Raw genomic sequence first — 72,089 nt, 5'->3', positions numbered from 1 at the left:
TCCCCCCCCCTCTCTCTTCCCCCTTCCCCCCCCTCTCTCTTCCCCCTTCCCCCCCCCTCTCTCTTCCCCCTTCCCCCCCCCTCTCTCTTCCCCCTTCCCCCCCCCTCTCTCTTCCCCCTTCCCCCCCCCTCTCTCTTCCCCCTTCCCCCCCCCTCTCTCTCCCCCTTCCCCCCCCTCTCTTTCCCCCCCCCTCTCTCTCTCTCTCTCTCTCCCCCCCTCTCTCTCCCCTCCCCTCTTTCCCCCCCCTCTCTCTCTTTCCCCCCCCCTCTCTCTCTCTCTCTCTCTCTTTCCCCCCCCCCTCCCCCCGGTGGTGGAATACTAGTTAAGTTATTTACACAACTGGTGTTTTTCACTGTACCCACCACCTACACACACAACATGGATACTAGGAAAATAAGCACTACTGCTGCATGGCAGCAGTCTAGGGGTATAAAGCAAAATAAAAGGAAAAATAATATATATAATCATGAGATTAGAATCTCCACAATTGAGGACTGACAATGAGCTAGCTGTTACAGCCGGTGTACTGTGCTCTAGTAAACAAAGGGTGATGTGATGATGGGGCCTGGTCTCTGTGTAATTATTTCAATAGTGACAGGAGAAAACAGGATGTGCCTGAAGAACATTTGCTTGCAACTGTCATCTTGGAGTTGGGGTAAGCATTTCTTGCATCATTTCTCTATTTGGAAAGCTTGATTCATTTGACCCTATTGTTGAAGACTGGGTCCAGGATGTCATATTTTTTGTGGGAAATGACATTGGGGCAGATGAAAAGCAATGAGTAATCCTTTTGACTGCATGCAGATCTGCAGCTTTATCAGTTATAAGGGGCTTAATTTTCCCAAAGGCGCCAGACATTAAAACCTTCGAAGAGTTGACAGAGTTGGTTCAGGATTATTATGAGTCCAAGCCTCCTCTAATTCTGAGATGCCATCGGTTTTATTCTGTTGTTGGAGAACCAGCGGAATCCATATCAGTATTTGTGATGAGGTTATGGCAAGTGGCAGAGGTATGTGATTTCGGATTAACCCTGAATGAGATGCAAAGAGACTGTTTGTTTGGTAGGTGGGATTAATGACATAATCATACGGAAGTGCCTGCTAGCAGAAGCCCAACTGGATTTCAAACATGATGTGGAGCTGCTGGTGTTGGAATTGTGTGGGAAAAGGTCAGAAATCACAAAGCACCAGGTCATAGTCCAACAGCAACAACAACAACAAGAAAAACAAAGAACAGTGTTAACACTTCGGGCCCGGTGACCCTTCCTCAGATTTTTCTTTCTCCACTGATGCTGCCAGACTTGCTGAAATTTTCCAGCAACTTCTGTTCGTGTTCCTGATTTACAGCTTCTCAAGGTTATAATCCAACAGGTTTATTTGAAATCACAAGCTTTTTTCACCTGATGAAGGGGCTACGCTGTGAAAGCTTGTGATTTCAATTAAACCTGTTGGATTGCTACCGGGTGATGTGTGACTTCTGACACCAAACAGGCACTGCAGCCGGCCTTATCATTAGAAAAAAGTAGCAAGTGGAGCACAGGGCATCCCAATGGAAGTGGACTCCCTCACCTATCCAACTGAGCTTGGGGAACATCAATTGATTGTCAGCAATTGCAGAGTATCATGCAGGGCATTTACTGAGCAAGGGACACGAGGCCAGCCAACAGCAGAACTCCAAAACAAAGCAAAGCCAAGTGATTTAACAGCTCTTCAGGATCCATGCCAACAAGTCATTGCAGTTGCTCCATTATGTGGACTTGAGACAGTAAAAGAGCCCTTCAAGGCCTGACTTCAGTAGGAAACCCCAGAGGCCAGTACCCAGGATAGTGCATACCCTGGAAAGTTCCCCCACATGTGGGTTGGAGCAATTAAGTTCTTTAGTGACACACAAATCGGAGCCAATTAAAATTAAAATCATCCAATGCATCATCCTCTGACATTTCCGCCATCTGCAATCTGACTCCACTACCAAAGACAGTTTTCCCTCCCCACCCTTATGTGCCTTCCAGAGTGACCACTCTCTCTGTGACTCCCTTATCTGCTCCACACTCCCCTCCAGCCTCACCACACCTGTCACTTTTCCCAGCAACTGAAGTAAGTGCTACACCTGCCCCGATACCTCACCCTGATCCCAGGCCCTAGGAAGACTTTTCACTTCAAACAGATGCTCACCTGCACATCTGTTAATGAGGTGTACTGTATCCGCTGTTCCCGTTGTGGCCTCCTTGACATTGAGGAAACCAAGCAGAGGCTTGGGGACTGCTTTGCGGAACACCTATGCTCAGTTCGCAACAAACAACTGCTCCTCCCAGTCACAAACCATTTCAATTCCCCCGCCCCAGCAACTCCTCAGAAGAAATGTCCATCCTGGGCTTCCTGCATTGCCACAATGATGCCACCTGAAAGATGCAGGAACAGCATCTCATATTTCACTTGGGAACCCTGCAGACCAAAGGTATCAATGTGGATTTCACAAGCTTCAAAATCTCCCCTCCCCCGATCACATGCCGAAACCAGCTAGTCCCCGCCTCCCTAACCATTGCTCCCACCTCAAGCACTACCCCCATCCCCTACCCACTAACCTCATCCCGCACCCCCCCGACCTGTCTGTCCTCCCTGAACTGATCTATCCCCCTCTAACTCCCCACCTACATTCACCTTCACTGGCTCTAACCCCGCCTCTTTGACCTGTCTGACTCCTCTCACCTTATCTTCTCCTTTATCCATCTTCTATCCGCCTCCGCCGTCTCCCTATTTATTTCTGAATCCCCTTCCCCTCCCCCAAATGTGAAGAAGGGTCCTGACCTGAAACGTCAAGCTTTCCTGCTCCTCTGATGCTGCTTGGCCTGCTGTATTCATCCAGCTCTACACTGTGTTATCTCCAATTAAAATTAGTATTTGGTTAAATGGTCACCCAGTTCCCATGGAGTTCGATAGCTGTATCTGTGGTTGCAGAAGCTGTCTTTAACAAGATTCACTTGGGTCTCCAACCTCTAAGCTTGTGTAAGATCTCAGCCAGACTGAGAACGTACTCTGGGGAACCGTTGCAAATTAAGGCTATGACTTCGGCTCCGGTCTCATATGAGAAGCATTTGGTGCAGTTACCACTGATGGTATTAAGAGGCTCAGACCATTCCTATTGGGGCGGAATTGGTAAAGAAAGACTCACCTTGATTGGCTCAACATTTTTCAACTACAAAAAATGGCTTCCTCAGAATTCCTAGTGAAATACCCAGGAGTTTTTTGGGAAGGGCTTGGGATTATCAAAGGGGCCAAAGCCACTTTTACATGTTGACCTGGAAGCAATTCCGCAATTTTTTCAAGGGCTGCCTGCTGCCATTTGCCTTGTGGGGAAAAGTAGAGGCAGACATCAGGAGGGTGGAGAGTGAAGGAATCATCAGACCAGTGCAGTTTGCAGAATGGGCAGCACCAATTGTGAAACCTGATGGCTCAGTTCACCTCTGTGGGGATTTTGAGCAAATAGTGAACCACTTTTCACAGCTGGATCAATACCTAATCCCTCGGATAGAGGAACAAGAACGAAGTTGCTGGGAAAGCTCAGCAGGGCTTGCAGCATCTGTGAAGGAAAAAGTTAACGTTTCGGGTCCGGTGACCCTTCCTCAGAACTGATCGTGGCTGGGAAAACGTCAATCTCTTGGATAGAGTGCTTGAATGCAAAGTTGGCTGAGGCGCTGTCCTTTATGAAGCTGGACATGAGCCATGCATACCTGCAATTGCAACTGGATGAGGAATCCTAGCAGTACAATTAACATCCACAAAGGTTTATATCAGTATACAAGACTGCCATCTGCCATATCATCAGCCTGTGCCCCTCTCCAGTGGATCATGGAGAACATTTTATAAGGGCTACCCCAGGCCACTATTGAGCTGAATGATATACCAACAACAGGGAAGACCAATAAAGAGCCGTTGGAGAAAATTAGTTGCAAGTGAGACAATAGTCGATAAGACAAAATAACAGATTTGCTAATTGAATGCATTGGCCTCAAGTTTAACTCTCCAACCTGTAGCTGGGAAAGGTCACCAGTGCATCTGGAACTTTAAAGTTACAGTAACATGTTTATTAATGGCTTTTTGACACAGTCGTGAAATTTGGAATGGACTCCTGGGATTTCCAATAACTTCGAGCATACAGCCCTGCTGACAACTACTTTGGCATCCTGTTCAAAATAAAAAAGCCAAAGAAATGTGATTTCTGTAAATCAGAAACAAAAATTGAAGTTGCTTAGCAGGTCTGTGCGCATCTTTGAAGAAATATCAGAGTTAACGTTTCGGGTCTGGTGACCCTTTCTCAGAACTGATGGTGGCTAGGAAAATATAGGTTTATAAGCAGAAGAGAGGGTGTGGAGAGGCATTAAGGAGTAAAGATAGGTTTGGATAGAGCCCAAAGAGAGGGAGGAACAGTTGGACAGAAAAAGGAGTTGATAACGATCAGGTTAGGAGAGTAAATATCTGCTAATGGAGACTGCTAATTGCTAACAACAGTGCGTAATGTCGGGCTATGTGATAACAAGGCTTGTTGTATTGGGTAGGGGGCTAGGACATGGGAGGATTCAGGCCCTAAAATTATTGAACTCAATATTGAGTCTGGAGTGCTGCAGGGTCCCCAAGTGGAAAATTAGGTGTTTCTCCTTCAGCTTGTATTGAGCTTTGCTGGAACACTGCAGCAAGCCAGAGTCGGAGATGTTGGACAGGGAACGTGGCAGAGGGGCGGGGGCGGGGGTGTGGGTTGGGGTGGTTTGGGGGAGGTATGTTAAAGTGGCAGGCAACTGAAAACTCAGGGTCAATTTTATGGGCAGAATGAAGGTGTTCTGCGAAGTGGTTATCTGGACTAAGTTTCATTTCCTCAATGTAGAGGAGACCACATTGCGAGCAACAAATGCAGTAGATAGGATTGTGCGAAGTGCAGGTGAAATGTTGCTTCACCTGGAAAGTCTGTATGCTGGGATGGTAGGTAAGGACAAAGGGATCCCTATCATAATTGCGGGAGGGAAGAGAGGGAGTGAGGGTGGATGTGCGAGAAATGGGTCCGACCCAGTTGAGGGTCCCATTCCCAGTTGAGGGTCCCATTGACAACGGTGCTGGAAAATCCTCAGTTGAGGGAGAAGGTGAACATTTCAAAGGCTCCCTTGCTGAAGATGGCCTCAATACACACAAAAATTGAATTTGCTTAGCAGGTCTGTGCACACAATGGAGATGGAGGAACTGTGAGAGTGGAATAGAGTCTATACAGGAAGCAGGATGCGAGGATGTATACCCCAGGTAGCTGTTTGAATCAGTCGGTTTATAGTAATTATTAGTGGCCAGCCTATCTCCAGATATGAAAACAGAGATGTCAAGGAAGGGGAGGGAGGAGTCAGAGATAGACCAGGTGAAAGTGAGGGCAGGGTGAAATTGAAGGTGACATTGATGAACTTTTCCAATTCTGGACGAGAGACAGAAGCAGCATCGAAGATATCATCAACATATCAAAGAAAGAGTTGTATGTGGGGACCAGAATAGGACTGGAGCAAGAAATGTTCCACATATCTAACAAAGAGACAGGCATAACTGGGGCCCATGCAAACTGGAAATTCTGAAACTGGAGTAAAACATCAGAGGAATGATTGATGTACATGGGCAGAGACTGGATCAACGGAGAAAAGATTGAGTCAAGGTAAGAGGAATTGAGTTCTGAGGGGCAGGAGTAGGCTGACAGAATGGGCAAACATGATGGGTATCATGGGCAATAAGGAAGAGGAGTTGAAGACCAGAGCAGGAAGTGGCTTTGAGCAGTCAATCTGGTGCCAGATTCCATGATTGAGCATGGAGTGCCAGATAGTGAGGGATCCAACATCCCCAACTCACAGCCAGCACGGTTCACTGGGTGATCTTCCATGTGGGAGAACTGTATAACCTCTATTTAATTTCTGAGTTGCCACTATATTGCAATAAGGTCAACAATAAGGGATGCAAATTGGCTCAGTAAAGACGCTAATCGACAAATGACTGTCAATGTCTGGGAGTGCCATTGATGTTGGTCTCTTACCCCAGTTGAGCCCAAACATTGCAAAACCAGCCCCAATAGACTGCATGAGATCCAGCCCCTTCTTTTTCAGATATATTCCCCAGACATAATGCTGCACATTTTAAGACAGCGATAACAGTGGAGAGTCCCTGACAGAAAATGTAGGATCCTCTAAGCTCTGCTCAGTTGGACTCAGATGCTAGGCCTCAGCAGTAGTGTTATGCAGTATTGCATGCAGTTTCAGATTTCATGCTCTTGGAAGATGACTGTGACAAAACCATAATACAACATAGATTTAACAGAATTCTGCACAGTGTTGGTTAATGGGCTTGATTTTAACTTTGAAAGTGCATGGGTTCTTATTGGTTTAATACTGAGTTGATTTTATAGTTTTGTTCAAAGGGAGTACAAATACAATGAAAGACTCAGAACACTGGCGCTGTTTTCATTTAAACAGGCAGTATCAAAGGATGATTTGACTGAGATGTTTAAAATTATGAAGGGATGGGGCACAGCAGATAGTAACAGAATGTTTTCAGTGATTGGATGAATGAGACCATGAAGTATAAGGTTAAATACAGGAAAATTATGTTTGAGAGCAGGGAAATCCTTTTTACACAGATGATTGTGAGCCTGTGAAATGCACGAATAATCGCAGCAGAGACGACACCAATGTTTATAAATCAGCGAAATGATTGAACATAGAACATAGAACATAGAACAGTACAGCACAGAACAGGCCCTTCAGCCCACGATGTTATGCCGACCATTGATCCTCATGTATGCACCCTCAAATTTCTGTGACCATATGCATGTCCAGCAGTCTCTTAAATGTCCCCAATGACCTTGCTTCCACAACTGCTGCTGGCAATGCATTCCATGCTCTCACAACTCTCTGTGTAAAGAACCCGCCTCTGACATCCCCTCTATACTTTCCTCCAACCAGCTTAAAACAATGACCCCTCGTGTTAGCCATTTCTGCCCTGGGAAATAGTCTCTGGCTATCAACTCTATCTATGCCTCTCATTATCTTGTATACCTCAATTAGGTTCCCTCTCCTCCTCCTTTTCTCCAATGAGAAAAGTCCGAGCTCAGTCAACCTCTCTTCATAAGATAAGCCCTCCAGTCCAGGCAGCATTCTGGTAAACCTCCTCTGAATCCTCTCCAAAGCATCCACATCTTTCCTATAATAGGGCGACCAGAACTGGATGCAGTATTCCATTGCTTGCAGAAAGGTAAAATAAACGATTATGGGAACTACATGAGCACATTGAGTGAAGACTATTGCTTGTGTGGAGGAGAAACACCAACTTGGGCTGATTAAACCAACATTCTGTTTCCATGTTGTAAATTCTTTAACTCCATTTAGAAAGATAATGTCATGTCAATTGCCTAGTATGAGTAAAGTGGTGATGAGTACTTATTGCTTTACTATTATTGAGTACGTACAAAAAGGGCCAAGAGGTAAATGATGATTTGATGCTCATATCACTGGATTGGCTTTCCAGAGGCCTGGTTTAATGCTCTGGGAACATGGGTTCAAATCCCACGACAGCAACTAGTAGAAGTGAATTCGATGAATAATTCTGAAATGTAAAAACTAATCTCAGTAATGGTGGCTTTGACAACTTTCATCAATTGTGGTTAAAAAGCTACCTACCTGGTTTCAAATTGTTCTTTAAGGAAAACAACTCTGCCAATCTGCCCTCAAATCTCCCCAGTCTGGCCTACATGTGACTCCGGAACGACAGTAATATGGTTGGCATGCAGCTTCTGTCTGCAACGGCTTTGGAAGACACTCAGTTCAAGACCATTTGGGCGATGGGTCACAAATGTGAGTCTTGTCAATGATGCCCCATCCAATGAAAAGTCAACCCAAAGTGACTCGGGTTACTGGGGTAGTAGCCAGGAGGCATGGATCTATAAGACTGCGCCCCATGGTTAAATCTATATCAAGGGCAATCTCTGTACTTTGTTTCGTGATTCATCTTTCGGTTCGTGTCTAATGTAACATAGCCTGGGTGTCAATGACTGCATCATGTTAGTTTGGCTGTCCTAAAATTACCTGACACATCGTGTTAAAGGTTTAGATGGGGTGGAATTTGTTAAATGAGTTCAGCAAAGTTTCCTCAAGAAAGTAGAGGGCCCTACTCGGAAAGGGGCAAAGCTTGACCTACTCTTGGGAAGTAGGGCAGGACAAGTGACTGAGATGACAGTGGGGGAGCACTTTGGGACCAGTGACCATAGTTCTATTAATGTTAAAATAGTTATGGAGAAGGACAAAACTGGTCCCAGGTTCAAGTTCTAAATTGGAGCAAGGCAAATTTTGATGGAGTTAGACAGGAGGTGCAGGGGTTGATTTGTTTGTTTACAGGCAAAGGCACCTCTGGCAAGTGGGAGGCCTTTTAAAAGTATGATACGCGGAGTTCAAGGTCTATATGTTCCTGTGAGGGTAAAAGGCAAGGTTGGCAAAAGTAGGGAAACCTGGATTACAAGAGGTATTGAAGCTTTGATAAGAAAGAAAGGAGGCATGGCTCAGGAGCAGGCATCTGGGATCAAGGGAATCCCTGGAGGTATATAGGGATACAGGAGTTTACTGAAAAAGGAAATTAGGAGAGTGAAAAGGGGGCATGAGAAGCTTTGATTGAGAAAATCAATGTGAATCCAAAGAGATTCTTTCTAGTTTATTAAAGGAAGAAGAATAACTAGAGAAATAATAGGACATCTCAAGGACCAAAGTGGACTTGTATGTGTGGAACTGCAGGACATGGGTGAGGTCTTCAATTAATATTTCTCCTCTGTGTTTACTGTGGAGAAAGATATGAAGACCTGGGAAGTAGGGAAGTTAGTGGCGATATCTTGGGAACAGTCCATATCACATTACAGGAGGTGTTGGAAGTATTAGAATGTATGAAGGTGGATAAATCTCCTGGTCCTGATCAGATATATCCAAGAACCATCCAAGAGGCTGATATATTTGCATCATCTTTTGCCATGGGTGAAGTCCCAGAAGACTGGAGGGTAGCAATTGTTGTGTTCTTATTCAAGGAGGCCTGAAAAGAAAAACCTGGGAATTATAGACCAGTAAGCGTAGCATCTGTGGTAGGAAAATTACTTGAGAAGATTCTGAGGGATACGATATATTTGCATATTGAAAAATGGGGTTTGATTAAGCTCCCACATAGCTTTGTGTGTGGGACACCATGCCTCACAAATTTGTAAAAGTTCTCTGATGAAATGACTAGGAAGATTGATGAGGACAGGGCGATAGACACAGTCTAACATGGATTTTAGTAAGGCCTTTGACAAGGTTCCATGCGGTAGGCTGCTTTGGAAGGTTAGATCCCATGGAATCCAGGGACAGCTGGCCAACTGGATACACAATTGGCTTGATTGTAGGAAGCAGAGGGTGATACCGGAAGGATACTTGTTGGACTAGAAGTCTGTGACTAGTGGTATGCTTCAGGGGTTGGTGCTGGCCCCATTGCTGTTTGTTACCTATGTCAATGAATTGGATGAGAATATACAATGTATGGTTAATATTTTGTGGATGACACTGATGTAGGAGGTATCGTGGATAGTGAGGCAGATTATCAGAAATTGTAGCAGGATCTTGATCAGATCGGGAAGTGGGCTGAGAAAAGGCAAATGGAATCATCATAGAATCCCTACAGTGTGGAAACAGGCCCTTAAGGCCAACAAGTCCTACATTGACCCTTGGAGCATCCCACACTGACCCATTCCCTATAACCGACCTAAGCTACATATCCCTGAACACTATAGGCAATTTAGCATGGCTGATCCGCCTAGCCCAAACATTTTTGGACTGTGGAAGGAAACTGGAGCACTAGAAGGAAACTCAGGCAGACATGGGGAGAAAGTGCAAACTCCTCAGAGACAGTCGCCCAAGGGTAGTATCAAACTTGGGTCCCTGGCGCTGTAAGGCAGTAGTGTTAACCACTGAGCCACCGTGCCGAGTTTAACGGAGTGTGAGGTGTTGCATTTTGGAAAGTCAAATCAAGTTAGGAGTTTCATGGTGAACAGTAGGGCCTTTAGGAGTGTGTTGGAACAGAGGGACCTTGGAGTTCAGGTTCACGGTTCTCTGAAAGTGGAGTCATAGGTTGACAGAGCAGTGCAGGAGGCTTTTGGCACACTGGCCTTCATCAGTCAGAGCATTGAGCACAGATGTTGAGAAGTTGGGAAGTTAAGTTGCAGATGTGATGAGGATATTGGTGAGGCTGCACTTGGAGTACTGTGTTCAGTTTTGGTCACTTTCTTATAGAAAGGATGTTATTAAACTGGAAAGAGTGGAGAAAAAATTTACAGGAATGTTGCCAGGACTCAAGGGACTGAGTTATAGGGAGAGGTTGGACAAGCTAGGACTTCTTTCTTTCGAGCATGGGAGACTGAGGGGGGAATCTCATAGAAATGTATAAAATCATAAGAGGTATAGATAGGGCTGGGGAATCAACGACTAGAGAGCATCAATTTAAGGTAAGAGAGGAAAGAATAAATGGGAACCTGAGGGCAACTTTTTTACACAAAGGATGATATACATACAGAATGAGTTGCCAGTGGAAGTGGTCAAGTCAGGTACATTAACAATATTTAAAAGGCATTTGGGTGAATACATGCATAGGGAAGGTTTAGAAGGCTATGGGCCAAGAGCGGGGAAATTGGGTTAGCGTGAATGGATACTTTGGTCAGCGTGGACCCATTTGGGCTGAAGGGCCTGTCTTCATACTGTATGACTCAATGACTTGGAAGATGAGGGCAGGGGTGATCTCCATTTGAAATTTCCACCTTGAAGGTGTATCTTCCTGAGGCATGAATAAGATACAGAGAAGGAGCATTTAGAAGGTAACAGAGATTGGTACAGATGAAGATTACAAATGAAGGTAGCAACTTGTAGGAAGAATTCTTTGGTCAGTCTTTTGAATATATAGAACTGTTGGGCATTGAATGGTTTTGTAATTTCAGCATAAGTTCACATAATTGACCTTTGCGGGGCGGATCAATTTCCTGAGTCGTGAACATAGCGTAGTCCATCACACATACCAGACTTCCATTCATTGGCTCCATCTATATCTCTCACTGCCTCAACAAAGCAACCCACATAATTAATGACACCTCTCACCCTAGTTATACTCTCTTCCATTGGGCAGAAGACATAAAACTTTGAATACTTGTATGAACAGATTCAAGAACAGCTTCTTCCCTTTCCAAAGGACCTCTCAAATGTTAATTCTGATCTCTCTTTGCATAATCTCTGTGGCTGTAAAACTATATTCTGCATTCTATTCTGCTATCCTGATGCACTTTGAATGGTACGATCTGCCTGCAGAACACACAAAACAACACTACTCACTATATCTTGGCACATGTGACAATAATAAACTAAATTAAAAAGTAATGAAATCAACAGCTACTTCAAGAGTTGAGAATCAGGGCTACTGAATCCTTGTGAAAACATTTGCTGGATTATATTTGTGGCAATGGGGTCATTTGAACTTATGTTGAAAATATTCCAAAATGGCAGTGAATAGGTTCCTGGGTCCAGCTAGTCCTTCCTTACTCTTTTTGTCCTATTTCCTTTTCTTCATATCCTTCCTGATGGCGGTAGCAGAGAAGGTAACATTGTGGAGGAAGGCAGCTGGAGTCAGACACTTGGTGTGGCAGTGGCCTGACCTGGCAGCAGAACCAGGACTCCTGGCTATGGTAGGCCCACAGCAGAGGCTCCAGGCACTGGCAAGGCAGCAATTTCAGTGGAGCAATGGACTCCTGGCTGCAGTTGGCCCAGAACAGAGACTTCCGGTTATCAGAGTTGAGGTGGTGGCAGCTCCTAGCTGCGGTGGGTGTGGAGTCAGGGTCACTTGGTTACTGGCGAGGAGGTGGTATTTTCTGCAAAGCCAAGATCCCCGGGTTTTGGGTGAGTGTAGGGCCAGCATGGGGTCTGGCAGTGGCAGTCAGTTGGCAAGGCGGGCCCATTGACAGAGATGGCACTCGGAGAATGGCGACTCCAACTTTGGTAGATTTGGCACAGGCAGAGGAGGAGTGTAGTTGGTCAGCCAGTTCAGGACTTAGAACTCGAGATAAAGACAGTGGGATGAAGATGGGCTTTCTTTCAGCTTTATCTTAGATCATAGAATCCCTACAGTGAGGAAACAGACCCTTTGGCCCAACAAGTCCACACTGGCCCTCAGAGCATCCCACCTAGACCCATCCCCCTATAACTCACCTAACCTACATGTCCTCAGACAGTATGGGCAATTTAGCATGGCCAATCTACCTAGCCTACACATCTTTGGACTATGGGAGGAAACTGGAGTACCTGGAGGAAATCCAAGCAAACACAGGGAGAACGTACAAACTGCAGACAGACAGTTGCCTGAGGGTGGAATCAAACCTGGGTCCCTGGCGCTGTGAGGCAGCAGTGCTAACCACTGAGCCACCATGCCACCCATCTTTTTATTCTTTTTTATCTTAAAATATTAAAATGGCGCCAGATTGTAGCAGCAGTTGAAGGTTTTCACTGTATTTTACTGTGTTGTTCATTGTACAGTACAAGTGACAATAAGTCATCATCATTCACTTATTCATTACAGGCTATGGTTAAGGCAAGCTTCTTTAACAGCTCCTGTGGAAGGCTAAGTATGGAGTTATGGTCGTAGTTCTATGAACGTTTTGGATACCAAGAGGATAAGGAGATCAGTAATATAAGAGGGTGGAGTGGCAAATAGGTGGGATGCCAGGTAGGTGATGCGTAAAGAGTGCCAGGTAAGTGAATAAATGATGTTTGCTGAATGTAGTTGGGGTAAGTAGTGTTCTGTGGCAGGAAATGAAATGTTCGTTTGGAAGCAGGAAGGTTTCTCAGGTCTGGGGGTGTCAAAACCTCAAGAGGTGGTGTCAGTTCCAGGGGTCAGTCTCAGGCTGCCGGCAGGGTGTCAGCATGTTGGGAGTTTGTTAGGTCCAACACAAGCCAAGGTGGGTGGGGTGTGGGGGTATTTTTGTTGAGGGACTTGTTGAGAGTGAGGGCTATCTAGCCTGCTGGCCACGGTCTGACATTGTGGTTATTAAAAGTAGCCATGTAAGTAGTTAAGGAAAACAAACAAATGCTTGGTATGGTTATGCGCTGAACTATTCAGACCAGCAAGTCTGTCAGTTGGACATCTACTGATTTACATGTGTATGTGTGTGTTCGTATGTGTGTACTGTTGCATGAATTGTATTTGTGTCTGTTTTCATTGCTACTCCAAGAATAGGTTTCAACTTTCCGATACTGATTTTTCAATTCACCAATGATGAATAGTTATTTGATTGAGGTGCTAGAGGATTGTTGATGCGATGAAACTGCCCCAGTTTGATTCATGGACGAGAAAGAAAGGGAAAAAAAATCATAAAATTTACTATCTCATAACTCGGTGTCAAAGCAACTGTGAGGTTAAAAATGCACGCTGTTATTTATTTGAAAATGTCACAGCAACTTCAGGCTAGGGCAATTGTATCGTTAAATTCAATATTCAGTTTTGTTTCGTCTGAGATATGCCATTCTAACATTTGTTTCAGAAAAACATCGTCTCATTGTTCATCTCACCATTGACATGTTGGCTGCTGAGAAGCTACCTCATTTGTATGATAAATAAGAACAAAGTTCATCACAGAAACCTAGAGCTGATTTAAAGAGACAAAAGCAGACTGTTTTAGAGACATTAAAGTCTGTACGCACATAAATTAAATCTGGCTTAGTTTTGAGAGAGTCCTTTCACGATGTGCTAAGCAATAAGCACATACAATTAACCTCTCTGATACTGAAAATTACCCAGTAGAAAAGCAAAATCTCTTTCCTTCAGACTGAATTGTTATATAATTTAAAAATGGTTAAATCTAAAATTGAAAGTATTTAAAAGAGAATTTCCTTCTTTTGTTCTTCAATTAATCCACTTCTTTCTTTCACTCCCTTTATTTCCTTTCTCTGTATCTACATTGATACTTCTTTCCCAGTCCCTGTATTACCCATCACAATTATTCAACCCGGTTGGCTAAGGAAATACAAAATGGCTTGCCCTGTTCATTCAGGTTACAATTAGCCAGGCCCAAGTTTTGTGATCCTGCTTCAAGGCTGCACAGAGTCAGGCAGAAACGAGCTGAGGAGATGTAAATCTTATGCAGTTCTCTCCCATTTCCACCTCTCCTTATTGTCAATGGTAAGAGAAAGGGGAAAGGACAGGAATGCCAGGTTACAGAAAGGATTGAGATATGGTGAAAATTTCTGATTCCCATCTCCATGATGAAAATGTTACCTGCTGATTCCCTTGCTGGAACATTATCAACTCACACTTAATTACAAGACAATTTAGCAGTCGACACTGCTAGATTCACTCTTAAGTTATATTGTGACCCATTAATGTAACCCTTGTTTATTTAAGGTTCCGAACAGGCTTGGCAGGGTAAATGTTGAGAGGTTACTTTCTTTGACTGAAGAGTTCAGAACAAGGGGCATGTTTTCAGCTTAAAAGGACAGGCATTTAAGACCGAGGTGTGGAGAAATCTCCACACTCAATTCTTACCTCAGAGGCCTATGGAAGCTTAATTATTCAGTGCATTCAAATTTTAGACAAGTAGATTTTGGCCTCTAGATAATTAAGGGATATGAAGATTAGGCAGAAAATGGATTTAAGGTCAAAGAATAGCCACAATTTTATTGAGTGAGAGAGTAGGTTTGGGAGGCTTTTGGGTCTATTCCTGCTCCAGTCACTTATGTTTTTACACATAACCCTTTGATCTTGCATAATTCATACATTATTCTACAACTAACAAATACCACTGTAAAAGTAGTACTATTTAGTTTGAGATACCTTAGTTGCAAATCTAAACTAACATTTTAAAACACATGTTACAGTACATGTGAAAAAATGTTTATCATTTGGGCTATATTGTGAAGGAGCAGAGGAATTCAATATCTCACTCACATTATAATGATCTTACAAATGCTGAAAAGTGAAGATATTTTATCCATCCCACTCACCTCAATGAAAATAAAAGATAAAGCCAAATAATATATTCTGAATAAGGAATGCACTGCATATGAAGATCATGTATTCATGTGTCATTGGTGTGGATACTTCAGGAATGCACAATGCAATGCAAGGTATTGGAAGACTGAACAAAGTCTCTGAAAGAATCTTCAATAATGAAATGTATCAGTGATTTCCCCTGTGCTAAGCTTCCTTATCTTATTTTGATGGATGAGCACAAACCCATCTCCTTATCAGGAAATAATGTGTGGTTCATGGGACTCTTTCAAACCTGGTTATGCTGCTGCGTGATAAGTAAAGAAACACCAACATCTCATTAATTTCAAATCAAATCAGTAAATCTCTTGGGTTCACCTTGTAAACTGTTGTCAGTTATCAGGTTAAGTAGCAGAAACAAAACATTAAAGGAAATCTTCAAATTACCTTACAAAGATGACGTAAACAGTTCTACCAGAGTGACCTTTTTATTGTAAGATTTGGTTTTGTCTGGGTGGACAGTAACTGCTTTAAAATAGATGTTATGATAAATGTAACAGATGGAAAACAAACTCAAGGAGGATAGCTTCTCCCAACTGCCAGTGGCTTGGATGGTATTTCTATAACCTGTCTGAATGTTAAGCCAAACAAAGCAGGTTAAATGCTTGATCTATATTGTGAAAACTAATGTTAGACAGGAGACATAATAGATAGATGCATCTAGGCCTGATAATGTTGGGATTAGGAGCAGAGATGCAAGAAAAGAAACCCAGATATGGTATTCAGGATTGTAATCCAATGATCATTGTGTGGACGTTGGTTTGGAATACAGTCAGGTCCACCAGTAATACATCATGAATGAGTCAACTGTGTTGTAATCTGTTGTAAGAGATAGTAGGAACTGCAGATGCTGGAGAATCTGAGATAACAAGATGTAGAGCTGGATGAACACAGCAGGCCAAGCAGCATCAGAGGAGGAGGAAGGCTGACGTTTTGGGCCTGGACCCTTCTTCAGAAATTTCTGAAGAAGGGTCCGGGCCCGAAACATCCGCCTTTCTCCTCCTCTGATGCTGCTGGTCTGCTGTGTTCATCCATTTCTACACCTTGTTATCTCTTGTAAGCTAGCTGATGTTATTACTGGACAAATCAGATCCCAGACTGAAACCTGGCTTGATCAATTATATTTTGTTTTATTTTAGTTTTAACAAAATGATCTCTCACTGAGATCTAAGCACGCAAATTGTACAGTTTGCTTTAATAATAAAGGAGAAGTTTATTAACAAAATAAATGAAGTTAAAATAGAATAAACCAAATCATCTCCTTATAACGCACAGTTAAATCATAATCCCATTAATCTTAAAGCATTGTTTTATAAACTGAAAAGATCAAACAACAGTTTTGGTATACTACTCAAAATATATCACTGGGTCAGTACGTCAAAACACCACTCATATAATACTCAGTGATAATGGGCACTGCAGATGCTGGAGAATCCAAGATAACAAAGTGTGGAGCTGGATGAACACAGCTGGCCAAGCAGCATCTCAGGTCTAGGCCCGAAACGTCAGCTTTTGTGCTCCTGAGATGCTGCTTGGCCTGCTGTGTTCATCCAGCTCCACACTTTGTTATCATATAATACTCATATCAGATTCTCTGTATCTAACACCTCAGTAGGTTTGTTATGTATAATTGCAGATAGCTCTCTTGTGGCGGTATTATACACCTGTGTTTCAAAGTACTCACCTTTAAACAATCTCTTCAGTGATTTATCTCAACATTTCTTGACTGTGACTAGCACTAAGACCTGACTCTTATGTATGCTAACTTAATATATATCATTCTGTTCTTAGCAGCAAAGCTATATGGAGCCTTCCTTATCGAAAGAATTTACAAAACTGTCCTGCTCAAAGCAAAACTGAAACCAAAATTCTCCTCTAAATGATGGGTGTTTTCCTTAAACTTAAAATTTAAATAAGTTTCAGAAGTCTCACAATTCTTGAAGTCCTATTATGTACCTTGATGGGTTGTAAGACAATCTAAGATAAACAAAAATTCATTTGCAGTACACACAAACTCAAACAAAGTTTCGAAAGCTGTTTCAAAAAATATTATTACCATGTCTACAGAAATACTTGTAAGTAAATTATTAACTTCAGATATATGGAAATTCAAAATGCAAGAACTCAAAAGCCAGAAATCCAAACTCACAATAGATGCTGGGCAAGAATCTTTACTTGGATCCACAGTCAAAGAGCCATGGGGACAAACACTCGAGAAAAGAAAGGAATGAAGAGGAAACAAGGTTTGCAGTGCTAGGAATTGTTATTATGGTAATGCAAATGAAATTAGTTGTTGTTTTCGTTGGATCAAAGTGGGAAGGTGTTTCTTCAAATATGCACAGACGGCTCTACTTAAATCGTAAGGCTGCAACAACAATTTTGAACAAAAGCCTGTTTGAAGAAATTATTGTGACCAACCAGAAAGAAGAATTGGGGCTGAAAGAAGAATAATGAGAAAAGAAGTTGCTTAATGAAAAAAAATGTTGCTTTCCTTGTGGAGTTAGGAAGATCTTGACTACAGCTATAGGTCTCACAGGGATAATTTTGACCTACACTGCCATGGACTTTTGCCCTCCCCTTTCCCAAGCTCCCTCTCAACCACCAGTTGACATATCAGAGACAAAGCAGCTTGCACGGAAATTGTTGTCAACTGCTTGTCACATACTGTTTTAGTCTACTCCACTGACGGCTGCCTTGTCCCATCTGACAGAAGATCCAGGAGCTAACACCTCCTTGGCATCTTTTTGCTGAGATCTGAATAGTCTGCTGTTGCCTTGGCCCTTACCCATATGATTCCTGTCCAGATCTGAACACCCTTTGTCAATTTCTAATATTTTAATGCCTACCACATTCCTAAAAGGTGCACAAGAATCTTACCACATCAGTTTGGAGTGAATGAAATGTAGGTGACAGAGGGTGAATTATCCCGAATTCCACTTCCATCCCCAATAATTACTTTTTAACTCAGCATCTTGTGATGGCCAGAATAGTACAATGTTTTGATTGTTTTTTCAAGGATCTTTCTTCAACACCCACACCATCTCATCAGTGGGAAACCTGTGTATAGCTGAATGATGCTGGTGCTGCTGTGTTATCCACATGGGAAGTAAAGGAAATTCAGCTATTCAAATAGGTGATAGTCATGTTTATGAGCTTCAACTTTAGACTTACCTGCTGACAAAATTGCCTGAGACTGTAAATAGGGTAAAAAAGTGTGGCAGGAAGGTGAAAACCAAATGCGTTGGACTACATTTTGAAATGGTTCTGCATTATTAAGTCACCATGAGTTGCCCTTTAGCCCCAAAAGGCCCTGGAAACACAAAGTAAAGAACTGAAATTTCTCCCACACCCCTGAATTATTCGCATCATTAATTTGTCACATTGCTACATAGAGTTCTTTTGCCTCCTGCAATTTAAATTCAGAGCATCAGCAGTGCCAACTGTTAATTGCCAGCTAGTTTTGTAACTCAGTTACATCCCGCTGCATGGGACTCTTTTCTGATGCTGTTACATGAAAGATTTTACATTCTCTGTGAAATTCTAAAGCTCAGCAAGATATTGGATGGTACAGGCAAAGGCAGTAATCCTGGAAGAAGCTAACAAGCATGTCTTTATATAGGGACAAATGGGTTGGCACAGAAATCTGTTTGCTAGGGCCACACAGCTTATCTGAACAAAGTGGCCTTCTAATGGAAGTGGGTGATTTTTAGATTAATCGCAGCTCCACAGGTTCCATTTTGCTCAATTGAATTTAGGTTTTGACTACTTCCATTCATTGCACCACAAAATGCAACCGCAATATTTGACATTTCTGATATTGAGCTACCAAGGTGAAAGGTCAGGAACAATAGTGAAAGATTTCAAGATAAATATCGCCAAGGACATCTTAGCTCATCCATTCAGAAAATCCTCACATTCCCCCAGTGTGGGATCCTACAGTTATATTATTTTCCAGTTTTCTTTTGTCTCGAATGTCCTATCCAGAAGTTCATTGGAACTATCCACCACTTTAACTTCCTAATTAATTCTAAATTTGTCTTTTATCTCTTTCAACTCTGGCCTTGTTCGATTTCATTTGTTTTCTTTTAAATAACTTCCCAGAGTAACTCTCTCTGTGTCAATTACTATCTTAAATATATTTGTGGATTTTTTTAGTGACTTCTTTGCAAGCATTGAAAGTTGAATTTTATTTCACCTTTCTTCATTTTTCTGCCCATCAATGCTGACGATCATCTGTGTGACTCTTACTTGTGTTTTTCCAAGGATAAGATATAATTGTTACTTCTTACCAAAACAACATAAAGAGTGAGCTTAGCTACCTCTGAAATGAATTGTATTGCTTTGGATGGATATTATAACGTTCTATTTTGATCGCAAATGGAACAGAATTCACTTTCACAGCAATGTTTCCTTCTCCAGCAATTGTCTTCTGGTCTGACATATTCCAAAGCACTCAAATTTAATACACCCATAATTATAGATATCTTCATTACATGCAGCAAATCACTGTCCTCACAACAATCTGAAATCCATTTTCAATAGTCGGTGCCACCCTATACATCTTCTTGACTTCTCTCTCCAATGGCATTGGCCCATTTTGTGTTGCCCTGACCTATCATTCACCTCATCTGACCCTTTAACAAAAAAATTTTTTCAATTTTTCTGATGTCAAGGGTCATAAATTTTAATAAATCTTGTACAGCAGCACTTCTAGATTCTTCTTTGCTCGACATAAGAACACAAGAATTGGGAACAGGAATAGGCAATTCAGCGTCTCATGACTGCTCCGCTATTTGATGCAATGATAGCTGATCTCATCTTGACCTCAACTCCTTTTCTGCCTGCTCGCTATAACTCTTTAACCTATTTCTAATTAAATATCTATTTATCACCTACTTAGATTTACTCAATGTCCCAGCATCCACTGGACCCTGGGGTAATGAATTCCACAAATACATGCCCTTTTGAGAGAAGTAATTTCTCATCTCTTTTAAATCTGCTACCGCTTATCCTAAAATTATAACTTCTTATTCTAAATTGTTACACACAAAGTATCATGATTTCTAAGTCCATTTTGTCAACTCCCTTTAGCATCTTGCATTACTCAATTAGATCTGCTTTCATTCTTCTAAAGTCCAGAGAGTTTAAACCTAAACTGCTCATTCACTCTTTTTTTCCCAACATGGTACTGGAGTAGGTGCCTCAGCCTGGGGCCTGTTTGATCTCTTTGACTTTTTTCTCTTTTTCCCTTCTTTTCTATTTAGCTCATTTCCTTTTCATTTTCTTTTGTTTGTTTTTTTTTTGTAAGTCTGCAGAGTGGCAAGTGAAGAAGGAGGCCTCCAGTGACTCCACCCCAGCCCAGAGTCTCCCAGCGAGCCAGGAAGAGGTCATCGCCCAGCCCAGACTTGTAGGCTAAGCTGAGGCTCCAGATCTGTGGCCAGGCTGGATACCTGAAGGAGGAAAAGTGGTGGACTAGGTACAGTGTGGAGACCTCCTGGTGTGGCGGTGTTGTTCCAGCATTGTGGTCTTGCCCCAGCATGGAGGTCTCGTCCCTGTGTGGAGGTCTTCTTCATCTTCGGTTTCCAGGTATTCTAGCATGGCGGTCTCATCCTGCTGTGTCTTCAGGGTATTCCATTGTTCCTTAATCAGCTTTTCCTGAGCTGCAGAACTGTGATGAAATTTGCCTCAGTTTTATATTCTTTTTTCTTGATTCATTCGTGGGATGAGGGCGTCGCTGGTGAGGAGAATGTATTGACCATCCCTAATTGCCGAGACGGCAGTTAAGAGTCAAACACATTGCTGTGGGTCTGGAGTCACATGTAGACCAGACCAGGTAAGGATGGCAGTTTCCTTCCCTAAAGGTCTTTAGTGAACCAGATGGATTTTTCCTTACAACCGACAATAGATTCACGGTGATCATTCGACTGTTAATTCTAGATATTTATTGAATGCAAATTCCACCATCTGTCATGGCGGGATTCAAACCCAGGTCTCTAAATTAACAGTCCAGTGATAGTACCATTCGGCCATTACCTCCCTTACTTACAATTGTGTATGACTTCTGTCATTGATATAGGTACCGTGTTGGGGAGACTTACAAATCTTTTCATTGTATTTTTTCATGTAAAAGTACACATGACAATAAATTTCTATTCTGTTCAATTCCATTCTATTCTATTCTATCCTCAAAAGACAAATCCTTCATCTGTGGAATCAATCTAGTGAACTTCCTCTGAATTACCTCCAATGAAGTTACATTCCTTCTCAAATAAAGGAACCAAACCCAGACACAATACTCCAGGTGTGGTCTCACTAATGCCTTGTACAGTTGCAGTAACATTTTCCTAATTTTATACTCCATTCCTTTAACAATTAATGTAAAAATTCCATTTGCCTTCCTTATTACCAGCTGGGCCTGCACATTAGTCCTTTTTGCGATTCACAGAAGATGACACCCAGATCCCGCTGCACCTAAGAACTTTGAGGTTTCTTTCCATTTAAATAATAAGTTGCCTTTCTATTCTTCTGACCAAAATGGGTAACCTTACAATAAACTCGTACCTTCACAACAGACCCCAACTGCAAAATTTAAACACATTGACCTAAACTATATCCATTTGTAAATTTCTTATTTCTTCATCAAAAATTACTCTCTTACCTCTTTTAGTGTCATCTGAAAATTTGGCTACTTTCTATTCTTGCATCCAAATTATTAACATATTTATAAGTTGTCAGAATCCGAGCACCGAATGTTATGGAGCCCAAGTAGTATATCTAGCCAAACAGAAAAAAACCTTTGTACCTTGACTCTCTGCTTTCTGTTGGCTAGCCAATCCTCTACTCAAGCTAATATTAATATATTAATCCCATGTGTTCTTACCTTTTGTGTGGTGTCTTATCAAATGCCTTCTGGAAGTCAAGATATACTGTATCTACAGAATTCCCATCATCTGTATTGCTTGTTTGAATCTTTGAAGAGCTACATCAATTCCTTTTGTCAATTTCAACTTATGAATTCTTTTTTCACTAAACTCTCTGACTCTCCCTAAGTGGCCGGTGAAAACAATAGCATCAATTCCTTCTAACCTCATCTCAATCAATATCGAGGTTGGTATGACAATGAGCTCTTCTTCCTCATTTTAGTCTTGATGTTCTTTATATATCTTTGTTAGGAATCCTCTTCCCACACAATGGAATCAACTTCTAATATTCAGCATTCCACTTGCACTCCTTCCTCTGGCCTCTTGACTTTTCATTGTGAACTTATGACATGACTTTAGTTATCTCAGCTTTTCCATTCCACTTATTATATCCACTTCAACCTAACTCCGTCTTAACTGTGTTTTCTGAAGTCCAATCCTAACATTGTAATTAAAATAGCTAACAAGAATGGTGCTGATGTTACTTGGCAAACCAAACGTTATCAATTACAGGCTTACACCAACTCTTCAATACTAGCCCCTATCTCCTGTTGGATCATGGCTCCAAAACACTTGATCACTGTTTTCCAGGTTGTCACTGATTCCATCTCCTTAAGGGAATTTCCTTTCATGGCTTCTAAGCTCATTCCACAAACATAGCACTGTCTTATTTTACCTCCCTGTGAGATCCACGAACAAAACTAATTGATCATCTCTATCATTCTTGCCCCGTATCTCGCCCTGTATCTTCCTTCCACATCTCTCTGCGAATCTAAGGGTCTCCAGTTTCAAGAACGGACTGTTTACTTTACACTTAGGATGTTCAATCCCTGCACAGACTCAACTTCATCAGGACAGCCTGAGGGCTCTCTGCTTCTTCACCCACCAAAGACCTGCCCAATTCCCATCCACCACCAATCACCTTTTTCCTGGTTGTTGTCATATTAAACATTATCTCCTTTGATTCTCTTCCTTCCTTCAAATAAATGGTGTTGTTGAGGGTACCCACATGGGTCTTAGCTGTGGGATGTAGGAGGCATTATTTATTCCTGTCCTGCTTCAGTCCCTGACTCACGTTTATTTTAATGATGATGATAACTGTATCGATGTTGTTCTTACTCTTGCCCAGAACTCCATGATTTCATAAGCTTTGCTTTTAATGTCCCACCTTTATGTAATCCTCTACATGCTCTGCCTGTGGCTCTTTCATTCCTGTCCTCAATTTCTCTTTCTCCAACACCAGTGGTAGGCTATCAGCCTACTACTATACTATTCATAATAAACCAAATGACAGATTCTGAAGAAAGGTCACTGGACCTGAAACGTTAACTCTGCAATCTCTGCACAAAAGCTGCAGACCTGCTGAGATTTTCCGGCAATTTCTGTTTTTGTTTCTGACACGTACTAGCTACTTTGGCTATACTTGTTTTCAGCCTGCTTCTATTCCATTTTCCCAGCGTGTTCAGATTTATTTTGATGACATCATCTTCCATAATAGTGTTTACTACATGGCTTCCTTTGCCTCAGCTGAAGATTTCACTCTAATATCATTGACCGATCCATTCTATTTCTAAGATGTGTGATCTCATTTGTTTCCCTTCTTCCCCGGAACATTCTCTTGCTCTTGCATACCACCACACCAGCCTTTACATTGAATGCATCACTCTCTCCCATTTCTACCAATAAGATATCACCACTAAACATCTCTCTTCTCCCATTTTGTAATTCTGAAGGAATCATTCACTCCTTCGCACACTGGTCCTATTTTCAGTCATCCCCAAACCCTAGCTCCATCCCACTGCACTTTACCACAGAGGCACGATAAGTACATTATTTGCTGTTTTACTTCCTCTCTTTCCAATGTCCAGTGCATGAAACATTCTTTCCAGATGAAATTTGCCTGTATTTCAATTCATTCCATATAGCCGCTCTTCATTCTGCAGCCTGCTTTCTATTGGGCAGATTGGGTACAGATTGGTTGATTGGTGCCTGTAGTATTTTAGAAATCAAGAATTGTGATTAATTTTCCAGCTGCCTGTCATCTTAATTCTCCCTCCCATTCCAACAGTAACTGCTCTGTCCTTGCCTGGCACTCCTCCAATGATGTTCAACTGCTGCTAAAGAAACAGCACCTCTCCTCTTGATTAAATGCATGCCATTTGTACAAATTCAATACTGAGTTCAACATTTCAAATCAAGTTTCTTGCATTTTTCAAACGGCAGCTGATGATTCTGCTACTGCTGTTAAATTTCCTCTAGATGTATCATTTCCTACTATCTCTCTCCTCTCTATGTATCCTTTGTTTCTTTACAACTGCTTTGACTGCCTCCTTCTGCACCATCATCTCTTTCACCAGTTCATGTTTCCTGCCTTCCAAACTATTACAGACCTTTCCTTTTACCATTCCCCATATTATCCTATCTCCTTGCCTCTTAGACTTAGTTTGGAATCACCTATACATTGAATAATTTAGAGTGTGGATGAAAGGCCGTTGCTCTGAAATGTAAATTCTGCTTCTCCCTCCACAAATGCAGCCTGATCAAAAGATCACAAGGGTCCGTGTTGGGGTCACAAGTTTTCATTTTATACATTAATGATCTAGATGAAGGAACTGACGGCATTCTGTCGAAGTTTTCAAATAATACAAAATAGGTAGAGGGATAGATAGTATTGAGGAGGTGGGGAGGCTGCAGAAGGGTTTGGACAGGTTAGGAGAGTAGACAAAGAAGTGACAGATGGAATACAAAGTGGGGAAAGTATGATGCCAAGCACTTTGGTAGAAAGATTAGGGGCATTGGCTAATTTAGAAATGGGGAGAAAAATTCAGAAATCTGAAGTGCAAAGGGTCTTGGGAGTTCTAGTCCAGGATTCTCTTAAAATAAACTTGTAAATTGCGGCAGTACTTAGGAATGCAAATACAATTTTGGCATTTATTTCGAGAGAGCTAGAATATAAAAGCAGGGACATAATTCTGAGTCTTTATAAAGCTCTGGCCAGACCACATTGCAAGTATAGTGAGCAATTTTGGGTCCCATACCTCAGGACGGATTTCCTGGCCATGGAGTGGGTCCAGAGGAGGTCTATAAGGATGATCTCAGGAATTAAAGGCTCAACGTACGAGGAATGTTTGAGGGCTCTGGGCCTTTACGTGATGGATGAGGAGGGTCTAATTGAAACTAACAGAATACTGAATGGCCTGGACAGAGTGGATGTTGGGAAGATGTTTCCATTAACAGGAAAGACAAGGACCCAAGGGCACTGCCTTGGAGTAAAGGGAACATAATTTAGAATGGAGATAAGGAGAAACCCTTCAGCCAGAGAGTGGTGAATCTATGGAATTCATTGCCACAGAAGGCTGTGGGGGCCAGGTCATTGAGCCAATATTTAAGATGGAGATAGATTGGCTCTTGATTGTCAAGAGGGTCAAAGGTCATGGGGGGAAAGCAGGAGAATGCGGTTGAGAAACCTATCGGCCATGATGAATGGCGGAGCAGACTCAATGGGTCGAATAGTCTAATTTCCACTCCGATGTCATATGGTTTTATGGTCTTATGATAAAGACTGAGGTGAGTTAACATGGTTCCCAGTGTGACTGTCCAAGTAGTTCAGATAGATATTCCATCAGGTTGATTGGAAAAACTGGAAGGAGTTCTCTAATACCCCGAGTGAACAATCCTTCCTCAATTAAAATTAAATAATTATATTATTTGCTTGTGGAATATTGCTATGTGCAGAATAGCAGCAAGATTTACTACATGATAAAAGATACTGCATTTCAAATTATATCATGTGCTTATAGTGCTTTGGGGCAGCTCTCGTGGATATGATAAGCCTCTCAATCAATGCAAGCATCATGTTTTAAACTAGAGATAAGTATGAATTACACAATGGGACAATGCTATTGTATTTAAAGCTCATAGTGTTTTATAAATAATATGTATGTCATGTATTGTCCCCAATGTTACGAGAAAGTATGAAGTCACACAACACCAGGCTAGAGTCCAACAGGTTTATTTGAAATCACACAAGCTTTTAGAACACAGCCTCTCCACATCATGAGAAAGTATACTGGAAGTGCAATCTTCTGGCCCTACTCAAAATTTTTAAAAGGCAGGGGCATGGGAATAACTTAATGATGTGGAGACCAAAATGTGGATTCCTGACTTTGGGTTAGAGTTTTGGTTTACGTTGTCAGAACATTTTAGGTAGATAGCAAAGTCTGGAGCTGGATGAACACATCAGGTCAAGCAGCATTTTAGGAGCACAAAAGCTGAGGTTTCGGGCCCTACCCCTGCATCAGAAAAGCTTTTCTGATGAAGGGTCTAGGCCTGAAATGTCAACTTCTGTGCTCCTAAGATGTTGCTTGACCTGCTGTGTTCATCCAGCTCCATACTTTGCTATCTCGATTCTCCAGCATCTACAGTTCCCATCATCTCTGATACAATTTTAGATAGATCTGACTTCTTGGTTGGGATGCATAAGAATCCTTCACATTTATTAATATGCCATGAACACCCCAACCTGCAGAAACAATAATTATGGTGCAATCTCATGATGTGGTATCGGATCAGAACCATAAAGGATTCATGGAATTTTTTACTTTTAATCCCAAACTGTGTTTCTTTCAATGAAAAAAAATCAGCAACAGGAAAGGAAAAAACTGAGAATGTAAATTCATTGATTGCCTGTGGCTATTAGGAGTGTCAGTAGGATTTATGGAGCTGCATATTGAAATGGGGAACACAAAGGAGAGCTGGTGAGCATAAGGAGCAAGCAAGCTGAAAAAGAGGTAATGCAAGGCCAACAGTAGGCAGTTGGAATCTGGGTGAGTATGGCCTCAAAGATAAGTTTTATAAGATCAAGGAAAATCATGAAATAGGGCCACAGTTACAGGGAGAGTTTGGAAGGGGACACAAGAGAAAAGGAAAATACCATCTATAGTGTTGAGGGAGGATGGGATAGGGGGTAAGAGGTAGAGGGAAAGGATTGGGGGTAATGGAATCAATAGGAAAAATTATGTTTTCCATTCTGTTCTTCAGTTGAGACACTAAAGAGTCCCTCACAATGAATAAGTAAAGATGACTAGGTGTTGAGGCCTTGTTTCCACTACTTTTATAGCTAAAATACCCAAATGTGTGTAAAGTGAAACAGAAACAAAAAGAAGTGCACTCTTAGTCAAGTACAGCTAAAACTAAAATTTATAATTACCAATTAAATTTACACAATTTGCTGCATAAGTTATTTACTCTCGTGAAGTACATAACAAACGGAATATTATCTATACTATTTGGCCAAGATTTATCAAATCATAGATCTTCATGTTTCCTTCATGAAATACACATATTGAGTTTGTAATTTCTTTCTTTGTAGTAAACATGCATACTTGTTTGTAAATTAACATTTAATCCTGAATCCATATCTTTGAAAATAATTACCTCCAACACTGAAAGCAAGAAGATCAATGTTTTTTGCCTATTTGCTCATCTGTTTGTCTCTAAGCAATATGTTTCACCAACTGATGGATGGATTGTAATATAACTTGGTCCAGGATATGATCAGAACAAAGTGATTTGCTTTTAAGAGAAGATGCAGATTCAGATCCTCGAAAATTTTAAATCTGATAACGTTGGGAGATGGGGTGAATTTACCTTTTTAAAAGGATATTTTAGGTTGTTAATTTATAATGTTGCTGATTGTTTTCAAAATATCATGATTTTCTCAAAATAAAAAGTCAGGACTGCACCAAATCAACAATGTGGGCATTAGTGATGCTCCAAAACACTTTATAATCAATTATGTACTTGTTGGCATGTAGGAAATATGAAACTAATCTGCCTACAACGAGGGCTCACAAACTGCAAATATAATAATTGGTTTTCATGATGTTAGTTGAGGGATAAACATTTCCCCGGGCACAATGAATCTTGTGAGGCAAGCCATACCTATCGAGGTTTGTTCAGGTACATGTAGGGATAACTCTTTGATCCTATATTGAGTAAAGCAGCTCCTGAAGGACTAATAATCAACATCAACAGAAGTTCATAATTTTCTGTATTGCACAGAGGGAAAGTTTAAAGGTTCACAGATTGTAGTAATGATTCGCTGGAGGCCTTGCTTCTGTCGAAGCAATGAAGAACTTATAGGAGTGGAAGGGACAGTGCTAACTTTATCTACAAACCACATACATGCAAGCTGAATGACTGAATGTACTCTCTGAACTGCATTGGAAAGAAAAGTACAAGAAGTTGAATGATATTCTAAAAAGTGCCAGGATTTATACAGAGGAGGTTTATCTCTTCCTGCATTCTCAGGAAATGACTTATAAAGCGTGCAACAAACATCAACCCCTTCTCACAATGTTCCTTCCCATAACACTAGCTGTGGGCACAAAAGTTGTAGGATAGTATTTGAAATATAATGACACAATCTCTTTTAGTTTTTCTGAGGCTGTGCTTCCTCAAAGAAGCAGGGAAATAATTCAGAAGGGATTGAATGCTTTAGAGAACAATTCAGCTAACCATGGTGAAACTATTTATGACTTCTTGGCTTCTTCTGTGCCAGTTATATCAATGTGCACTTCACAGAACTGTGCACAGCCATCAGACTCTTCATGAATAAAATTAGTGTTCTGGTCACCTTTGAGGACCATGTCAAAGTTCATGCCATTGATCTGCAAAATCAGTCAAATTTTGTGTCTATATTCATTAGTTTTCTGAAGAACTTGAAGGGAATTAATTCTGCTTTCCGAATCTGCAGCCTCCATTCATTAATTTTACACTTATGTCTCGACTTTAAGCTGCAAAATCTATTCTTTCGAGTGACACTTTCTGTTACTGGCTGGACGACTCTCTGGAGATAATTATTTCATGAACTCCACATTCTCGATGAAATTAAATAGTTGAATTAAGTCACACACGCTGAGAATTCAATTACTTTTTTTTACAACATGCTTTTAAAAATATTAACCCAGAAATTGCTCTGTTCCTGACTTATGCCATGAACTGTATAGTGACTATGGACCATCATACCTAAACCCATGAGGATCAGATGAAGTATTCCAGATGAATAATTAGGGTATGAGCAAAGGGTGGGGAACACAATCATGTCCAATGAGGCAGCATGTCGGTCAGTCACCTCTGAGAGGTTTACAGTGCAGCTGCAGGCCTGTACTGCGCTGTAATGTTCTATGTTCTATGTTCTGCATCTAGAACAGAGAAAATGGTTCATGAAATCTGCTGGATATCACCTTAAACCTTCGAGGCCTAGCAAACAGTTTTCTGTTTTATGGCCATCTCATCACACGTTGCTTCAATTTTTCACATGGCATGTGGACTTAGTCTTCCACCTAACGGGGGCATTAGCCACAAATGCAACCAATTAGAAATGTTTTACCATCTATTTTGCCTCTACCAGGGTCCCTTTAAAGACTGCTACTTTGAACTCTCACCTGAGAAAATTTACATCAGTGTTTCACATCATCTCTCACTGGGGTAATATACTGGAAATCAAGTTCCACTATTCCCAGAATCATCACAAACGTGAAAAGGTTTAATCGAAATATCCAAAGTCCCCAATTCACACACTGACAAACCCACATTAAAAGAAAATACACAATTTGTTTCTGTTCTTAACAAGAGAACAGCAATTTAGTGCACACAGATTGTTTTTAACAGAAAAGAAACTGGAATTGCTCACTTATCACCCTCTATAACTTAAATTTACCCCCTTTAAGAGACTTCCATTAAACTGACGCACAAAGAGACAAAATAAGGCACAAATATTGTGAGTGGGGAAGAAACAAAAAAAAATCAGCAAAGCACATTTCTGCCATCAGCCCAGATTACAAGTGATAAAATGTTTCCCTTCAATTCCCTTCCAGAATATTGTGGCTCTTTGATGATGGCATGAGATTGTGAACACTCCAATTTTCACTTTTCATTCATTAATTGAAGATTCACTCTTTCAGTGTTTCTGAAGAGTTTCTCCCCTTTTACTTTTGATGAAGGGAATTTTCAAAGAGAGGGAGAGAGAGAAAAAGAGTGACTAGCAGCTCAGATGCCTTCTGTTCTCTCAACTTACAGAAGTAAGAAAGGGAGAGATGCTTTCTCCTTCACAGGCTAAATACTTCTACTGTCCTGTCCAAACAGAAAGCCGTGGCAGGAACTAATCAAGCAGCTTTTACTACTCTGAGCACTCCTGAACACACACCGCTGGCTCTGGTTGAAAAACCAATCAAAAGTCTGTCACTTGGCAAAACTGGCCCGAAAAGCCCCCAACAAACTGAGGTGCCTGACCTTCTCTCCACAGTGTGAATAAGGGAACCTTATACAGACAGCGCCCAATGAGCTCCCATTTTAGTTTAAAAAACACTGCCACATCATCTTCCACAGCTGTTTAATTTAAAACAGTTCTTTTCAAATTTTTATGCCCCCAGTCTAAAAAAATACAGTATATACAATGAACAGAAACAGAAATTGCCGGAAAAGCTCAGCAGGTCTGGCAGCATCTATGAAGAAAAAAATCAGTTAACATTTTGGGTCCAGTGGCTTCCTCAGGACAGTATATACAATTGTGGCTACTGACAGTTCAGAACAATTTTTCGAGATGGGCATTGGTTCTGATTTGAGTGCATATTGGTCGAGGTGGACCCTTGATCAATCAGACTTGCAGTGTGAGTAAAACCTTTCAGCACCCACAGCTTGTCTAAAAAAATGGCTATTGTGCAATCCAATTTCTAGCCTACTGTTCTTAATGTGCAACTAGGTTAAATGGATGCATCATCAAGTACTAATTTAGTTTGTGAAAGTCCCAAAACAATGAACTCACAAACCCTAAGTTTTGTAGCTGATAGTTTAAATAGTAATCATGCAGCAGAAGTGGGTATAAAAAGCAATGTAAAATAGAATCACTGTGATCCAGCCAAGCAGAAAATGACTCCTTTCATCTCCATGATCAAAAGGATCCTAATTACCCAAAACAGCAAGTCACTGACTAAGGCTTTGAAGAGCTACTGATACTTTTTCCAGGGCACATGCAGAATATTCATGCTTTGTTGCAGTCAAGATTTTATTATCCACAAGTGGCAGATTATCCCAATGGATCTCTTTGAAGAGATCTCAGCCAGTTTTGGCACAAATGTAAAAATTGCATATCCTTGATAAGCTTAGTTTCTTGGATAGTTATTAAGGTTAAGCATGAGAAATATTTAAATGATACTTTAAATGTTGAGGTTATTGATTCAAGTGGTGGAATTGAATATGATTATTTGATTCCAAACACATTTTGCTTGCAAAGGCAACAGGTTACTGTATATTTGCAATTCTTTCCTCATATTGAGGATGAAACAAATACAGTTAAAATTATGAGGTTGACAATCCTAAACACTATTTATGAGGTGCTACCTAGAAGTAGTTTGCTTCCTGTGGCATTAAAGCAGTAATGACAAGAAATTTAAAGAAACAAAAGCGATTAGTATTCCTCTTCAAACACAGGAGTTCTCTGGCAATTCTGCTTAACTTTTCCAGGCAAGATTCAAGATAATAACAGATAGGCATGGAAAGAAACAATTCAAAAAAGTCACTAAACTAATCTTATTATGTCCTGAAATAGAGAAAAAAAATTAATATAATGTAGGTTATTAAATTTTAAATGATATCTGATGGAGAATGTGAGTTAATACATATTAAGACTGAAATTAAGAAGTACAAAATTCAAGATACATTATTAAATATGGTTAGTTTGGAATAGATTGCAATGTAACTCTTGATGAAGCTTAAGTCTTTTCTTTAAATCCAACATAAACTATACTTCTCGGTTAAATTGTCCTGTGATAACATGTGGGCTGAATTTTATGTATGGAATTTGGGGGGGTGGCGAGGGCTGGTGTGGTGGGATTTAATGCTGCTCTATCTTTAATTTTCAATCAAACAGCCCACAGCTTTTTTTTGTCCCAGCAGCAACACTACGGAGTGCTTGCTTCTGCTAATGTGTGCTTGGAAAGTTGTCTCCAGCTTTCCCAGATGTGGTTGAGGTCTCACCCTTAGGAATATAAATTCCTGGCAAGGACAGGTTCGACTGAAGTAACACCCAAATTTACATCCCCAACCCCACATAAAAAGTCCTGCTTTCAGGGAGGAGAATACAGATCTGGTAACTTTGAGTCATGTCGTGACGCTTTGGCCATAAAGTAGTTTTTAAAGCAGAAACAAAAAAACATATTATTAATTGGCTGAATCAGAGGGGAGATAATCTGTATTATTGAAGAAATGCATTAAAAACCAATGAAACAATTGCAGATAATGTTTTTGTTGAGGTATTTCAAAGAATACCTATTTGATATAATGTTTATAACATGGAAAGTATTTCAAATCTCTTCATAGAAGTGATATTCCTGTCACTCAGTAGTACTCGGAAAGATAACTGAGAGCATTTAAAAAAAAGTGGATTTCATTAAATCAGGGAGGGTAAGGAAGGGTTTGATGAAGGAGTCTGTTGACGAACCAACATAATATTTTAGGTGTGATACCATGTTATGAAAAACAGCAAATTAACAGTCTTTTTGCACAAGAATCCTTAGGGACGAGTAGCCATAATATGATAGAATTTTACATTATATTTGAAAGTGAGGTAGTTCAAACTGAAGCTGGGCTGTCAAATTTAAGAAGGGAAATTATGAAGGCATGAGGCACAAAAGGATTGGTTGTATTGAGAAAATACATTAAAGGCTGAACTATAAATGGACAGTCTTCAAAGAATGATGAAAAGGCTTATAATAACTATACACTCCTTTAAAGGGTAAATCTCAAAAAGGCCAGTCAATAAAGGGGTTTAGGATTGTTTAAGATTAAAAGGTCTATAAAGTTGGTAGAAATAGCAGTAAATATGAGGATTGGGATGATTTAAGAATGCAACAAAGAAGGACCAAGAAAATGATAAGGTAAATGGAGAATAGAATATGAATGTCATATAAAAATATTTGTAAAGGCTTCTACGGGTATGTATAAAGAAATTTATTGGCTAAATTGAATTGGGGTCCCATAACATCAAAGTCAGGTGAAATTACAATAGGGAACAGAGAAATGGCAGAGAACCTAATTTCTTCCCAAGTATTTGTTTTTACCGAAGAAGATTCAAAAAAAGCTCTTAGAAACAGAAATCCACAATGGGCAATAAGGAGTTGACGGAAGTTTTTATTTCTAAGATTACTCTGGAGAAATTAATGGGCTGAAAGTTGATACATTCCCAGAACCTGATAGTTTACATTCCCAGAGTGTTAACGTAGGTGGCTATGGAGATAGTTGATGATTTGTTATTGAACAAATGCATCTCATTAACTATTTACTCCACTCAAATGGCACCCCTCATGCTTGATGCTAACCTGTTTCTACAATTCACCATAGCTGGAAGAATTAACTACTGATCAGATATCCTGATGAAGGGTTTCGGCTCAAAACATTGACTTCCCTGCTCCTCAGATGCTGTCTGACTTGCTGTGCTTTTCCAGCCCCACATTTATTGACTCTAGCTTCCAGCATTTGCAGTCCTAATTGCCTCCTAACCTCCAAACCTCTCTGGATTCTAGAATGATAGCTAAAGATTAAAGGTGGTAACTTTCATCCCACTGTTTAGGAATGGTGTTAGGGAGAAAATAGGGAATTACAAACCTGTTAGGCTTACAGCAGTAGTGGGGAACATAGTAGAATCTATTATAAAGGATAAATAGACACTTGTTTGAAAATGATTTGATTGGGCATGGTCAGCTTGAATTTGCAAATAGGGAAACTGAGTGTTAAGCCATTCTTTTACAGGAGATGTTGAAGTGGCTAATTATATTACTGGACATTTAAACCACAGAAAACTTTACAGTGATTGCTGCGATGTGGGGGGGTATTGTTTCTGTAAAGATTTTTTGCACTACCGGATTCATGGATTCATAACACGAGGCTCCTGTCCAGGAATCTCTGATGCAGAAGACATGCAAAGGTAAGTGGTTGATTTTCAATCCATTCAGGATCAAAATACTGGGCTGAATCTTACATTTCTTCAGCTAAGCATCAACTTCATCAAATTTTTTCATGGAGGGTTTCTCTCCAAGAGGCCAGACATGAATTTTCAGGCTATCAACTCAAACTCCACCCCGCCCCTTGCATGATGCCAGCTTGATTCTACCACTCACTGTAGCCGGAAGAATGGTCAGGATCCCACCCCCACCACAGGTCTATGTTTAAAACATCATTGTGCACCTAGACAAACCATGTCAGACTGTAACTGCCCTCCGCAGTTTGTTATATTAGCTCATTAGGCATGACAGAGATGGGGGATGTTTGATGCTCCACTTTGCAGACAATCATCTGGAGGTCCTTGATCATGGGGTGGTGCGGAGGAGGCCACCGTCTTCACCCAGGCCTGATGGGAAGAGGTCAAGGCACCAGATCCTACCAACCTGCTGCAAGATTGTTATGCAGATCAGTGCAGTGTCGGCAGTCTGGAGGAATGTCTGGCAGTGTAGGAACAAAGTCAATAAATTCCATCAGAATTGTGGCATTAACTGCTCCCTGCTACCTCATACTCACTCTGTCTCTAACCCTAACCCTAACCCTAACTCTATCGCAGCTTCACCCTCTTTCTAACAGAATGCATTTTCGTGCTCCCTGCTCACTTTTTCAGTGCTTACTCACTCACTTTTGCACCTATTTTGAACCATCACTGAATCTCTGTCTCCCTTGCTTTGCTTTGCCTTGCCTTTTTTGTGCTTTCCTCCTCAACCAAAGTCTAAAGGCTCATGAAACTTGTCTTGACTTGCCTTTTAGAGCAGACAAAAAGCTACCCAGCTTCTCACAGTTATCTGCAGAAAATGTTGCTTGTCATTTTTAATTGTTGATGACGTCTTTTTCTGCATTACTTCCTTCTCTGCTATGATCTATCATCTTAAATTTTGTCTCCCTTTGCAATGATCTCCTCTCTATCCCAGCATGCTGCCTCCAATTCCCACAACAGAGTTGCCTAGCTTGCCTCTCGTGGCAGTGGTTTTTGATAACTCCTCTTCCACTTTCAGTGGGTTGAGACTAATCAACCTCTCCTCATAAAACTGTTCATCAGCCAATGAACCTGCTTGGTGAATGCTTGTGACACTTATTCTAGAACAAGTATGTTCTCGCCTAAGTAAGAAGACCAAAACTGGACACAGTTCTTGTTATATGGACCTACTAATGCCCTGTTTAGTCATAGTAAAATTTCTTTCTGCTTATTCCTTGCAGCAAAAGCTAACACACCATTTACCTTGCTAATTGCTTGCCAAACCTACTTGCTGACTTGTTGATCTGTGTACAAGGATAGCCAAGTCCCTATTAATTCAAACCTTTTGCTACATCCTACCATTTAAAAATTATTCAGTTTCTCCATTTTTCCTTTGTACTTGTATTCCTCTTGTCATGTTGCTGTTGTTACTGAGTTCCTGCAGCCTCTTTGTGTCTTCCTTGTGGCTTACCTTCCCCCACAAGCCTTGTATGATTGGCAATCTAGTATAGGTAAAAGTTAGAGATCATAGGAACTGCTGATACTGGAGTCTGAGATAACAAGGTGTAGAGCTGGATGAACACAACAGGCTAGGCAGAATCAGAGGAGCAGGATGTTTTGGTTCTGGACCCTTCTTCAAAAAAGACCATTCCTGAAGAAGGGTCCAGCTCTGCACCGTATGTAACACTTAGTCTCCCTGTCCAAGTTACTAATACAGTTTTTAAACATGTGAGGCTCAAGAGCTGATTTTTGCTGTATGCCACTACAGAGTGCTAGCTGGAAATTTGAATAAGGGTTATTGTCACATGTACTCACATGAGAACAGTGAAAAGTTTATACGCTGCAATTTATGGCGCCATCTTACCTATAAAGGTACCTACATACAGAATCTTGGTACAAAGCAGAAAAGTAAAGAAAACAAAGTTAAAAAGTTATACATTAGTCCTTATTAAAAAGTGGAAAAAGAAAAAAAACACAGTTAACAATTCAACACCATAGGAAATATCCTATTTATTCTTACGTATGAGCTTTTTGTCCATTATCCAATTCCATGAGTCCAAATTTTGTCTAATATTACCCTGTATAGCACCTTGAGGGGATGCCATCGGGATCCACTTGCCATGGTGTATTGCCAGTGTTAGGAAGCAAAGAGGAGCAGCAACTCCCAAATGAGTAATGTAATACCCCAACTGGGGGCAACTCCCCACTTTCTGTGAATATTTGTTGTGTACAGAAGGGTCAGACACTGTGCAGAGTGATCACCAGGTAAACCCCTGCCACCTCCCAAGATTATTTCACAGTTAGTGTACCATTTATGCGCCTTTCTGCCCAATCTCAGCTTCCTTCTCAAAATCTCTTTGCATTTCAAGGGCGCTTCTCCATTGAGACACCAGCAATCTGGAGCTGCAGCCTGAGTAGCATTGTTAATGCTGAGGCTATGGGCTATGATGGAGCCTACAGCTCTAAAGGCCAGACCCTTGCAATTACTGACTAGTAATATGCCCCTTTACGTTTGGTCCCATAGAAGCAGGCATTGCCTGCTGCTTTCCATCTATGAGGGAAGATTTCAGCTCAAACTTCCAAAAAAAATTGAGCTCTTTGACAGTCAATTTAAAATGTACAAATGTGGATTCCATAAGCGACCTTGTTTACCCTCAAATAATTTTGAAAAACAATTTTGGGGAAATGTTAAGTGCCCTCTTCATATCAATGTAGCCTAATTTAGTGTCGGCTACATCATCATCATCCAGAGCAAAAGATTTTCCAAAAATAATAGTCCTGCTCTGTTCAAAACCCCATATTTTTCAAATGGCTGAAGTGACACGTCAGTTAGCTGAATGGCTGGTTTGTGATGCAATATGATAGCAACAGCCTTGGTCCAATTCCCCCGACTCTGAGGTTAGCATGAAGGTCCTGTCTTCTTAACCTCTCTTCTCCTCTGAGGCAGTGATCCCCAGATTATATTCACCACCAATCTTCTTTCTCCCTCTCTCTGTCTCTGTAATGAGAGGGTGGGACGATGGCAACTTTACCTTTTGATATGCTTCACTTTCTGCTACTGTGTCTTAAGTCCCTAAGAGTATTGCCAAATTTTAACTTCCATTAGTTTATCAAGCTGGCATTCCATACACAGGGCGACTTGTGATGTTAGTGTGTAAATAACTTCTAGCTACACATTTCAATTCACTACAAAAGCAAACCTTTCTATTGTCAGAAATCCTGTTTGTCGTGAAAACTTTAGCTCATTCGATCCGAGACCATACTGTAATCCAGGGATGTTACTAGCAAAGATACAATACTGAGTGCCCCTGTGTGCAAGGAATATATAGCTGTTATTGATAACCCATTAGGGAGGAATGGAGCATAAACATTATGGAGAAGTTTTCCCAAAGAGCAGAATTGGGACTCTAAATGAAAGAGGGTGACACAGAATGTCATAATCAATTTGCATCGGCATTTTAAGAAGAATCAAAACTTTAATTAACATTAACTTCCAAATGTAAATATTTCTACAATGATTTCTACTTGACCACCATCTGCAGAACATATAAATAAAACTAAAATTGATATCGTAACAAGGTTAGATTATCTTTCAGCAGCAAAAGCAGTTACACATATTTAAGTAGTCTTGAAAGTCTAGCACAGATTTCAGGTTGCACAATGGTGAGGACTGTTAGGAAAGGAAGAATTGACTTTGTTAAATATCTTTCCAGTTTTCAATTAAACTAGGCAAAACAACTGAATCAAATTCCCATACAAGTAACTCCCAATCTCATAACAAACCAATACATATTGAACTCTGATAACAAGGTATAGAGCTGGATGAACACAGCAGGCCAAGCAGCATCAGAGGAGCAGGAAAGCTGACATTTTGGGTCTATGCCCTTCTTCAGAAGAATGGTCCAGACAAAAAAATGTCAGCTTTCCAGCTCGTCTGATGCTGCTTGGCCTGCTGTGTTCATTCAGCTCTACACCTGGTTATCTCAGACTCTCCAGCATCGGCAGTTCCTAACACCTCCATACTGAGCTCAGTTGGGCCACAAAATTGAGTAATCTCTGAAAACTAGTAGGGGATTGTAATGCATAATTAAACTCTGCTCATTGTTTCTTGTCACAGGCCACATTCAAATGCCACGCTGTCTGCTCATTAAAATGCTGTAGCACTAACAAAAATGTTGAGTGGGCAAGGGGCAAAATTCTGAGATACTGGCATGTGTTAAGTCAGCTTACACTATTTAAAGCTAAAAGCCAGGCAGCATCTCTTCAAATGGAGGTTCATTAACTGCAGCAGATGTTAGAAGGTCTTCTAAGATTGAGTTTGACTTGAATAAGACAAAAGAATGGCGCCAGATGACTGACAGCAGGGTCTGAGGTGTTTGGATCCTGTGCTAAAAGCTTTAGTGTAAGAGATAGAGATTAGGAGAGCTGCATTTATCCAAAGGGGGCCTGGAGATCTTCCAGTCAAACTCTGCGAAGGCAATGGGATCAGGTAGCCGTGGAGGTCAATACTGGGGTTCTAACAGAGAACATAATGTGTGCCACAAAATGTTCAATGGCCTCACAATTGAACAAAGGTCAGTGAATGTATCTTCAAATATCCCTGCACTTGCATCCACTCAGAGGTGATGGTCAAGTGGTATTATCACTGGACTGTTAATCCGGAGATCTAGACACTGTTCTAGGGACGCCAGTTCGAATTCCACTATGCCAATATATATCTAGATTTAAGAGTGTAATGATGACTGTGAATCCAGTGGCAATTGTCGGAAAAGCCCATCTGGTTCACTTATATTCTCAAGAGAAGGAAGCTGCCATCCTTACCTGGTCTGACCTACATGTGACTCCACAGCAATGTGGTTGATTCTTAATTGCCCTCTGGGCAATAAGTGATAAGCAATAAATGATGCCTAGCCAGTGATGTCCTCATTCTGTGAATGAATGAAAAAAAAATCCAGACTCACATATTGCTCACTGAACCACATCTCAGAACTAAACTATAACAATCCATTAATCATGATTCATTTCTCACACCTTTATTGCTGCTGCAAGCCTCACATTCACATCTCAGAGTTTAAGCTAGATATTAAATTATAACAACTACATTACCTAACCAAACTGCACCACATTCATTGACACGTTACCCACTTCTTTGCAGGATGAGCTGGTTGAAAAAGCAGGAGGAAGGATCATCTGAGCAGCAAAGACAGGCACAGCTACATGCTTTTATACCACCCACTCGCCTAACATAACCCCCAACCTCTCCTATTCCTCCTAAACCCCCAGGAAGAAGATAGTTACAGCCATCCCTAGGATAGCAGGCCTCAGATGTCAGCACAGCAGAAACAAAAAAAAGATTATAGCATTTTTCTCCTTTTTCTGCTGTGTTTGGTACAGTACTTAAATTCACCAAACCAGACTATTTCATAGGCTGACTCTGGGGCAGCAACAATTTCTAACTGGAATTAATTGTAATAATTGCTGATCAGATCAGGGTTAACAGCTCTGACCAGCTGTAAAGAAGTGACTCCCAAATTACCAAATCTCACATCAGAGCAGAGAAAAATACAAAAGTGCAATAATGTTTTAAGATATTACGCCTCCCTTCTCAAAATGTAAACATTCCTGAGGAGATCTGCCAATGTGTACAATATGATCAGCGACCAAGATCATAGACCTAGAGAGTCATTTGGTTTTTCACTTGAATTTCGTTTGAGAGGCCCGATAAACCAAATTGCAGGAATTCATCTCACAAACCTAACAGCTATTCAATTCTGGCAACACGTTGGTTACTTAGCTGCTGTTCTCCAAACTGCTGCTGCAGCTTCTGCAAGTATTGGTCTTTTAAATATCTGGACAAGTCTATGGCTATCAAAGTGACTACTCCATTCAATTTTTATTCTCCAGCTTCCTTTCAAGCAGCTACAGGGGACCTATGTACTATCAGCCAGGATACCATCTGGGCAAATGTTCATCAGGCAATTGAACAGTCTGCTTAGGAGATGTGGGGAATCAATTTAGTTTGACATGACAGTCATAGAGCAGCACGATAGTTTTATCTCATTGCATAAACGATGTGGCGTTCACATACCAAAGTGAGCCATTAACATGAACCCACACAACTTTCTCCATAGGAAGGGATATCCCTTGCTGAATTCCCAATTTGTATGTGACAAGGTGCTGAGAATGTTGCTTGGGAATGCTTGATATCATTCTCAGGAATTCAAGTCTACCCGTGCTCTTCAAGAATGGAAGTCACGTATTAAATTATGTTCAAGAAGGCTACATCATCTCCCTGTTTGAAGGCAGAATAATATGAAGCATGAATATTTTCACATACAGGACTTCAGGATATGATTGTCATTTATTGCTAAGTTACTAATCATTCGACACTTGGAGGTATGCTGTTTAATTGTTAACAAGGTGTATGCATTCAATAGAAATTGGGATATCATGTTGAATTCTGGTCTGTAGGATTACTTCTGTGTTCTGAGTATAGATTCATGTGATTATACATCATATCTTGTATTGTGTTGCGATGCAATGCACAGCAGTTTAAGATACATTCCATAAAAGGTACATGCACATCACATCACAGCACTCCTGGCAATGGCTGAGAGGCATCTGAGCACAAGGTGTTAAGAAAATTTCTCATCTGTCATTCCTTGCCAAAAGTGCTGTCACTCCTTAGCCCCAACTTCATCTAAGTTAAATCCTTTAATCCTGTGCTCATCCATATCATTATAGCACATTAAAATTCCATATCCATACCAGCTAACATAATGGGAATAAATTTTTCCGAATGAACATCACATCCATCAACAACTGAGCACAAAACAATGCATATTTTGTTTTATGAAAAGAAATAATATTCAATCCCTGCAGTGTCCAAAGAAAAAAATCACAATGATTGCTTGTTCTTATTAGGTCACTAAGCTTTCTTTGACCGCTGCCAGTTCTATGGGGGTAAACAAAACTCTTGATTCCTTCCGTGGAAATCCAACATTATATATTCCCCTTGGTTGCATCTCACTCAGAAGTCCTAAGTTATCTGTCTGAAAAATATTCTATTCATTTTTATTTCCTGTTTTCAGCACCCTGCTTCCAGCTTTTTAAAGTTTTTCACTTGGATGATATGTTTTGACAGTGTCAGGATATCTTATAAGAGCTACGTGCAACACAAATTTGTAGTTACTTCAATCAGGATTTGATTTCTTTGAATTTGTACATTAATCAATTCAATTAGTGTGTTTCTACACTACTCCCCCATTAACTGAGAAGAAATAACCTCAAAAATCATTTTCTCTGAGATTAAAAGGAACCACAAACATCTTTCGACAGAAAATCCATTGTGGCTGTTTATACCATTTTTCAGAGGCGTCTTCCAATTCTCTGCCACAATTATGGTTGGAGATTGAAGAACCACACAAGAAATTCCGCCCTTCACTTTTTACTATCTCTTTACTGATATTCCACTTGTTTACAGAAGGCTGCACAATACAGTAATCATCACACAGCAAAATACTGTTTGTGGCACCTCAGGATATGTGCTCCCCGCTGCCCATAACCCCCAATCCTAACTGCTCCTCTATTTCTCTTGTCGTATGATTAAGATGTAATTGCAGGCAACTTTACACAATCTACTTTATAAAATAATCGACCTTATGTAAGAAAGGAGAATGAGAGCAGAACAGTTTCAGATTTCCAGTGGGAGCCAAAATGTTTTGATGTTGCATTTTGCATCTTGTGATGTCAGTTGGCTCGGAATACAATTTGCAAATATTTGACTGTGGATAGGGGTCACTACTTGGGATGAAATTTTACATTTGAGGTGAAATTCTACAGGCACGAAATGTGGTACAGCATCATTCAGAATGTTGACTCTTTAAGTCAATGTCAAATAGTCAGGCATTGAATTTGGTAGAAGAGACTATGGCATGAAATAAATGAAGTATGTCTAGTGCAGTGGCAATGATGACTTTAGCTTTGTGGAGTACTGGAGCAAATGAAGGTTTTTTTTTATGGACAGAGGCAAACTGCAGCATTCCATCACTCAATAGAGAAAGGATTTGTTCATTGATGATTGTGACAAATGGAGCTGACTATAACAGGAGAGAGTTCATTCTTCTGTCAGTTTTCCAACTTATCTCTTCCACCTATGTGCCCCTCAGCTTAGATGTCATTACCAAGGCAAGGAACTATATATTTATAACAGAACATAGTCTGGTACCTTAATAGAAAAGGGATAGGTGGCAATTGCTGTCAAGCTTTTCTGACATGACTATTGACTTGCCTTTTCTGCACTAAAGATAACACACAATTTGTCAACCCACTCTAATTCTATTTATTTCTGCTGACTGTGATACAGTATGGTTTGAGTTCAAGCTTGAGAGTTGATAGCTGTCTTCAATTGTTAATAATTGACAGCAGAAACAGTGAAAAGTTTGATTTTGGAAAATATTCCTGAAGTTATTGAAGACTCAGTTGGGTTCAGATGTACCTGAGGGGCTCAAAAACAGCTGCTGAGATATTGATTTTTTTTGTCTAATAAACACCCCTTGTCACATAGTTAAATCAGAATGTCATCGAAGTAAATTCTTTTTGAAAATTAATTTAAGTCTACACGCTACGTGAGGATCAACAGAAGCATAACCACTGAACTTCAAATTTTGGCTTCGCTTAAGAGCGTAATAGAGAAAAGCAGTCTTAAATCAAAGCAACTACAAAGCTGTAGGCATCGTAAAGCATCCAATTACAGCACATGACAATAAAACAAAAAGCTATGGATGCTGGAGATCTGAATCAAACTGACAAAGATCAGAACTGACAAAAGATCACTGGAGTCAAAATACTAACTGTTTCTTTCTCTCCACAGATGCTACCAGTCCTACTGAGTTTCTCCAGTATTTCCTATTTTTGCTTGTTGCAATATGTAACAATATTTTTGTAATACCTAGAGGGAGGCTAAAATATGTTGTGATAGAACATTAAAAATGCTACTGTAATGGCATTTACGATCGGTGAGTGATACTGGAAAATAGCTGGCTGTCCTGTTGTATTGGACTGACTGAGTTTGAGATATAAAATAGATCTGAGTGCATTTTATGCAATGAATCAAGATATGTAATTAACAGATGTGCTAGAATTTACTGAATTATATCTATACAGGGATCTGTTGGCAATGAAGGATCCCATTCTGTGCTTGGAGCAATCTAGAGTAATAATACTTAAGTGAAGAAAGACCAATTTGAATGTTTAGGAAGGTACTCTTTTCTCTAAAGAGTAAACAATTTCAGTAGAGCTGAGGTGCAGTGCATTCTTAGAATAGGGAAAGGGAAGGCAAACTAAAAGGCATTGTTCTCTGAATGGTGAAGATGATACAGAATGAACTGTAATCGAAAAAGAGCATGTACGCCAGATGCCACATTGAGAATACAACAAGAAACAGACTGAATGTAGGAATCTCAGAAGGAAAGTAAAAAAAGAAATGAGAGCCAAAAAGAGGATGATAAGAGACTGCTGCTAAGATTACAGGGAACTCTAAAGTCTTCTATAGGCTTATAAGTAATGAAGTAATGAGGAGTGGTGCATGAAACTAGGGATCAAAAATTATGGAGCTATCCATGGATGCAGAGGAGTGCCTGAACATGCAGGTGGCTAATCCAGGAGAGGACAGTACCATCAACAGCACACATGCAGCGTTGTGGGCATCACATTGTGTTGCTGAAGTATACAGCATCTGTAAAGTTTGCACCTGCTCAATATGCAACTGAAGTGCAAGTGTGCTCAGAAGAATACTTGCTATCCCAGTAACAGTAATGATGCTTTTATCCCATGGCAGTCTGCCATTTTCTCAGATCTGAGTGACAATATCAAACCAGCGTTTGGGTTACAAAGGCTATATTCTTTATACCTAGCTCATGTCTCTGTTCTACAATCCAACAAGCATATGGCAGGCATGTGTAAAATTAGAACCATCGATAATGTCAAGTGAAACATAACAGTGTAGGTCTCTGGAACACTGAGATAATGACTCCGCTGCCAGGCTGTTCAGAGAAAGCTCTGGTGCTTATGTGAGAAGGTGGATTGGGTAGAAAATGCCATTGTTCTCTATAGTTTCAGCCTAAATGCTGGCATAACCTCAGTTGAGAGTGCCACACAGACTGCCAATTCTCTTTTTTCTATGGATATGAAAACAAGGACACGTGTTTCTCACATGCTGGCTAGGTGCTGTATCTCTGATTACAGAGTAGGTTGTCCTTCATGTTGGGGTGAGTATGGTGTAATGTGTGTGGGTGATTTCCAGTCACTGTCAAATAGCTGGCATTGCGTGCAAGCTGTAAAATGTGAGTGAAAAGTTTATAGTAGTGTTAAGTGTAAGAGAACGGTTGAGTACTGAATGTTGGGCAAGAATTATGCTTGTTAGAGATTGTTAGTAGGTCAGTAAAGGGACTATGATGCATTAGGAAGTGTGTGAGGCTAGAGGAGCAACTAGAATGATTTTGTACATGACGATACAATCACTCACCTTGGCCACTCCTGTGAAGCTTTTGAACTTTTTGTGTCACTGCATCGAGGTCCTCAGACTACATTACTTGCATTGACTGTGTTGGCTACTTAATCTCAGTGCTTTCACAGTTTCAGTCTGCAGGCCTCCAGGTCCCATGAGGGAAGTGGGGTTGGGTGGGGGGGGGGGTGCTCCCTCCTCCTCGGCATATCTTGCACAAACGTGTAAAGAACCCGGAGGATATTATCTGGCTCAATGCATCATCTTCACTCTTTCTGCTTCTAAACCTTCCCAGCTGCTTCTAGTACCTACTGCAGACAGAATGCAGCACTCACTTGAGGCTGGCTTTCACATGAATTTGACCTCCGTCTAAGAAATCCAGCCACTCACTTGCACATCTAATGTTGACTTATATGCTATTATCATTGTTATTAGCAGATAGCAAAAAGTTTGTGCTGCTTGCATCATTACAAATGGATGCAAGATAATTGATTATCACGATCCTTGAAATTTATCACCAATTTGTCTCTCCATTTCTCTTACAAATTCATTTTAAAAACCTAGAATCCAAAATAATCTTCCCACAGTTCATTTGAACTGCGTAAAACTATTTATAGCACTTTGTTTTCCACACCTTCAATTTTCTTTGCTTTCACATCATTTAGAATTGTAACTAACTTTCGTGTAATTATTTTCTGATCCTTTTCTCCCAAAATATACAATTGCACATTTATCTGTATTGAACTGCACTTAACTATCAACCTACTCCTCCAGTCTATGACAAAGTGAGGACAATCAAAGAGCTTTGCAACATGACAGTAGCTACATCTTGGCAATCTGAGAAACATCCATCTACTCCTATTCTTTACTGTTGACATTATTCATTACAAGTCTCTTATGCATCACTTTATCAAAACCCAAATGTACTGTATAACCTTTGTCTGTGTTACACTGTGATTTCCACATAGAATTTGATTAAGTTGGTGAAGCATGACCTGCCCTTTATAAATCCATTTTGATTGCCCTTGAGTAGCCTTGAGTAGCTGATAGCTTTCTAAGTGTTCACTAATGCTATCCCTTATTATAGTGTCTAGTAACTTTGCTGCTATTGATATGAGGATAACATTTCTAACAATTCCCTGCACTATCCCTTTCCTTAACAAGTACTACTGAACATTGGTGCAATTCTTATTTGAGTGTCCTATTTCTTATTCAAAGTATTTGGATTCAAGTTTATATTTTTCTAACTTGCATAGTATTTGATCCATTGTAAAATAAAGGGAATTGAATCAGCTCTGTGACTTTGAAAGAAAACTAGAAGTGACTGCAGGCACATCACTTTCAATGCTGAGATAGTATAGATTATTGTCGCAAATGGAAATAGAGGATTAGAAACAAAACTAGATTAGGAAATGTAAACTGTAGAGGTTATGCTAATGCATGAGTAAGAACACATTTAGAGTATTGATAGAAGCGGTTATACTTCAAAAGGGATTGGTGCCCTCTGATAGAGTCATAGAATTATATAGCATGGAAACAGACCCTTCAGTCCAACCAGACCATGCCAAACATAAACTCGCCCCAATCTTTTCCTACTCCTGTACTTACGTGTCTTTTAAATCTTGTAACTGTGGCCACGTCTATCACTTCCTCAGGAAATTCATTCCACACGTCACCCACCCTCTGTGTAAAAAAAAAGCCCCTCAAGTCGTTTTTTTATAAAATCTCTCTTCTTTCACCATAAAGATGTGCCCTCTAGTCCTGAAATACCCCATTCTAGGGAAAAGATGCCTTCCATTAACCCTATCTATACGCCTCATATAAGGTTACTTCTCAAACTCCTACAGTCCTGTGAGAAATGTTTTAGCCCATATAGCCTTTCTATACAAATATTCCATACATGATGTGCTTGATGGATAGATATTTCTTTACCCTAAGCAGAAGTGTGAAAAAGCAATGAATTAGCTGTTCTTCTAACTTTTTTTTAATCCTGTAATATCACTAAGTATTAAAATGTGAAGATTTTTCACTCTGGAATTATCTGCACTACATATTTTCTTCAGCAGAATGTGGCTCGATTCCCTTGTTTACAGTGGAGACATCATCCTGAAGCATGTCCCCAGTGTAAACGCTGCTTCTGAAAGCATTTCAAATTTCACCATTGAAGTGCTGAGTTCAGCACGAGTTTTGCACTTTATGAGAAGTAGTGTAAACTTTTTTGCAGTACACTGTGGAAAAACTATCCTCTGAGCCCTGCTGTTGCCTGGAAACCACACAGATTTAGTTATCTGCAAAGCCTCAAAGAGAGTGGCATCCTTGTTATCCTTATGACGCAATGTGACTGCAGTATAAACAGGGTAGAATAGATTCTGGCCTCTGCAATATCCAAAGTAAACCTTAACATAGTTGCTTGAATGTCAGTACAAACAGGCCTTTGTCTCATGAACGTTTTTCTGATATTAACTTGAATTTGATATATTTCTAACACAAGGGAATTTAACATTTTTAGACATTGAAATGCTATTCACATTTAATGTTATCTTACAGTTGCACATGAATTAGACATTTTCCTCATTGTTCATTGCATTAAGTGTATAATTTACCCTTAGTGTAATGAAGTAGCTGGGAGTTTACCCTATATTTAGCATATAATATAATATAAAACATATAATTATAATATAAAAGCAGTGATGAAGAAAGAGGAACAATCTGGAAATTTTTGCTGAATTTCCTTCCATTGCATAGGGATTTTCCTCAGGTTGCAGTCTGTTTACCAGCAATCATATTTATTCAACATTTGTCTTTTGTGCTCCCAGGTGGGGAGATGTGGAAGTACAGAGAAGAGGTTCCATTTGCAGCTCTATTTCATACTGCAAGCTGTAAACTGATGGTGTAGCACCACAAGCAGGATCAATTTTTCCAAAATACTAACAGGTGCATCGACCACCCACCTAAATGCGAAACCATAGAAAAGTCCCCAGGCTCCTCTAAAAGGCTGTTGCATATTTTGAGTTATCACTAGGCTTTCAGACACTTGAAAATAACTCAAAACATGAGTATATAACCAGTGAGATGATAATGGAATATGGCTATGATTTGTTAGCAGTATTTTGCAATTGTTCCAAAATATGCAATATTCTTTTGAAGGTATAGTTGCACCTTAAAAGCGTCTCTTTCCATTTCTGCCAGATATGTTAATTGTTTGAGTTAAATACATTGTATAGTGAATGCTCAATGATCTGATATAAATAATATATAAACACTGCGCAGTTATTACTATTTGTATTCCTGCTTAAGACTCAACATCAACATAGCACATTAAAAACCTTGGGATACACAACTAATCATTATTAATACCACACTGGAGGTGGAGATGAATAGTAAACTGTGCTTTCATCATTATGTGTGTGTGTATTACTATCAAACACAAATGTTACATTGTCTTAGAATGCACCTAAATAAGCACTGTCATTAGGACAATGGTAAGTGCTATCAAGAAATTAATGTCTGGACAGTGGTAATCATCTTTTCCTCCAGCTGTAAACATTATTTATTGAAAATTTACAGCTATATTTTCATGTACACAGCTTAAAGCCATCAATGAAGAAATGGTAATAAATAGAAAGGTTGGGCATATAAAAATAAATCTACTGAACATTTAACAAGATATTTTATTCCTTGTTTTTTATTTGCATTTACAGCAGTATTTAGAATGAATTGCAGATACTGTAAGTGGCTTAATATGGGCTATGATTAAATAGCAGGTTAATATGGGAGCTTCAAACTAAAATAGGGCAATTTCCTTTCAGTTGACTTTAAACCATCTACAACAAATCATGGTAATAAAATGTGAGGCTGGATGAACACAGCAGGCCCAGCAGCATCTCAGGAGCACAAAAGCTGACTTTTCGGGCCTAGACCCTTCATCAGAGAGCGCGTCACATTACAACAAATCATGGCCTAGAATCTTATTTCCGACTCAGACGAGAGAAAAGGTTATCTCCTCAGCTTCCTACAGTTTCTCTGTGTTCCAATACAGAACCTTTCCCAACAATCTCAACACAGTAATCCTTCCAAGGAGCAACGTTGAGAGGTTTGGCAAAAATCATGTTCTGCAACTTATGTTTGTTTTTTGGTTAAGTGTCAGTTTCGTTGAGCTCCGAAGAAATTTCTGTCCATGAAGCCTAGCAAGATCTCTCGCTGTATCTTACCAAACCTGCCTGTTAAATATCTACCCTGCCCCCATTGCTCCCTCACTTGACTGTAGACCCATCTTACCATATGCTTTTCCCAAATCAATTTACCATGGCTGGGATGTTCCAGAAAAGACTGGCATGTCTGGCACTGGCACCATCTTTAATAGGTCATTGTGCATGTGGACAAACACTGTTAGCCAGAGCTGCCTTGCACAATTCCTGACAATTGCCCTGTTTGTAGAGAGATGGAGATCTGCTGGATGGGATGTTGCAGACATAGGACATTCTCTTACCCCAGGACTGGCAATAGAGACTACAACACCAGACTAAGTCACCCTGGCCCAAGGTTGACACTTTGGGTCAGCATAGTCTCAGCTCTCTGGAGGAATGCCCGCGCTGCAGGAAGAAGGTAAACAAACTTCTCCAATCCACTAGCCCTCAAACAGCTTGCTAACTGGAAACTGAAGATACACTTTGGATTTTACTGCAGTTGCCCAGGAACCATAGGACTTCACAGTCTCTACTTATTCAATGAGGCTACAAGGAAGCAGTAGCAGGTCAGCATAGGCTATCTCAGACAGTTATTGAGAAAGTCAGCATGCGATGGTTTGGGGGGGGAGAAGGCAAGAGAGCATTCATTGGCAGCATTCTGCAGAAGGGCGCAGGAAGTTACAATACTGAAAGGGTGTTGTGCCGGGATGACATGGGTGGTGGCCCCCTCCGTGTTTGTTAGTCCGTCGGGACAGGGATGATGCTTAATCATGGCAAGAGCCAACATGTGGAGAATTTTAACATAGGGAGGTTGTTGCATTACATACAGTTTTGGCTGACCAGGAAACTCTCTTGCTCCTGTCACCTGCCATCGCTGTAGCGAAGGATTTACTGGCCATTAATCAACTTGTTTGGAATTTGTACGACACAGCATGTAGCTCAATAATAACTGTGCCATTGAGTGCCTGTGCCTCAGAAGAGGTTGGAGTACAGAAGGGATATTGTGGGAATAGATAAGGCTGGTGCCACTTAAACCCAGCTTACACCTCTTAAAAAGGAGCTACAGTTGAGCAGGAGATGGAAGTAGCTAGGGACACTGAGAAATGGTGGAATATGGCAGTGAGTTTTTGAAGATCTAATCATGGGGCAGTGGCATTGCTGGCTGGGCCAACTTAAATGTCCACCTCAAGCTGCCGATTGAAAAGGTGAGTAGCCTTCTTGTTATTGTCCATTTAGCGTAGTAGATCCACAATGCTTGAGGGAGGGATTATCAGTGACACTAAAGGAAGGCTGATATATTTCCAAATCAGGATGGTGAGTGGCTTGGAGGGGAATATGCAGGTGCTGGTGCTCCCATGTATCTATTGTCTCTATCCTTCTGGAGAGTAAGGATTTTGGAAGATGCTGTCTCAGGAGCTTTGTTGAATTTCCGCAGTGCATCTACAATGGAGTGTCAGTGCTGGAGGGAGTGGATGCTTGTGGATATGTGCCATTTACGCAGGCTGTTTTGTCAAGCTTCTTAAGCGCTATGAGAGGTGTATGCATTCAGGCATATGGGAAGAATCGCATCACAATCCTGACTTATGCCTTGTAAATGGTGGACAGGATCTGTGGAGTTAGGAGGTTAATAGTTGCAGATTCAGTGATGTTGGTGCTATCGAATGTCAAGGGGTAATGGTTAGATTCTTTTGTTGGGAATAGTCATTGCCTAGCACTTCTGTGGCATTGGTGCTACTTGCCACTTATCGATCTAATAAATTTGGACATGCATTGCTTCATCTTATTGTCATTATGGAGCTCAATAGAGATGCAAAACATTGCACTGAAAAACATGTTACTTGTGTGGAATTCTTGAAGTCAGGTCTATTTCAACATCATGTGCATAATACTGCCTGTAAGCTTCAGCAGCTTTAAACAGCAGTACAAAGCACTAAAAACTTCTATAAACTCAGCAAAAGTCAACAGAAATCAACCAGCAACTGATATAAATGTGCATGATACGCCCTTTATATAGTGCTGGTTTCTTATGTTGTTCAATGAACTCGGTGAGATTAAGAAACAGCAGTAGCTAGAGCACTGAAATCCAAAATGGCACCACTGATATCAAAGGAATGTTACTCTGATTGATTTCACAAACTGCTTGCCCTGCAGAATTGCATTGCACCATCCCTGCACCCTTCTTAACTCCATCAGCAAAATGTTATGCAGTTTGGCCAGAGCTAGAAGTATATACATTTTTAATGGCTCTCTGATGAAGGGTCTAGGCCCGAAACGTCAGCTTTTGTGCTCCTAAGATGCTGCTTGGCCTGCTGTGTTCATCCAGCCTCACATTTTATTATCTTACATTTTTAATGGGTGTCATTTTAGCACTGAGATAGCTATGTAAATGAATTTTATATAACCTCTTTCTAAACTATTTCAGATCAGTTGCATTTTAGCAACCTAAACATCAATGCTGCAGAGAGAGAAACATGACTTTTATTTTTGCCAGCTGACCAAGCTTGACATAGAACAGTTGCTGATCACATTGTTTGTGAGTTCACCAGAAAAGCTCCAAATGGTCAGAATAATAACAGATGCATTTACATCTGAAGATAAAGGCCAATAAATTACCTGGTTTAAAATTTGCGTGTGCTCAGTGCAACTATTGTTTTGGGTGGTAGCAGTGGTACTCAAATGGTTTAGGTACCAAATGTCTTGATGTAACAGTAAGTGGGATTTCCATAATAAAAACAAACAAATAATAGAAATTATAAAGGATACTTATATCTGATTCAAAATGTTAACTTTTGTTTTCCTCTCTCCATTGGCTGCCAGACTTGCTGAGATTTTCTAGCAATCTCTGTGGTTGTTTCAAATGAGATTTACACTTTGTCAGTTGCTATAAACAAACCTTGATACTCAAACAAAATTTGATACTCAGTGTCTTGTGTATGACAGGACAGTTTAGAATAGAGAAACAATATTTTTGATTCACAGATCAAATTTTCATTGTGCTGATTTTTCTCTTTCTAAAATATTACGACGATTCCCATAGGTGAGCTTCAGACCCTTCAGTCTGGCACTGTATGCTTTGTATGAATGGACACTACAAAGTGTGAAATCTAGCCAACACTCCGATCTCCAAAATAGAGGCATAACCTGTTTGAGTCACACTGGTACAGCAGACTATTAAGCCACAACCCCTGAACTGAAGTTACTAAAGTACTCACAAATTAAACAGTGATCACCAACATTCGGTTAGACGAAGGGAACAGGTACATGAGAATTGGATGCAAGACCAAAATATTTCAGTCTCAAATAACAACAACGGGTTTTATTTATGGTGCACATGTAGTGTAATGAAACAAACCAAGTTGCATCACAGGAGCGCTATAAAGTAAAACTTAATAGTTGTAGTAGGATAGGTGACCAACAGCTGAGTTAAAGAGGTTGATGGAGAACAGCGTTGTAAAAGAAGAAAGCGAGGTCTAAATGTAGAGATGTTAACAAAAGGATTTCCAGAGTTTACCCTAGGTGGCTAAAGATATGGTCACCAAAGGTGGAGTACTTAAAATTGAGAGACCCAAATTAGATTAATGGAGGATTGTGGGACTGGAGAAGATTACAGAGATGCGAAAACAACATGGGCTATAGAGGGATCTGAAAACATGGAAAATCATTTTAAAATGAAGGGATAGGAACAAGCACAGGGATGAATGGGACTTGATGTGAGTAAAAGCATGGGCAGCAACATTTTGGATGAACTCCAAGAAGATAAAATGTGCAAGGTCAGCAGCAAATGAGCTGAACTAGTTGATGTTACAGAAGTGGAGTTAAGTCATTTTAGTGATAGCACAAAGATGTGGTTGAAGTTGATCTTGGAGCCAAATAGGACACCTGTGCTGCAAATAGTCTGGTTCAGCCTGAGACAGTTGTCAGGGTGAGAGATTGACTCAATTAGCTAGGCACCAAAGTTTATGGTAGGCAACAAAGACAATGGTTTTAGTCTTCAAATTTTAAACTGATGGGTATTTCTGCTCATTTCGTATTGGGTGTTGAATAAACAGCATGAAAAATTAGTTACAGTGAAGGAGTGAGAGATTGGTGGTAAAGTAGAGCAGGGTTGTGTCAGCATACATGTGTAAATTAACAATGTACTTTTGGATAATGCTGTTTAGGTCAGTATTTAGACGACAAATAAGATAGATCCTTGTGGACACCAGAGGTAACAGGGTGAGAGGGGGATAAAGAAAACATACCAGATAATACTCTGGCACAGCTAGGTAAGTAAAAATAAATGGAATACCATTCTGTCTCTGAATTCAGAGTCTGACACCTGATTAATCTGGATGTACACAGAATGTGCAACAACAATAGTAGAAAGTGGTATCCAGCTGCAAAATATTGATCCCAAACTTCATCTCCTGTGTGTGACAGATACAGTCATACACATGTGATCCCATCATCGATCTTCATTAAAAGTTCACAGAATATGACACGATGGAACTTTCAAACATTAAGAAAAGGGAAATTTACTAACAAAAAATTAGAAAAAAGCTGTTGGTTTTATAAATAGACTCAATTTTGATGAGAAATAAATGATACTTCCATGTCAGTTTTCAAAAATATGGCTAGAGATCTGAAACTTTACTGATGGTAATTCATTAATGAAGAAAGATTGTCGAGTAAAATTTAATTGAGTTGAAGGTGAGGGATCACAATAACTCTTTATATGGTAAATGTATTTTTTTCATAATTTTGAATAACAAACCAATCTAACCAATTTTACTCCAGAGGAAAAACTGAAAACACTTCGAGCTGTTTCAGAGCAAACACTAATTTTACCTGAATTTGAAGTTACATTTTCACTGTTCTACTCTTGCAAATTAGTTTGATTTTTTAATATACTGTTTTCTTACACTCTTTTTACTCTTTCTCATTCTGCTTTTGCAATGTTATACAATTCAATGGGTTCAGATTTTTCATCTCAAATTGAAAATCTCAAGTTTTCCACTTTTTCTCATTGCTCATGGCGAGCTCGGACTCTGGCTCATCTTCTTCCTGATGTCCTTGCAACTTGACGTAAACTATACACACTATTTGATGTGGTCAAATGGTTAACAGCACACAATATGTTTTTACTGATAACTCCTCTAGTGTTGATTGAGTCAATCAAATAGACTTGTACAATGTCTCAGCTATGTAAGAAGACAAATATTGTTTATAGTTTTAGATTGTAGTGGTGTATTATTGACCAATGTGTTTGGTAAGAAGCAGATGTCTCTAATGCCGATAACCAAAGACTGAGGCTATGTGGACACTGACCATTTCTGTAACGTGCCAAAAAATGAACAGCAAACCACGTCCAGTTAACAGACCTTTAACTATTGTCGTTAATTTAAAACCTGGTCCTGTACTTTGAAGTGAAAAAACATTCAGACAATTTCCTGAATTTTAAAGTGTCAAACAGATGAGCAGGTATCTAAGAAACAAGAAATAACAGAGAACGATTCTTTGAATTCAGAGACTGGTGGGTGGAAAGAAAGGATAAGGGAATCCCTATTATTGCTCTAGGAAAGAGAGGAAAGGATGAGGGCAGAAAAATGGGAAATGGACCAGACACAATTGACGAGCAGCTCAATCAGAGATAGTTAGAGCTACCGATGTTGGAGTCAGAGATAACACAGTGTGGAGCTGGAGGAACACAGCAGGCCATGCAGCATCAGAGAATGCACTTGCTCCTCTGTCGCTGCCTGGCCTGCTGTGTTCCTCCAGCTCCACACTGACTTGCAGCTCAATGTCCCACAGTTTAGATGCAATCGGAAAGGAAGCAAGAAAGGAGCTGGAGTTGCATTTTTGATTAAGGAATACAGTATAACTATAACTAGAGAAGATATTTCTGAAAAATATTCTTTCCAGTGAAAATGTATGGTTAGAAATTAAAAATAAGAAATGAAAGATCACTTTGATGGGAAGTTGAGAAACAAGTATGTCTAGAGATCTCAGGTATATGGAAGTATAATAAAGTTATAATAATGGGGGATTTTTATTTCCCAAACATTGACTGGGGCTACCATGGTGTTAAAAGTCTGGATGGTGAAGAATTTGTCAAATGTGTTCAAAAGAATTTTCTTTATCAATATGTGTATGCTCCTAATAGAGAAGGAAAAAAACTAGACTTTTTTTCAGCAATAAAACAATAAGGTAATAGAAGAAAAAGAAGAGAGATAGACTTCCATCAGAGTCATAAAGTCTTCCCTGCTAGAATTTTCTTTCTCTGCCCAACTTAACATTGCTCAATGTCTGAGTGTGAAGATAGAAATATTCTGCATCATATTTCTTCCAGGCTCTTAACTTCATCGTAAAATGACTCAAGGCAGCTGTTGCTCCATTAAAATAACTCAATAAAAATTTACAAGTTCTGCTTTGGTTGAACTTTGAGTTGTATAATAGGCATCAATTTGTATTTATGTAATACCTTTAACATAATAACATATCCCAAAGCCATTTCGCAGCAGCATTAACAAACAAAAGAGCTCCTAAGGTGCATTGCAAAAGAACAAGGAGAAATTCTGGAGTGGAGAAATTTGTGAAGGGAATTCCAGAATTTCAGACGATGGCAGCTGGACGTACAGTCACCAATGATGTTGCATTTAAAATTGGGGTCAAGAGATACAGAATTTAACGAGTACAGATATTAAAATGGTTACAGAGTTGAAGGAGACTAGAGAGAGGGGGAGGCAAAGAATTTCAAATTGGGGAATAAAACCCAAAAGAACGGCAGCTGTTGTAAATCAGGAATTAAATCAGAAGTTGCTGAAAAAGCTCAGCAGTTCAGGGGAAAGGTCATTGGACCCAAAACGTTAACTCTGATGTTTCTTCACATATGCTGCTAGATCTGCAGAAGTTTTCTAGTCAATTCTGTTTTATTTTGTTTAAAATTGGGGTGTTGATTAACTGTGAGTTAACATAGTTCAGTGAGAATAAAATGATGGATGAAGGATCAATGCAAATTAGAACATTGGCAACAGAACTTTGATGTACTCAAATTTAGGGAGGATGGAACCTAGGAAAATATGGGGGTACATCGGAATAATTAAGTCTAATGGTAGCAAACATGTGATGTGACTTCAGCTACAGATGGATTGAGAAAGTAGCAGAGTTAGGCACAGTAGTGAAAATTACTGATGGTTGCAGCTACATGGGCAGAATTACATCTTGAGGTCAAATATGATACCAAAGATATAAACAGGTCTGATTTGATCTTAGTTACCAGGAAGAGGGGTGACATTGAATCATTCCTACCTAGGACTGAAGGAAAAGATTTTGGTCTTCTCAATGCTTATTGGGAGGGCCTCTCTGCTCATTCAGTCCTGGATGTTGAATAAGCAGGATGTATGTTTAAAGGTATTGAAAAGATTAAGAAATGTCACAGTGTGTAGAATTGAGAGCCATCGAAATGCATATGGAAATTGATGCTGTTGCTGGGATGTTACAGGGAACTGGTGGCCCCATAAATTTAGGGACAAGCGTACTTTTCAATTTCTGCAAGTCCCAACAGAATTTCATGCCCATTAGGCAACATCTGCCATTTTTGTCTCTTAAAGGAAGAGATCCCACCCCTGACCTCTTCTTCACCAATCTTCAGTACCAGAGGTGCCAAGCAGGAGCAAAGCAGTGATTTGGGCTGGGACTGCACTCACCACACTCAGCCCTAGCAGCAGCACGGAGAGTTCTTTGGAACCAATGCAAGTGTCATTGGAGTTGCCTGTGCCAATCAGAATGGCCCCAGCAAGAGTGGAGTGGGAGATGGCAGTTCATCTGGTTGATGAAGATAATAGGTTGTTACTGTAGTGGGTGGCTGTTGCTGTTGGTCACACCATGGGCTGTCAGGTGCTTAAATGGGAGGTCATCCCCACTGGGCTCACCAATTTTTGATGCAAACCAGGTGGTCTGCCCATGGTAGCAACAGTGGGAAGATGCCCTTAACTGGCCATTAATTAACCTCTTATGAGTTACATTTGCCTTCTGAGTGGATGACATGCCTGTGATGGGATATACAATCATCACCTCACTCTTTCCCCCTCATTTCCCAGATCACTCCTTGAGGCATCGTAAAATTATTATTCAGATCATGTCAATGATGAACAGCATGTGTTTGAGAAATTAGGAGGCAGCTAAAAATAAGTTATTTGGGAACGGGAGAAAAGAGACAGTTGCAGATTGTTTTCTAGCTCTGATTAGATAGATGTGATACAGCATTCAGTATTCATAAATAATGGAGAAGAAAGGGAAATTGGAAATAGATGGCTGTGGCTTACAGGAGCAGAGTTAGCAGGGGCAGATTTTTGAGGAGAGGAGAGTGATAATACCAACTTTGAAGTTGAGGGGGACAACATTTGAGGTAAGAGAACAAATAGAAACATTAGTTAGCACAGGACTTAAGAGAAGTTTGTTGCTCATAGCTTAATGGAAATAGAGTTGAGTATTGTTGGCGTTGTTATCATAACATCAGAGCAAATAACCCCTGCTAACTTAGATTCCCAATTGATTGTTGACATCAGTTTCAGAGAAAACATATAGTCATTTGATTTTGTGTGCCTGCTCTGCAGCTGACCATCATTATTACTTAAGTCAACCTACATAGAGGATTATGCACTGTAGTTTTAAATAGTGGAAATATATCCATTGACTTCTAATATTCTCAATTTGCAATACATTGCATTCTTGATTTTAGATATTCATTAGGTGTTTCATAATTTGGAGTAATTTCATTTTGAAATGCCAAGTAAACCAGCAATACATATTCCCAAGTCCATACTGTAAGAATTTCTGGTGATAACTGGAACTAAACCTATTTATCTCACCTGAAGGATGCAAATCTGAACAAGAAATTCTCAGGTAAACCCAATAGAAAATGATTACGATTGACGTCATGACTTAAACCATGCAAAACTGCAGCTAACAGAAGAAAACTGGTGAAATCTCTTTGTAATACATATTTGTTGAATCGTGTCTAAGTGCCAGACCCAAGATTGCTGTTGTCAATCCAACTTGACAAGAAGTTTTATTTTACCATTTTTACTTTTGAGTAATTAGTTTGTATTCCACCCAATTTTCTGATACTAGTATTTTGTTTGTCTTTTCAATATTAACTTATCATTGATTTTTCTTTTTGCACTGATTTGAACATTGCTTGTTTAATGATTAGCAAGGTACAGTCCAGAATAACTAAAATTACTGTAGGGCCACCTGACAACAGGTTTATGCATGGTTTATGACAATCCGAAAACAAAATTGTCTGCACTTAAGTTATCATTTTATCTAAAGACATTGAAACCAGGAAATTGAGTCAACATCGAGAAACTGATGTCTCCTAATTTAATTCACATTTGTATTTTAATTTCATTCTGGGAGATGAAAGACTCTCCTTTAAGTTAGTCAGTTTGTAAAGGTAATGGCAGACAAAGACAAGGCAGACTCTCAAATACATATTACACCCTATTTCAACTGCTTCTTTTGAGCAGCAGAGGAGAGAGAAGAGAAAGTTCATTTGCAAGCAAGGACTGGAGAACTTTTTCTTTCTTTTAAACATATTACTGCCTCCCTCTCTCACCCTGAGTTGGAAAAGTTTATTGATTTTGCTTCTGATTTCCACTCTGCTCTCATCTTCACCTAGCCCATTTCTGATTCCTCCTTTTCCTTCCTTGATGTCACTGTTTCCTTTTCTGGGGATGGACTGGCCAACAGTATCCACTATAAACCAACCAACTCCCACAGCTACCTGAACTATACATTCTCACACCCTGCTTCCTGTAAAGAGTCTATTCCATTCTCCCAATTCTCTGTCTCCATCGCATTTGCTCTGATGATGACAATTTTGACAAGGAAAATGTCCACCCTCTTCTTCAAAAGAGGATCCCCCAGCACCATTGTTTACAGGGCCCTCAGCTGGGTCAGACCCATCTCCTGCACTTCGGCCCTCACCTCCTCTCTTTCCTCCTACAACAGCAATAGGGTGTCTCTTGCCTTTACCTACCATCCCACCAGCATCCACATCCAGAGGGTCATTAGCTGCCATTTCTGCTATCTCCAGTGAGATGCCACCACAAGACACATATTCCCCTGCCTTCCCTCATTAGCTTTCTACAGTTCCCTCCAGACACCTTGGTCCACTGTTCCTTCAATCCCAAAACTCCACCCACCCAGTCTCTCAATATTTCCTGCTGCAACTGCCAAAGGTGTAACGCCTGACCATTTCCTTCCTCCCTCCTCAGTATCCAAGGGCCGAAACACACCTTCCAGGCGAAGCAGTACTTTACGTGCATGTCCAACAATGAGGTGCACTACATGTGCTGCTCACAATATGGCCTTCTCTACAATGGGGAAATGAAGCTGGTCTGGATGGCCGCTTTGCAGAATACCTATGTCTGGTCCACAAAAGAGATGCTGAACTTTCACTTGTCTCCATTCCAACTCATCGCCCTGTTCCCTGACCAACGTTTCTGTCTCAGGCTTGCCTTTAGTGCCCCAGCAAAGCTCAGCACAAGCTGGAATAACAGCAACTCATTTTCCACTTGGGGACCCTACAACCTCCCGACCTCAGTATTGAGTACAATAGCTTTAGGGCATGAGCTCTCCCATGTCTTTACCCGAACCCTCACATACCAGGCGTTTTTTCACAAAGTCTGCTAGTACACACAACCCACTATTAGCTACTAAGAGTCTCCATCAACAGCTATTCACCATCCCAGCCAGATTGTTATCTAATCCTTTGTCTGTCTAACTGTTCTTCTGTCTCTTTGGGCTCTATCCTCACCTATCATTTACTCCTTGCTCCCTCACCCACACATCCGCACACCCCCAAATTCCTTACCCTATCTTCTGCATATAAACTGACATTTTCCTCGTTACCATCAGTTCTGAGGAAGGGCCACTCGACTTGAAACGGTAACTCTAGTTTCTCTACTCGGATGCCACCAGACCGGCTGAGCTTTTCTAGCAGTCTCTATTTTTGTTAACTGTGTTGGTGTGTGTGTGTGTGTGTGTGTGTGTGTGTGTGTGTGTGTGTGTGTGTGTGTGTGTGTGTGTGTGTGTGTGTGTGTGTGTGTGTGTGTGTGTGTGTGTGTTTGATGTTGTATCTTTATTATCTTTTCCTCAGACTTAGTAGATGATAAAAACTTCTCTTCCTTTTATGCAAGAAAACCCTGGTAAGTGGCTTCTTTATTTTCTAGTGAACCATGTTTTAATTAAAGTGTGATAGCTGTGTACTAAAAGTATTTGTTGCAACCAAATGCAAGGGAAGTTAAAAGGAGGCAAATTAACTCTCCTTCCTTGTCCATTCAATATAATACCATGCCTCATCCAATTCAATAGCCATCTTTAATAATTCTTTCCACATTTTAATAAGTTTTTTTATAAAAATCCAATATTTAAAAGTCACCCTTGTTGCATTCTATGCTAAATTACATATCCTTTCAAAACCAAATCACTGAACAGTAAAAAAAATCTTTCACTAATTACTTTCTAAAGCCCTTTCAAACGTTTTAATATTGAGATCAGATTTCTCTTATCTTTGTTAATTCAGTCTACGTGGCCTTAACATTTCGAAATTATCACATTCTCTCATATTTGTGAATATACTTCTTTGCATGAATACCAGATGAGGGGCACTAACTGATTTGAAATTTCTGCTTTGGGTGTAACTTAGCAGATATACCAAGTTACATGCCCAATGTTGCACAATTTTCTGATGGCAATTTATGTCCAAATATCCGTCTGACATTTTGAAATATACCTGATCTTAAAATGCTTGCAAACAAGTCAACATGATCCAAGAAAAGGACTTAGCTCACATTTTTATTTTCATTTAAGTATGAAAAATTAAGATTCATCTTATCTAAATGTCATTCTTGCACATCAGGCACAGAAATGAACAATAAGGAATTCTTTATGCAATTTATGCTTTTGCCATAAAAATGCATTTCAAGAAACAGAAAATATCATGAGCTTCAGTAAGAATATGTTAAAAGGACATATTGAAGAATTTGCATTTTAGAGGAAGAGTTATTTTCTTTCTTGCTGTGCCTATTATCCTGCGTTGAGAGACATCTGAACAAGTGCAATTGAAGGATATTCGTATCTCAGAAGTGAAGGCATGTCCTGTTTGTAGGCAGCAGTTGATTCAAACAAAAGGGTTTGAGGGATGGATGTAAAACATCAAGGGAATTTGGAAATTTTGTAGTCAGATGCATAATGTAGAAAAAGAAATGACTGTAACATTAGAGTTATATGAGAACACTCTGCTTAGAGGTTGGAATTAGAGTGGTTTAAGAGGCATATCTACTGCAAAATTATATTAATCTATATATACATATACAGAAGATAAATATCTATTGAAAGAAACCCTTTAGGTTTGGCCTGAGCTTATATGAATAGACAAACCAATGCCAGCGAATGGTAAAACCAGTGTGAAACAAATCCAGAGTGGATGGTGCTTCCCACTGAAAGAGACATGGGTAGACTTCCCAAAGACACTTGTTCGAAGCCACACCTGAAGTGCAGTATACTCCTAAGTGGCAGCTATGTTCCTGTCAACCAAACAATTCTCAACGTGGAAATTATACATTTTCTCTGACACATGACCTTGCAGCAGGTTTTTGATCTGTCAACATAAAGTGTCAGGAGCAGATTTTACTGGACTGACACTTTAAAATAGATTGACACTGCACATCTTCAACCATGAGACATCACTCTCCACGGTCCTGGAGACAGAACCCATCCAGTCAAAAGTTATTTCCTAGCGACTCTTACCTATTATAGTGAGGTTATGAATGAGCGTAATTCTGTCTTGTGAAATCAAAACAGATCCTTGCTGAGTTGGCAGGTTTTCATATAACATGGTCTTCAACTGTGCTGCATTTCCAAATGATCTTTTTAACAGCAGGTGTCAGGATTTTCCATGCAAAAAAAAATGACTGGCTTTCATTTTATGAGAAATTTTCTTAGCCTGTACAGAAATTCATATCAATCAGTTTGGCTGATCTTCTGTCAAGCAATACTCCAACTTTTCCAAGTGTCTAAACAGCTTCATGATAATCCTCACTCCATCAAGCCTAAAGAGGATGAACCTATCACACTACAAGCTATTAGACAGGAAAAAATATCAGTTAGTGAACAAGAGAACATTAGGCCCAATTTTTGCCATTTTAAGAACATAATCCTACACTGCCTGACTCTGTAATCTTTGTTGATGCCAAGTTCCCTTTGGTTTTCTTCCAAATCAGGGTGGGCAGAATTCCACAATGATGCAAGATCAAGTTCCTAACAATGCTAATGAAGAATCGTGACATCTAGCTACTGAAGAGGTGATAGAGAGTCAATACCTTCAACTATCCAAAGTTCTCATGACAATATTTCAATTGAGTATAGTATTTGGGACATCATGCTGTGGCTGTACAGATCATTGGTGAGGCCATGTTTGGAGTACTGCATGTAGTTCTGGTCACCTTGCTATAGGAAGGACGTTATTAAATTGGAGAGAGTGCGAAAAGATTCACAAGGTGTAACTGGGACTGGAAGGTTTCAGTTATAAGGAGAGAATAGAACTTTTTCCTCAGAACATAGGAGGTTGAGGGTTGACCTTAAAGAGGCTTATAAAATCATGACAGGCAAAAGTCTTTTCTTTATGGTAGGGGATCTCAAACTAAAGGGCTAGGTTAAAGATGAGAGGAGAAAGATTTAAAAGAGACCCAAAGGGCAGCCTTTTCACACAGAGGGCTTGTGCATAGGGAATGAATTGCCAGAGGAAGTGGTAGATGCAGGTTAATTACAACATTTAAAGGACATTCAGGAAAGTACACAAATAAGATATGGACCAAACGCAAATGAATGTCTAGTTTAATAAGGGAAACCTGGTCGGCATGGATGACTTGGACTGAAGGGCCTGTTTGCATGCTGTATGACTCTATGACTCAATGACTCTATAACTGTCAACAGTCAGATTAAGCCTGATGTGACATTACATTTGGTGATGGATCACAGAGTACAACAAACCGTGTCAATGTAGGAAGGTCCCTCAGCAAGACTGAAACATTGAATAGCTATTCTATATTTCCATGTAACCCTGGATGATTATTTGCCTCCTTTTTTTAGGGACACTGCCAGAAACAACAGCACATTTCAGATTTCTCCTCCAGAATGATTTGCAACAAACATAGACATAGTCCCAGCAGTCCTAATAACAAGTATTTCAATGTGAGGAGCAACATCTGCACAGATATTCATCCATAATTCACAGTCCTTGTATAAGTCTATTGAACAATTGATCCAATGTTTTTCATTTTCCCAGATGATTCAGTTATCTTTTCATCCTAAACTAGAGATTATGACACAGAAATTCAAAATATGATTATCTTGCTCATAAAGAGGAATAATGGTACATATTAACTTTCACCCAGTGATGGCATTTCGCCACTTAACTGTGCTGCATTCCCAAATGTTTGTTGTAGCAGCAGATGTCATGAAAGATGAGGCCAATCAAAACCAAGCTAAATGGAAGCAATTTATAACACCTAGCAGTCTTGATCCTGATGTAGTCTGAGATGTTATTCCCTACCAGATCATGAAGTCTGAGCTGATGGTGTTGATGAGAACTGTTTTGCAAACACAATGGTTCACTGTCTGAATTATCAACCTGGGGAGAGATAGTGGGCTTGGAAATACTTCCAAATATTTTCAGTGAAACAGTTAATGTACTTGTGGAGAGTTGTAGAGACAGTGGCTAAGAAATACATAGCTCAGCCTTTGAGGTATGGTGTGACCTAACTATGAAATCAGAGTCACATGAGAGAGAATCTATTAGAAGTTTGGACTGAGAGTAGCTTGGGTCAGAGATGTTTGCTGCAATTTCATCATGTATATAGTGCAAAGAAATAAAGTGTGAAGAAATACATTGAGAAGCGGCCTGAGTTTATCTGAACAGAAAAACTGACCCCAAAACACATAGCTCACTGCAATCTTTTAAATGAGTAATTTATAGCCACGTTACACATGCTCCTGGGTGCAGATGTGGAAGAATCCCCAGGTCAGCAAACTAACTTTTCATTTCTTTATGTTTCTATATTTTTCCCAAAGAATTTTTAATTAAGAATCTGTACCTTGGTAACTTTGTACATAAGGTGGTGTCATAAATGGAGACATAAACTTTTCACTGTACTCATGTGAGTACATGTGTCAATAAAGCTAATCCTAATTCTAAGAGTCTAACTGTGGCAGAACCAATATTTTGTGGAGTTTCTATTCTATACTATCAAACTCTCACTCTTAATCATTCAGATAAAAAATCTCAAATCGAAATTGCTGTATTGATGACAAACTGATTTTCTTTGCCAACAATAGCAAATAAATAATTCACATTTTGCAGTATTGAAAATTCTCTAATTGACCTCTCTGCTGTAGCTGCCTTCAAAACATATACACAGGACTTTGGCAGCTGATGTGCTGACTCCAAGGAGCAATTGAGAATGGACTTGCAGCCCACTGCTGCTGTTATTTGTTTATTTTTTGCTTTATGAAGATTTGTGATTCCTGTAGTGACACGGGCATGCATTTCTAAAAAGCAATTAGCCTTCTGTTCTGCTGAGCAAATAATGCCACAAAGCTGCTCGGGTTTATTAAGTCAGAGTCATTCTTATATTTTGCTCTGCTTCAAAAAAAAAGTGAAAGCATCTGTCAATGGGTTCAGAAGTACCAAGCAGTGAAGAGAGTTTTCCAAAGCTTTCACCTGTTAATAAGAAGATTCAGCAATTAATGGTGGCACATGTTCCTACTCAATATGGAGTTGTGCAGAGAAAATATTTTCACTCAAGGAAAGAACAGTAAAACAAGAAATCACTCAGGCCTTCAAATTAATGAGGGCCATGGATTGTGACATTTGGTTATTTGATTATGTGAATGAATTTGGGAAGAGACTTCGCTTTGGAAAACCAACGTATTTTCAAGTGCAATTTGTATCCACAGCAAAAACTCTACCTCTTGATATGTAAAATTATCAAACGTCAGTAGGAATTGGTGATCACAGGAATGTAGTGAAGTGCTAACAAACATATAGCAAAAACAACTGGTGCCCTATGAAAATCTTCTACACAGGAGTTTAATAAATATTCAGAATTCAGAACAAGATTGACTCTTTGTACAAGACATTGTCGATTGATAAAATATTGCCTAAGAGATGATACTTCCTGAACTGCTAGGTTTGCATTAGATTTAATCCCTGGTGAGCCATAATACAATAATGAGGCTGCAGGATAAATAAATAGCATATAGATTTACTTCAATCTCTCTGAGCACCATGGGATATTCACGTACTAATGTTATTATTGTGGTAAAATATAGGCTTGTAATTTTTGATTTCATCATCTGGGACCATCAGGGAAAGAAAATGATTCTAAAAGGGAAAAACAATCTGACTTAAAATTGCTACAGTAGCCAGATGACTTCAAGTGAAGGCAACTCATTAAATAAACAATAAACAAAAAATTAGTCCATCAAAAGTTAACTTTATTATGAAAAGAAATTAAAACTCAAATCTTTAATGCTGTTTGACTTATATATTTACGAATAAGTGTTACATATCAGAATAAAAGCGTCACGGGCAAATTATCTATCTTGAAAAAATAACAATGAAGCCAAACATGGAGTACACACATGGATTATAATTCAAGTCACTGCTTTGGCAGTGTGGGAGAGAGAATAAATGGATTTGTAAGAGCAGAACTGGAATTTTTCTCCCTGCTTTCTTTCAGCTTCTAGAAAGACAACACCAAGTATTGGAATAAATTGGTGAAACATCAATTCACTGAAGACTCAAAGCTATGTACAATATTTGCAAAACAAAAAAAAAGTACTACAGGTGCTGGAAATCAGAAACAGAAACAGAAATTGCTGTAATAACTTAACAGGGCTGGCAGTACCTGTGGAGGGAAAACAGAATTGATATTTCATGTCCAGTTAATTCTACTTTCTCTCCGAAGATACTGCCAGACCTGCTGAGTTTTTCCAGCAATTTCTGTTTTTGTTTGCAATATTTGCTACTGCTGAAGATACGAAACACCTGATCTCAGGTTAAAACCTAAACTTCAAGGATTCAAAAATCTTTTAAACTTTTCTTTTTATCTTTCTTTTTACAGCACACACCATCACATTCTTAAAGCTTTATACTAGTGTTTGTGTATATGTTTGATGCCATAGCTTTATCTTTTTTTAGGCTTAGTAAGGAATACAAATCCTCTTTCTTTCATTCAATTTCAAGTATTTTGATGCCAGAAAACTAATAAACCATATTTTAAACTGTAGTGAAATATAGCTCCAAAGTGAAGAAGATATAAAATCTCTTTTGTGCCAATCAAAGGGATTAAAATGATGGGAGCTCCTTCATCCATCTTCACCTGAAGGTTAAATAGGGTTAAAATGTTTGATAAAATAGATTCTGCGTGTTCTGTAGGAAAGAAGGATCGTTTGGCCAGTTGATTGTTTCTTAATCGATGCTTCCTTATGTTATATGTTTTTTTTTCCTGTAGAGGAATTAATCAGTATTATTGCTGACATACAGGCTGCCAAAATGTTATTGTTTGGATTATTAATATAACCATGAATACATCAGATCTGGCTTGGTTCTCACTCATAATTTTGATAGGTTTAAGTATAAATAAAGATCAATTATTATACAAAGCTACCCCACTTGCCTATTTCCTTTTTACTAAATAATCACCTTAATGGAAAAGTTAACATAGAAACATTTCAGGCTCAATGAAGTCACTAATGGTTAATTTAGAGAATAGAGGAAGGTAACAGATGAAGGCAAATGTGAAATTGAGGTCTGTTGAATGAATGACCTATATACTACTAGGTTTATCTCATAAGTTTAAATCAATACCCTTTGTGCAGTTTTATTCATTAACTGGTAAAACATCCAGATTAGAATATCACTCACCCATATTTAACAATTCAGTGTTTATTATTTCATGGATATGGAAGACAATAAATGACCTCCACCTTCTTATCTAAGATAGTTTGGTGCTCTATCATGTCCCATAGAACAGATGCACCTTCAAGCAAGTCTTAGAATCACCTTGCTCAGTTGGCTGGATGATTGGTTTGTGAATCAGTGTGATGTGAACACTGTGGATTCAATTCCTGTGCTAGCTGATGTTACCATGAAGGACTCTCCTTCTCAAACTCTCCCGTCACCTGAGCTGTAGTGACCCCCAGGTGAAACCACCAACAGTCATCTCTCTCCAATGATACAAAGATACATCCCATGGACTGGTAGCAGTGGGACAATCCCTAGGTTCAGGTGCTGAAAACAAACTGCCTTGAATGTTAGAGATAACAGGAACTACAGATGCTGGAGAATCCAAGATAACAAGGTGTGGAGCTGGATGAACACAGCAGGCCAAGCAGCATCTTAGGAGCACAAAAACTGACATTTTGGGCCTAGACCCTTCATCTGGAACGACGTTTCAGGCCTAGACCCCTCATCAGAAATCATTTCAAATTCAAAGATTTATGAATGTCACTTGTGTTGCTTATGCTGTTTTCTGAATTTCTTGAGTGGAACCATTGCCTTGCAATGAAGTAATGAGCACTAATTATTCTTTATGTTATTATATCCAAAACAAAAGGTAGAGTAGTGCTTTGGTTCACATATACTACATGGATTGTGTTTTTAATGAATATAGAAAATAAATATGAAAGATTATTTATTAGTCGTCCAGAGCACAATGATCAACATCATTTATGTTGTATAAATTTAGATTAGTATTCACAGATGTTGAATATCCACACCTCATACATAAATATTTCAATGCAAATTAATTGAACGCTAGCAACAAATCATTGCATTGTGAGAGCCAATTAATAACAGCAGAAGCAAGTAATCACATCCTGTCGCAATCAACACACATCTGTTTCGGAGAGCTGCTCTCTTGCTTTACTATGCAAATGCATTTGGAGTCAGTTTTCCCTCTTGTGCAGTTATTTATTGTCCACCTGTTTTTCATCAGTTACTCAGTATTCAGTCACTGTTTCTCAACAGCCCTGAGTTCTGACGCTCTGGCTTAGCAGGAGACACATCAACCTCATGGGAGCATGATGCCATTTTGTGTACATGTTCTTTTGGCAGCTCAGTCTACTCTCAGCCACAACATCTCAAATATCAGGATAATGGATGACTATCGGTAACCAGGTGTTAATGTCACTTTACAATACAACATAAAACCATGTTTTGCCAACATTATTTTTTTCCTGTGTCTTCTTGCATGATAACAATTTATAATTTCACCAAAATAGTAATTAATTTCATAACTGGTGTTATGCTAGACTACAAGCAGAACATTACAAAATTTCTGATGATGTTACAGTACATTTTAATCAGGAATTAAATGCGTACCTCATTAAATATTTGAGAAGACACAATGCTTAATTTGCTGCAGTATTCATTCCTGATCACCTAATTTCTCATTTCAGCTGAAATTGCATCAAACACTGTAGCTCTAGTTTTTGCTTTAATGACTTTTGCAGAATACACTCTTGATTAGATTCGGAGAAAGATTTTGTAGGAATATTGGATCAGGTCTGAAAACACAATGTGCTGCCTGCTCATTTAACTGATTACAACATCCAGCCAATGTTAAGTGAGGTGAGACTGAGTGCCTTTTACACTAAGGCAGCATTTGACTGATTATTACACAAAACAGCCCTAGCAAAACTGGAGTCAATAAGAATCAAGGGGAAGCCCCCTCCTGACTGGAGTCATATTTAACATAAAGGAAGGTGGTTGGGATTTGGAGCTCAATCATCTCAGGTCAAGGAAAACAGTTCAGGAATTCTTCGGGGTAGTGTCCTAGGTCCAACAATTTTTAGCTGCATCATATGTATACTTCTCTCCATCATGAAGTCAGAAATGGGGATATTCATGATGATTGTCCAATATTCAACACTATTCTCATCTCAGATGCTGAAGTGGTCTGCTTCTATAAGTAGCAAGACCTAACCAACAACCAGCCGAGAGCTCATAAGTACCAAGTAAATTTCATGCACTCTCTTCACATTTCACTTCTTTGCCTTCCCCACATTTAATATCTTCCAATGATTCCTAAGCTCTATGCTATATGTAGTTGCATTCCCCTTTCCTCATCACAACCCCACTCATATGGCTTTCTACTTTGAAAAACTCGAGAACGGACTGTCACCTGGTTAGTGGTACAGGGGAGTAAAGTGGAAGAGGAATTTGATTCTGATAATGAAGGAATATCATCAATTGATCTCAAAATCTCAGCCACCAGGTCAGACATTGTGAATGCATCTACTCTGGAGTATACCATAAAGATGAGTGACTGGGTACCAGTAGCTTCCAAATAGGACACAAGCAAAATGTAGTACCAATCATTAAACAGTAAGTTCACATACATTCTGCTAGAGTGGAGTCATGTGAGGACATCAATGGTATGGCATACAGGAAAAAGTGAAGGCCACTTACAATGAATATTTGATCTCGTGAATGCCTTCCAGAAAGGCTGTAGCCACTGTCAAGGAGCAAATAGAAAGTTAGCACCATCCCAGCATTTGCAGAGAGGCATTTTCACAGAGCAAGGAGGCTTTTTTCCAGCTTTGAACAGAAGTACATACACATTAGGAGTAAGAGTTGGCCATTCAGCTCTTTGAGATAACAAAGTGTGGAGCTGGATGAACACAACAGGCCAAGCAGCATCTCAGGAGCAGAAAGGCTAATGTTTCAGGCCTAGGCCCTTCATCAGAAAAGGGGGAAGGGGAGACGGTTCTGAAATAAATAGGGAGAGAGGGGGAGGCTGATTGAAGATGGATAGAGGAGAAGATAGGTGGAGAGGAGATAAACAAGTTAAAGAGGCGGTGATGGAGCCAGTATAGGTGAGTGTAGTTGGGGAGGTAGGGAGGGGATAGGCCAGTCTGGGGAGGACTGAAAGGTCAAGGGGGCGGGATGAGGTTAGTGGATGGGAAATGGAGGAGCAGCTTGAGGTGGGAGGAGGGGATGGGTGAGAAGAAGGACCGGCTAAGCAGGTGGTGATGAGCTGGGCTGGTTTTGGGATGCAGTGGGGGAGTGGAGATTTTGAAGCTTGTGAAATCCACACTGATACCATTAGGCTGCAGAGTTCCCAAGCAGAATATGAGTTGCTGTTCCTGCAACCTTTGGGTGGCATCATTGTGGCACTGCAGGAGGCCCAGGATGGACATGTCGTCTAAGGAATGGGAGGGGGAGTTGAAGTGGTTTGTGCCTGGAGGTGTAGTTGTTTATTGTGAACCGAGCATAGGTGTTCTGCTAAGTGGTCCCCAAGCCTCTGCTTGGTTTCCTCAATGTAGAGGAGGCCACACCGGGTACAGCGAATGCAGTATACCACATTGGCAGATGTGCAGGTAAACATCTACTTGATGTGGAAGGTCTTCTTGGGGCCTGTGTTTTTCAAGGACGGCAACTACACCCCTCCCCGCCCCCCCCACCCGCCCCCCTTCCCCACCCTGCAGTGGTCAAGAACGCTCTCGACCGGGTCTCCCAATTTCCCGCAACTCATCCCTCACACCCCATCCCTACAATAACTGCCAAAAGAGAATCCCCCTCATCCTCACGTACCATCCCACCAACTTCCGGATACAATGCATCATACTCCGACACTTCCGCCTTCTGCAATCTGACCCCACCACTAAAGACAAGATTGCTGGAACAGCAACTCATATTCCGCTTGGGAACTGTGCAGCCTAATAGTATCAATGTGGATTTCACAAGTTTCAAAATCTTCCCTCCCCCTACTGCATCCCAAAACCAGCCCAACTCGTCCCCGCCTCCCTAACCTAATCTCGCCTATCCGCTCCTCCCACCTCAATCCACACCCCCATTTCCTGCCTACTAATCTCATTCCACCCCTTGACCTGTCCGTTCTCCCCGGACTGACCTATCCCCTCCCTATCTCCCCACCTACACTCACCTCTACTCTTTAACTTGCCTGTCTCCTCTCCACCTATCTTCTCCTCTATCCATCTTTGATCAGCCTCCCCCTTTCTCGCTACTTATTTCAGAACCCTCTCCCCATCCCCCTTTTCTGATGAAGGGTCTCGGCCCAAAACATCAGCTTTGATCCGCCTCCCCCTCTCTCCCTATTTATTTCAGAATGCCCTTCCGCTCCCCCATTTCTGATGAAGGGTCTAGACCCGAAACGTCAGCTTTTCTGCTCCTAAGATGCTGCTTGGCCTGCTGTGTTCATCCAGCTTGGCACTTCGATATCTCGGATTCTCCAGCATCTGCAGTTCCTATTATTTCTGAATTAAATGTGTATTTGATTGACAAATGTGTCAAGTGTTAAGGGGATAAACAGAAGAGTAGAGTTGAAACCAAAGAGAGATCAACCATGATTTTGTTGAATGTGCAGACCAGGCTCAAAGAGCTCAATGAGAGATAATGGGAACTGCAGATGCTGGAGAATCCAAGATATCGAAGTGCCAAGCTGGATAAACACAGCAGACCAAGCAGCATCTTAGGAGCAGAAAAGCTGACGTTTTGGGTCTGGACCCTTCATCAGAAATGGGGGAGTGGAAGGGCACTCTGAAATAAATAGGGAGAGAGGGGGATGCGGATCGAAGATGATAGAGGAGAAGATAGGTGGAGAGGAGACAGACAAGTTAAAGAGGCGGGGATGGAGCCAGTAGAGATGAGTGTAGGTGGAGAGGTAGGGAGAGGATAGGTCAGTCCAGGGAGGACTGACTAAAATTGTATCAGAGATTGGACTGACATATCCCCTCCCTACATCCCTACCTACATTCACCTCTACTGGCTCTCTTCCCACCTCTTTAGCTTGTCTGTCAGCTTTTCTACTCCTGAGATGCAGCTTGACATGCTGTGTTCCTCCAGCTCTATACTTTGTTATCTCATATTTTTCATTCAGCCTTGAATATATAAATAGCCTAACCTCCACTGTTTTCTGGGGAAGAGAATTCCACACAGTAACACCCCTGTGAGGGAAAAAAAAATCCATTAATCTCCATCTTAAAGGCAAACCTCTTCTTCTTAAATTGAGTCCTCGAATTCTAAGTTACACCTGCCACTATGTACCCTTTTCTTGTGTAGCAATCCTTGATTTGGCAACTTATCTTCGTGAAGTCAACTTCATGAGAAGACTGGTGGGTGAAATCATGTTGTAGGTTTACCGGCTGATGTCACAGTTCAAGCAGAAGCCACCCAGTATCTACAATAAAAATTGGGAATGAAGTCATGGTTTGTCAGTCCATTGTCGTATATGTACATTACAGCTCTGGTTCTCAGCACTCAAATCTGCTGGCAGGGTCTCACAGCAGCCT

This window comes from Stegostoma tigrinum, chromosome 10, assembly GCF_030684315.1.
Source record: "Stegostoma tigrinum isolate sSteTig4 chromosome 10, sSteTig4.hap1, whole genome shotgun sequence".
Lineage (NCBI taxonomy): Eukaryota > Metazoa > Chordata > Chondrichthyes > Orectolobiformes > Stegostomatidae > Stegostoma > Stegostoma tigrinum.
Note: the sequence above shows the minus strand (reverse complement) of the source record.